This window comes from Balaenoptera acutorostrata, chromosome 1 (assembly GCF_949987535.1).
Source record: "Balaenoptera acutorostrata chromosome 1, mBalAcu1.1, whole genome shotgun sequence".
In the NCBI taxonomy this organism is placed as follows: Eukaryota; Metazoa; Chordata; class Mammalia; order Artiodactyla; family Balaenopteridae; genus Balaenoptera; species Balaenoptera acutorostrata.
The window spans coordinates 166,532,463-166,604,551 of NC_080064.1; the positions used below are offsets into that span (position 1 = coordinate 166,532,463).

The 72,089-nt window shown below is 39.9% G+C and overlaps 1 protein-coding gene and 1 pseudogene across 1 annotated transcript; both read right to left on the bottom strand.

Moving 5' to 3' along the window:
* Window positions 1-25,517: 25,517 nt before the first annotated feature.
* On the bottom strand, window positions 25,518-27,411 carry LOC103005204 (uncharacterized; annotated as a pseudogene).
* Window positions 25,518-60,136, bottom strand: ACBD3 (acyl-CoA binding domain containing 3). Its single transcript, XM_007167197.2, has 8 exons — window positions 59,771-60,136; window positions 43,562-43,703; window positions 42,776-42,916; window positions 39,770-39,928; window positions 37,459-37,633; window positions 33,457-33,643; window positions 31,239-31,523; window positions 25,518-27,661 (listed from the first exon to the last, which is right to left on the bottom strand). The coding sequence occupies exons 1-8, from the start codon at window positions 60,054-60,056 to the stop codon at window positions 27,450-27,452; spliced, it is 1,587 nt and encodes a 528-aa protein (XP_007167259.2). The 5' UTR covers window positions 60,057-60,136; the 3' UTR covers window positions 25,518-27,449.
* Window positions 60,137-72,089: the final 11,953 nt, after the last annotated feature.

Consider the following 72,089-nt stretch of genomic DNA (forward strand, 5'->3'; position numbering starts at 1 on the left):
CAAAGGGTTTTAAGCTGAGGGACATGATTAGATCTGCCTTTTGGAAAGCTCTCTGGCTGCGCTGCAGAGAATGGATGGGTGGATGGGGAGGCCGGGAGAAGGGCGGAGGGAGAACAGGGGCCGGCCCTGGGAGGAGAGCACTGGCGTGGGAACCAACAGGACTTGGGGGCTGATGAGGGGAGACTTTAAAGAGGACACAGTTTGCTGACATGAGGGATTAAGGAGGAGGGCAGATTTGGGGAAGGTTTCCGACACATCCACAGTAGAATCCAGAAGGTACCTGGATAGCATCGTGTAACTGCGGCGTCTCCCTTTACCACCTTGAGCAGGAGTAGCAGGCCCATTGTTTCTAAGTATGTCACTCAAACCTCCTCCCCCAATACCTTACCCTCCTTCTCCCATGTGACTAAGACTGCAAACCTACTCAGTTTAAAGGGTGGGGCTTCCCTGGTGGCGCAGTGGTTAAGAATCCGCCTGCCAATGCAGGGGACACGGGTTGGAGCCCTGGGCCAGGAAGATCCCACATGCCGCGAAGCAAGTAAGCCCGTGCGCCATAACTACTGAGCCTGCGCTCTAGAGCCCGTGAACCACAACTGCTGAGCCCATGTGCCACAACTACTGAGCCTGCATGCCACAACTGCTGAGCCTGCGCTCTAGAGCCCGCGAGCCACAACTACTGAGCTCACGTGCCACAACTACTGAAGCCTGCATGCCTAGAGCCCGTGCTCCGCAACAAGAGAAGCCACCACAGTGAGAAGCCTGCGCACCGCAACGAAGAGTAGCCCCCGCTCGCGGCAGCTAGAGAAAGCCCGCGCGCAGCAACACAGCCATAAATAAATTAGTTTTCCAAAGGGGTGGGTACTGTGGTCTGCAGCTGTGAATCCCGTAGGACTTGCTAACACTGCTCAGGGCCCCAGCACATCCGGTGGGGTGGCCCTTGCTATGAATCATGACCCCGCAGTCCTCTGCAAACTGCCACTCAGAACAGGTCCTGTCATCTGCCAGCTCTGACTCCAAAATCTATCCTGAACTCAACCCTCCCGTCTCCACCGCACCACCGCAGTTCAAGCCACCAGTGCCTCACCTGGACCACTGCCTCCTAACTGGTCGGCCAGCCTCTGCTCTGCCTTCCCCACTCTCAATATGGCAACCAGAGAAATCTTTTCAAGATACAAACCAGATCATGTCACACCTTGGTTTAACACCCCTCTATCTGCATGGGCTAACTTAGCACTCAGGCCTCAGACAAAATATCCCCTCAGAGAAGCTTTCTTGACACCCCCCCAAGCTAGATTAGTGGCCCCAGCCTCAGTATCCCATCACCTTCTTCTACCTTCTTTGTCGCTCTTTCATTATCTGACATTATCTTGTTTCCTTGCTTCCTTGGTCTGTCTCTACCCGACAGGATGTCAGCTGTCTGACAGCAGGGCCTTTGCTGGGCTCGATGGCCCAGTATCACCGGCGTCTGGCGCCGGGAGAATAGGTGCTCGAGGAGCATCTGTTCGATGAACTGTTAATGCTATAGGGCCCCTGGTGCAAACTGCCTCTGAGCCCTGGCATTTGGGCAGCCTGGTGACCTCCCTTGACCTGAAGACAGCTCCTAGTGACAAGGGTCAGGTAGAGGAGGAGTGAGACTGACAGTCTGCTCTCCGTGCCAGTCTCCTCCTGCACGGCCCTCCCCGCCGGTCCCCCAGCACCTCTCTCCTCTCCCAGTGCCCAAGTCTGCTCCATGTCCTGCTCTGTGGAGAGGACACTCCTCTTAGGGAACTCCTACTCCTACTCCACCTTGGCAGTGAAGCCACGAGCTGGTGGGAGCTAGAGGAGGGGGACAGGCCGTCCAGAGCAGAGCGGCGGCGCTAGCTTGGGTCAGTCATTTGAGAGCAGGGTGAGAGCTGAGAGCACAGCCATGAGTCCACATCTCGCACACAGGCTTCCAGTGTCCTTGTGCCACCACGGCCTCTCCACGGGGTCCAAAGACCGAATCAGGAGCCTCCCTCCGATTCTCTAAACTGCTAACATGGTTTACTACACACAGGCCCTCACTAAACCTAAGAAAGCCCTGCAGGAGGAGCTCCTGTTTTTTGGGCGCCTCCCCTGGTATGTGGGGAAGGAGGGCTGCGGCCAGAATCCTGGGAACACTGGCCTTCAGGAGACAGATGGGAGGAAGCGGAGGCTCAGGCGAGGGTGAAAGTGCCCAGAGGCTCAGAAGGAAGTCCAGAGAGGACGCTGGTGGCCAGTGGAGCAAAGCATTTCAAGAAGGAAGTAGTAAACAGGGTCAGTGTTGCCAAGCAGTCCGGGTTGCAGAGGTGTCAGTGGTTAACCACTGAGATTGTTGGTGATTCTGGTGAGGGCAGAAGCTAGCCAGGCGTTGTAGACGCAAGGAGCCTGGAACTTCTTCCTGAGTAGCTTGTGCCTGTGATGGAAGGGAGATTGGGCAAAAGCTCATAGGGCTCAGGGGACATGAGCCTTTTTCCTTTTGAGATGCGATGTGAGCATGCCTACATGGGAAGAGAAAGGCGGCCAGGCCAGGAAGGGAACCTAAATGATGCAGGGAGGCCCCGGGGGACAGGGGATGGAACGGGATCGGTGGGAAGCAAGGCAGCAACGTGAGGTGATGCAGAGCGGAGATGAAGGGCCTTCTCACTTGTTGGCGGGAAGCGAGCTCACTTGCTGGAGTTGGGGGTCGAGGGGCAGCGGCTGGGCCGTAATTGTTGCTGTAGGGGAGCGAGGGTGGGTTGTGCAAAGAAGTGGAGGGCCCTGAGGCCACGTGACCTGGACCAACACCCTCGAGAGGGAACAGGAGACTTTCTCTCCAGAAGCACTTGTCAGCCCAAGTGTACAAACAGATTCGAGGGTTTTGTTTTCCTCCTCCTCCAAACCCTCATTTTACGGAGGCAACAGTCTTGTCATTACTTTGGTTAGCAGTATGGCTCCACGAGAGCTGGCTTTAACAATAAAACCCGCTGGATAGAAGAAAATTCTTCCATAAAAGCCACCAAAAAAACTATCCAAAAAAAAGGGGGGGGGCGAGTGTCATGGGTCTACATTTACAGGTGAAAAAAAATAGTACAGTCCCACTGAAGCATACATACCAAGGCCTCTCGCAAAATGACTGGAGAAACCAAGAGTATTAAAAAACAGTTCCCAAGTAAGATGACTGGGTAGCTCCAAATCTAGTTTTGGTTCTGCTGCAAATGATTATATACTTTTATGTAGGTGTGCTGTTTCCTTTTTTTTTTTTTTTTTAACTTACTGTTAAAAGGGAGTGGAACTAGAGAGCTGCAGACTCCCTGGGCTCTGAGGCTTTGAGCCTGAGAAATTTCCGTGAGTCAGCAACCCTCGGGACAGCCGCGGGGATGCAGTCTGGCGGCTCTGACCCCAGTCATGCTGCCCTGACCTGGCAGCAGGCCTCCACCAGCAGTGACCACTCCCCCTCTGGGGACTGTTGTAAGTCTGGAACTTGGCTTTAGCCACTCATTCTTCCTTTAAGTTTGTCTCCAGAATTTGGGGCTCTTTCTGGCCAGGATGGAGATCTTCGTAGTAGGGATACCAGGAGAAAATATGTCTGCTCCCACCCAGCATGAAAAAATTGCCCAGGAGGGAAGAAATTCTGTCACAAAACATCTCAGAGATCAGTTCATCTGGTCCAAACCTCCCATTTCACAGATAAGAAATACAAGTCAGCCCAGAAAAGCTGCGTCTTTGTTAACCTCACAGTTGGTGGCAGCACGTGTGTGCCCTACACACTGGGGGCAGGGTAGGTGGGTAGGGTTGTCCTGGAAAGACAGGGAAACTGAGAAAAGAGGGAGGCAGCCTGTTCAGATACTGGCAGTTAGTACGCGAAGCCAGAAAGCATTACAGAGATTCTGTGGTACACCCATTTTGGGGCCAGAAGAAACAAAAATCTTCACTTTTTCTGTGATCCCCATGGATTGCCTGTCTGTATGTGTACTCAGTGCTTTGTTGTGTAATATAAAGACATCCCCAAGATGCTACACAGGTATACAATCCCTTAGGCAGAAATAGTATTCACAGGATATTAATAAATGGAACATAAAGACAGTGTTTGCCACAGATGCCACAGAAGTTTTAATTCTTTAAGGGATTTAATTATATTAAAGAGCTAAATGAATCTGTTCCAGGAAAGCTTCTGTTCCCCTTTCACAGCCAGTTCACGGCAAAAGGTTTCTGGGGACAGGCAGCTGTCCCCAGAGACAATTAATTGAGGCTCCAGGCTATTGCTGGTTGCCTTATTTGGAAAAGGCTGAACTCTGAGGAGTTCCTGACAATCACTGTGGGGGGACGATGCAGGCAGAAACCTCTTAGTCTCCTCACAGATCGCTAAGAAAAGGGCCTTTAAAAAAAAAAAAAAAAAAGGCAGACAGAAGACTCCAGAAGAGTAGCCAAATAAAGGTCTTTGAGACCACAGAGGAGAGGCTTACTGCATGCACAGCTCAAAGTATAATCACCAGCTGGCTGTGACAATTCTGTCCTCATCAGACCTTGGACTCTGAAGCTAGTTCTCAATATAATCCTGAAGCCCAGTGGATGGATGTGGAGAGTGTTATCTGTTCTCTATCCCCTCTGCACTTACTGTTTAAAAGGTTCAGCAATCTTGTTTATGCCACAGGTAAGAAAGCAAAAGCCTTCAAAAAATCAGTATGTCCAACCCAAACAATCGGAGAAAATATTTGCAAACCATTTATCTGTTAAAGGATTGATACCCAGAATATATAAAGAATGTCTACAACTCAACAACAAAAAACCAAACCACCCAGTTAAAAAATGGGCAAAGGACTTGAATAGACATTTCTCCAAAGAAGACATACAAGTAGCTAACAGGCATATGAGAAGATGCTCAAGGTCACTAATCATTAGGGAAATACAAATCAAAACCACAGTGAGATACCACTTCACACCAACTGGGATGGCTGTTTCATAAATATATAAAACAGGCATTGGAGAGAAACTGGAACTCTTGTGCATTGCATTCTGGTGGGAGAGTAAAATGGTGGCACTGTAGAAAACAGTACAGATGGTCCTCAAAAAATGAAAAATAGATCCAGCTATTCCACTTCTGGGTATATACCCCCAAGATTTGCAAAGTAGGGTCTTGAAGAGATATTTGCACACCCATGTTCATAGCATTGTTCACAACAGCCAAGATGTGGAAACACAAATGTCCATCAATGGATGAATGGATATACAAAATGTGGTATACACAGATATACAATGGAGTAAGATTCAGCTTTAAAAAGGAATGAAATTCTGACATATGCTACAACATGGGTAAACCTTGAAGACATTATGCTAACTGAAATAAACCAGAAACAAAGGAACAAATATTGCATGATTCCAATTATATGAAGTATACAGAGGAACCAAATTCATAGAGATAGGAAGGTAGAATAGTGATTACCAGGGGCTGGGGCAGAGGGTAAGGGGGAGTTACTGTTTAATGGGGACAGAGTTTCAATTTGGGATAATGAAAAATTTCTAGAGATATTGGTGATGTTTGCACAACACACGAATATAATTAATGCCACTGAAATGTACACTTAAAAATGGTTAATATGGTAAATATTATGTTATATATATTTTACTACAATAAAAATAAATAAAAAATCAATCTGTCACCAGATTGGTACAACTGTCATGTCTCAATACCAGTATCAAATAATCTTGTTCTAAGGCTGGAGAGAAAAAATGTGAAATCTTTTCAGGATAGAATAACTTATTCTAAAAGACTCCTGGGGACTTCCCTGGTGGTGCAGTGGTTAAGACTCCGTGCTCCCAATGCAGGGGGCCCAAGTTTGATCCCTGGTCAGCGAACTAGATCCCACATGCGTGCCGCAACTAAGAGTTCGCATGCCACAACTAAGGAGCCCACCTGCTGCAACTAAGGAGCCCGCCTGCTGCAGCAAAGACCCAGTGCAACCAAATAAATAAATATTAAAAAAAAAAAGACTCCTGGATGCAAGATCAGTATGCAAAACAAGTAGCAACAAATCACGAAAAAAGGTATTTTAAAAATATATTTTCTAGGTTCACCATTCTTAAGATGTAGAAATACATTAACAATGGAAGAAAAACCAAATAACATTCAAAAATCATAACTTTCCTTGGGCCCATCTCAGAGCTATTACAAAGGAACCAAATAAACTGAATTCCAAAGGGTAATAAACCCATCCAAGCAGAGAAAGGGATGCACTGAGCATGTCATATTATGCTGATCATGGAAGAAAAAGGTGGGTGCCATTGGAGATAAGGAAGAAGAAATGAACTAAAATTTTAACAAGTTTTTAAAGGCCAAGTGTGGGCTAGTGTGTCAATTTTGACAGCAGAGAGGACCAGAAAAGGAGAACTCACACTCACTTGCAAGCTCTTTTCTGGGTTGGGCCTCCAATGGTACAGACCAGGAGGATGGAGAGAGCCACCCTTGGTGGCACATGCATGCAGGAGTGATAGTCTGCTCTGGGGGAACAGATGTGAAAACCCACCTCCTTCCCAGGAATCCTTCTCTCCTCCACAGCCCAGGCAAAAATCTATTCTAAAGCCACTAAGGAGGACATGAAGTATGCTGCTACAATGTTTTTATACTGTACATGAAGTGGTATAATATATTTGAAGGTAGACTGTGACACATTAAAGACATATATTTTGAACTCTAGCACAAACACTAAGTAAACCAAAAAAAGAAAAACAAAAGAACAAGTCAATAGAATTCCAAAAGAAGGCAGTAAAAGAAGGGAAAAATCACCCAAAGAACAGATGCAACAAAGAGAAAACAGCAAGAGTATAGATTTAAATGCATATCTACCAACAATTACATTAAATGTAAATTGTCTAAACACTCCCATTAAGAGCAAATGATTTTTTAAAAAAAAATCCGACTAGGGAGGAACCAAGATGGCGGAGTAGAAGGATGTGCTCTCACTCCCTCTTGCGAGAACACCAGAATCACAACTAGCTGCTGGACAATCATCGACAGGAAGACACTGGAACTCACCAAAAAAGATACCCCACATCGAAAGACAAAGGAGAAGCCACAATGAGACGGTAGGAGGGGCGCAATCAGAGTAAAATCAAATCCCATAACTGGTGGGTGGGTGACTCACAGACTGGCGAACACTTATACCACAGAAGTCCACCCACTGGAGTGAAGGTTCTGAGCCCCACGTCAGGCTTCCCAACCTGGGGGTCCGGTAACAGGAGGAGGAATTCATAGAGAATCAGACTTTGAAGCTTAGTGGGAATTGATTGCAGGACTTCGACAGGACTGGGGGAAACAGAGACCCCACTCTTGGAGGGCGCACACAAAATAGTGTGTGCATCAGGACCCAGGGGAAGGAGCAGTGACCCCGGGGAAGACTGAACCAGACCTACCTGCTAGTGTTGGAAGGTCTCCTGCAGAGGCGGGGGGTGGCTCTGTTTCACCATGGGGACAAGGACATTGGCAGCAGAAGTTCTGGGAAGTACTCCTTGGTGTGAGCCCTCCCAGAGTCTGTAATTAGCCCCACCAAAGAGCCCAGGTAGGCTCCAGTGTTGGGTTGCCTCAGGCAAAACAACCAACAGAGAGGGAACCCAGCCCCACCCATCAACAGTCAAGTGGATTAAAGTTTTACTGAGCTCTGACCACCACAGGAACAGTCAGCTCTACCCACCACCAGAGCCTCCCATCAAGCCTCTTAGATAGCCTCAACCACCAGAGGGCAGACAGCAGAAGCAAGAAAACCTATAATCCTGCAGCTGGTGGAACAAAAACCACATTCACAGAAAGACAGACAAGATGAAAAGGCAGAGGGCTATATACCAGATGAAGGAACAAGACAAAACCCCAGAAAAACAACTAAATGAAGTGGAGATAGGCAACCTTCCAGAAAAAGAATTAAGAATAATGATAGTGAAGACGATCCAGGACCTTGGAATAAGAATGGAGGCAAAGATCGAGAAGATGCAAGAAATGTTTAACAAAGACCTAGACGAATTAAAGAACAAACAAACAGAGATGAACAATACAATAACTGAAATGAAAACTACACTAGAAGGAATCAATAGCAGAATACCTGAGGCAGAAAAACGGATAAGTGACCTGGAAGACAGAATGGTGGAATTCACTGCTGCGGAACAGAATAAAGAAAAAAGAATGAAAAGAAATGAAGACAGCCTAAGAGACCTCTGGGACAACATTAAACGCAACAACATTCGCATTATAGGGGTCCCAGAAGGAGAAGAGAGAGAGAAAGGACCAGAGAAAATATTTGAAGAGATTATAATCGAAAACTTCCCTAACATGGGAAAGGAAATAGCCACCCAAGTCCAGGAAGCACAGCGAGTCCCATACAGGATAAACCCAAGGAGAAACACACCGAGACACATAGTAATCAAATTGGCAAAAATTAAAGACAAAGAAAAATTACTGAAAGCAGCAAGGGAAAAACGACAAATAACATACAAGGGAACTCCCATAAGGTTAACAGCTGATTTCTCAGCAGAAACTCTACAAGCCAGAAGAGAGTGGCATGATATACTTAAAGTGATGAAAGGGAAGAACCTACAACCAAGATTACTCTACCCAGCAAGGATCTCATTCAGATTCGATGGAGAAATCAAAAGCTTTACAGACAAGCAAAAGCTAAGAGAATTCAGCACCACCAAACCAGCTCTACAACAAATGCTAAAGGAACTTCTCTAAGTGGGAAACACAAGAGAAGAAAAGGACCTACAAAAACAAACCCAAAACAATTAAGAAAATGGTAACAGGAACATACATATCGATAATTACCTTAAACATGAATGGATTAAATGCTCCAACCAAAAGACACAGGCTTGCTGAATGGATACAAAGACAAGACCCATCTATATGCTGTCTACAAGAGACCCACTTCAGACCTAGGGACACATACAGACTGAAAGTGAGGGGATGGAAAAAGATATTCCATGCAAATGGAAATCGAAAGCTGGAGTAGCTATACTCATATCAGATAAAATAGACTTTAAAATAACGAATGTTACAAGAGGGCTTCCCTGGTGGTGCAGTGGCTGAGAATCTGCCTGCCAATGCAGGGGACACAGGTTCGAGCCCTGGTCTGGGAAGATCCCACATGCCGCGGAGCAGCTGGGCCCGTGAGCCACAATTACTGAGCCTGCGCGTCTGGAGCCTGTGCTCCGCAACGAGAGGCCGCGACAGTGAAAGGCCCGTGCACCGCCATGAAGAGTGGTCCCCACTTGCCACAACTAGAGAAAGCCCTCGCACAGAAGCGAAGACCCAACACAGCCATAAATAAATAAATAAATAAATAAATAAATAAATAAAAATTAAAAAAAAAAAAGAATGTTACAAGAGACAAGGAAGGACACTACATAATGATCAAGGGATCAATCCAAGAAGAAGATATAACAATTATAAATATATATGCACCCAACATAGGAGCACCTCAATACATAAGGCAACTGCTAACAGCTACAAAGGAGGAAATCGACAGTAACACAGTAATAGTGGGGGACTTTAACACCTCACTTACACCAATGGACAGATCATCCAAAATGAAAATAAATAAGGAAACAGAAGCTTTAAATGACACAATAGACCAGATAGATTTAATTGATATTTGTAGGACATTCCATCCAAAAACAGCAGATTACATGTTCTTCTTAAGTGCGCACGGAACATTCTCCAGGATAGATCACATCTTGGGTCACAAATCAAGCCTCAGTAAATTTAAGAAACTGAAATCATATCAAGCATCTTTTCTGACCACAACGTTATGAGATTAGAAATCAATTACAGGGAAAAAAACATAAAAAACACAAACACATGGAGGCTAAACAATACGTTACTAAATAACCAAGAGATCACTGAAGAAATCAAAGAGGAAATCAAAAAATACCTAGAGACAAATGACAATGAAAACACGACGATCCAAAACCTATGGGATGCAGCAAAAGCACTTCTAAGAGGGAAGTTTATAGCTATACAAGCCTACCTCAAGAAACAAGAAAAATCTCAAGTAAACAATCTAACCTTACACCTAAAGAAACTAGAGAAAGAAGAACAAACAAAACCCAAAGTTAGCAGAAGGAAAGATATCATAAAGATCAGAGCAGAAATAAATGAAATAGAAACAAGAAAACAATAGCAAAGATCAATAAAACTAAAAGCTGGTTCTTTGAGAAGATAAACAAAATTGATAAGCCATTAGCCAGACTCATCAAGAAAAACAGGGAGAGGACTCAAATCAATAAAATTAGAAATGAAAAAGGAGAAGTTACAACAGACACCGCAGAAATACAAAGCATCCTAAGAGACTACTACAAGCAACTCTATGCCAATAAAATGGACAACCTGGAAGAAATGGACAAATTCTTAGAAAGGTATAACCTTCCAAGACTGAACCAGGAAGAAACAGAAAATATGAACAGACCAATCACAAGTAATGAAATTGAAACTGTGATTAAAAATCTTCCAGCAAACAAAAGTCCAGGACCAGATGGCTTCACAGGTGAATTCTATCAAACGTTTAGAAAAGAGCTAACACCCATCCTTATCAAACTCTTCCAAAAAACTGCAGAGGAAGGAACACTCCCAAACTCATTCTATGAGGCCACCATCACTCTGATACCAAAACCAGACAAAGATACTACAAAAAAAGAAAATTACAGACCAATATCACTCATGAATATAGATGCAAAAATCCTCAACAAAATACTGGCAAACAGAAGCCAACAACACATTAAAAGGATCATACACCACGATCAAGTGGGATTTATCCCAGGCATGCAAGGATTCTTCAATATATGCAAATCAATCAATGTGATACACCATATTAACAAACTGAAGAATAAAAACCATATGATCATCTCAATAGATGCAGAAAAAGCTTTTGACAAAATTCAACACCCATTTATGATAAAAACTCTGCAGAAAGTGGGCATAGAGGGAACCTACCTCAACATAATAAAGGCCATGTACGACAAACCCCCAGCAAACATCATTCTCAATGGTGAAAAACTGGAAGCATTTCCTCTAAGATCAGGAACAAGACAAGGATGTCCACTCTCACCACTATTATTCAACATAGGTTTGGAAGTCCTAGCCATGGCAATCAGAGAAGAAAAAGAAATAAAAGGAATACAAATTGGAAAAGACGAAGTAAAACTGTCACTGTTTGCAGATGACATGATACTATACATAGAGAATCCTAAAAATGCCACCAGAAAACTGCTAGAGCTAATCAATGAATTTGGTAAAGTTGCAGGATACAAAATTAATGCACAGAAATCTCTTGCATTCCTATACACCAATGATGAAAAATCTGAAAGAGAAATTATGGAAATACTTCCATTTACCATTGCAACAAAAAGAATAAAATATCTAGGAATAAACCTACCTAGGGAGACAAAAGACCTGTATGCAGAAAACTATAAGACACTGATGAAAGAAATTAAAGATGATACCAACAGGTGGAGAGATATACCATGTTCTTGGATTGGAAGAATCAATATTGTGAAAATGACTTTACTACCCAAAGCAATCTACAGATTCAATGCAATCCCTATCAAATTACCAATGGCATTTTTTTACGGAGCTAGAACAAATCATCTTAAAATTTGTATGGAGACACAAAAGACCCCGAATAGCCAAAGCAGTCTTGAGGGAAAACAACGGAGCTGGAGGAATCAGACTCCCTGACTTCAGACTATACTACAAAGCTACAGTAATCAAGACAATATGGTACTGGCACAAAAACAGAAACAGATCAATGGAACAAGATAGAAAGCCCAGAGATAAACCCACGCACATAGTCTATGACAAAGGAGGCAAAGATATACAATGGAGAAAAGACAGTCTCTTCAATAAGTGGTGCTGGGAAAACTGGACAGCTACATGTAAAAGAATGAAATTAGAACACTCCCTAACACCATACACAAAAATAAACTCAAAATGGATTGGAGACCTAAATGTAAGACCGGACACTATAAAACTCTTAGAGGAAAACATAGGAAGAACGCTCTTTGACATCAACCACAGCAAGATCTTTTTTGATCCACCTCCTAGAGTAATGGAAATAAAAACAAAAATAAACAAATGGGACCTAATGAAACTTCAAAACTTTGGCACAGCAAAGGAAACCATAAACAAGACGAAAAGACAACCCTCAGAATGGGAGAAAATATTTGCAAACGAATCAACGGACAAAGGATTAATCTCTAAAATATATAAACAGCTCATTCAGCTCAATATCAAAGAAACAAACAACCCAATCCAAAAATGGGCAGAAGACCTAAATAGACGTTTCTCCAAACAAGACGTACAGATGGCCAAGAAGCACATGAAAAGATGCTCAACATCACTAATTATTAGAGAAATGCAAATCAAAACTACAATGAGGTATCACCTCACACCAGTTAGAATGGGCATCATCAGAAAATCTACAAACAACAAATGCTGGAGAGGGTGTGGAGAAAAGGGAACCCTCTTGCACTGTTGGTGGGAATGTAAATTGATACAGCCACTATGGAGAACAGTATGGAGGTTCCTTAAAAAACTAAAAATAGATTTACCATATGATCCAGCAATCCCACTATTGGGCATATACCCAGAGAAAACCATAATTCAAAAAGACACATGCACCCCAATGTTCATTGCAGCACTATTTACAATAGCCAGGTCATGGAAGCAACCTAGATGCCCATCGACAGACGAATGGATAAAGAAGATGTTGTACATATATACAATGGAATATTACTCAGCCATAAAAAGGAACGAAATTGAGTCATTTGCTCAGACGTGGATGGATCTAGAGACTGTCATACAGAGTGAAGTAAGTCAGAAAGAGAAAAACAAATATCGTATATTAACGCATGTATGTGGAACCTAGAAAAATGGTACAGATGAGCCGGTTTGCAGGGCAGAAGTTGAGACACAGATGTAGAGAACAGACATATGGACACCAAGGGGGGAAAACTGCGGTGAGGTGGGGATGGTGGTGTGCTGAATTGGGCGATTGGGATTGACATGTATACACTGATGTGTATAAAATTGATGACTAATAAGAACCTGCAGTATAAAACAAACAAACAAAACAACTAATACTAAACTTTTATTGGGTTATTTGTATGCAAATATGTTAATATAAATGTTTCAGACATTACATGAAATTTCTAAAAATCTTATATGTTCTGGTATAATGTTATGTCATAATTCTAGTTATTACTTTAAAATGCATATCTCAGAAATAACTAAATTTCCTTGTCAACTGCATTATTATGAACTTTCATCAAATGTTTAACCGTGGTCATTTTTAAGTCTTTTTTCATTTACAGACAGTTCTGGGTGTGATGTGATGCTTTTCCAATTATGTTCCTATAAAAGGGTTTCATCTTCAAGGAATTCATGGAAAAGACTCTGACAAGTACAGGTTTCTGGTAACTGACTGTACGGCTGAACTGAATGAATAAGCATTTTCAGAACTCTAATGAAAAACTGATGAACTCATAAAAGTGCTAACAAAACATCAAGATGAAAAAAAAAATTAATTACATGGGACTGAGTGAACTGATGAGGATGATTATAATTTTTGTGACTTTCTGTTTGAATTAAAAAAAAAATCCCACAAGGACTCAGAGGCAAAGAATATACAAATCAATTTTCACTGCAAAGTAAAGGAGCTGTTATAGTGGAGGATTACTGGACTGAATGTCAATATTATGACATAGCATGAGTGTGTTTCGTGTTTGGTAATTGCAATCATTGTTGCTTTTGTTGTGGTCATCCATTTACAATGCTTGGTGTCAGTCTATCTCTTGTAAAAATAAAATACAGTGTGTGTGTGTGAAAAAAAAAAATCCGACTATATGCTATCAACAAGAAACCCACTTTAGATATAAAGACATGGACAGGTTAAAAGTAAAAACATGGAATAAGATATACCCTGTAAACTTTAACCAAAGAAGGCTTAAGTGGCAATATTAATACAAGATGAAACAGACTTTAGGACAAGGAATAAAACTTAGGAATGAGGAGATACATTACATAATAAAAAAGAGGTCAATCCATCAAGACATAACAACCATAAATGTAGACACCCAATAATAGAGCTTCAAAATACATAATTCAAAAATTGACCAAAAAAAAAGGATTCAAAATAGACAAACTCAGAATTTAGTCGAAGACTTTAATACTCCTTTGTTGGTAATTGATAGGGCATACATAAAATCAGTGAGGATATAGACTACTTTAATACTACTATCAACCAACTTGACCTGCTTGACATTTACAAAACATTCTACCCACCAAGAGCAGATAACACATTCTATTTAAGTGAACGTGGAACATCTACTAAGAGAGACTATTCTGGGATCTAAAACAAGTCTCAATAAATTAAAAAGGACTGAAATCATATAAAATATGTTCTTTGGCCACATGGAATTAAATTAGAAATCAGCAACAGAAAACATTTGGGAAATTTCCAAATATTTGGAAATGAAACAATGCACTTCTAAATAACTTATATATCAAAGAAGAAATCACAAAGAAAATTAGAAAATATTTTAAATAAATGCAAAAATACCAAATTTACCAATATACCAAATTTATGGGATGCAGATAAAGCAGCATTTAGAGGGAAACTCATAGCTTCAAATGGTTAGACAAAGAAAGATCTCCAATTAAAAACCTAATAAGCTACCTTAAGAAACTGGGGGGGGGGGGTGGAGAGATGGGAGCAAATTAAACCCAAAACAAGCAAAAGGAAAGAAGTAATAGTAAGAGGTAAAATCAATTGTTAAAAAAAAAATCAATGAAACCAACAGCTGATTCTCTAAAAAGATAAATAAATCACTAGCCAATCAGCTCAAGAGAGAGAAGATACAGACCAACTGGAATGAAAGAGGAGACAACTCTATACAGATCCTCAGACATTAAGTGAACAATAGGAAATATTATGAATAAATTTATGTCAGTAAATGATAGTTTGGTAAAATGGACACACACCTTGAAAGTGAGAAACTACCAAAGCTCACTCAAGAAGAAATAGATAACCTGAATTGCTCTACGTATGTATCAAAAAAGTAAGTTTACAGTTAAAAAGAAAGAAAATTCCAGGCTGAGATAGCTTCTCTGGAGAATTCCACCAACATTTAAGGAAGAAATAATAATAAGCCTACACATGCTCTTCCAGAAAATAGATGAGAGTATACTTCCCAACTCATTTTATGAGGCCTCCATTACTCTGAAACCAAACCCAGACAACAATATTATCAGAAAACAAAACTACATATCAACATCCCTCATGAACACAGACATATTAAAAATTGAATCCAGTGATATATAAAAAGGATCATTACCAAGTAGGGTTTATCCCAGAAATGCAAAGTTGGCTCAACATTTGAAAAGCAATCAATATAATTCAATATATCAATAGGCCAATAAAGGAAAGTCATGTATATCTCATCTCCATAGACAAAGAAAAAGCATTTGGCAATATTCAACATATAATAAAAACTCTCGGACTTCCCTGGTGGCGCAGTGGTTACGAATCCGCCTGCCAATGCAGGGGACATGGGTGTGAGCCCTGGCCCTGGAAGATCCCACATGCCACGGAACAACTAAGCCCATGTGTCACAACTACTGAGCCTGCGCTCTAGAGCCCGCGAGCCACAACTACTGAGCCCGTGTGCCACAACTACTGAAGCCTGTGCGCCTAGAGCCCATGCTCCACAACAAGAGAAGCCACCGCAATGAGAAGCCCGTGCACCGCAATGAAGAGTAGCCCCTGCTCACAGCAGCTAGAGAAAGCCCAGCACAGCAACGAAGACCCAATGCAGCCAAAAATAAATAAATAAAAAAAATAAAAAACTCTCAGCAAACCAAGAGAAGGGGACTTTCTCAACTTGATAAAGAAAAACCGATAGCTATCATCGTCCTTAATGGTTAAGACTAAATGTCTTCTCTTTAAGATGGACTAAAGCAAGGATGTCTACTCTTATTACTCCTTTTAAAAGGAGTGTTTTGCAGGGAGCTGAGCCGTTATAGAGGCAGTGTGCACCCCAAGCAGTGACAGTGGCACTGCCAAGCTCCTTCCTTGGAAACTACACTCAGCATCAAGCCACCAGAGCTGTGAACTGTGTCTGTGAACATCTGCACTTTACCTCGATTTATTTTGCACATGTTAGTAAGATATGTCCTAACATAACTGCTTTTTCACTTTATGCCACTTCGGCTTATGAAAGGTTTCACAGGAATGCTCTACTTTCAGTGGGGGAAACCTGTATATGGTCAACTAATTTTTTTTTTTTTTTTATAATGAGAGCCTCTGGGAACTACAGTTTTGTCTTTTTTTTTTTTTTTTTTTTTATTTATGGCTGTGCTGGGTCTTCGTTTCTGTGCGAGGGCTTTCTCTAATTGTGGCAAGTGGGGGCCACTCTTCATCGCGGTGCGCAGGCCTCTCATTATCGTGGCCTCTCCTGTTGCGGAGCACAGGCTCCAGACGCGCAGGCTCAGTAACTGTGGCTCACGGGCCTAGCCGCTCCGCGGCATATGGGATCCTCCCAGACCAGGGCTCGAACCCGTGTCCCCTGCACCGGCAGGCAGATTCTCAACCACTGCGCCACCAGGGAAGCCCGGTCAACTAATTTTTGACAAAGGTGCCAAGGTAATTCAAAAGAGGAAAGAATCTTTTTAATAAATGGTGGTAGAATAAGTGGACATTTATGTACAAAGACAAAAAAACTGTTAGCTCATATTATATACAAAAATCAACTTGAAATGGATCATAAAACTAAAATATAAAACCTAAACTATAAAACTTCTGCAAGAAAATATAGCAGAAAACCTTGAGTTAGGCCAAGATTTCTTAGGACACAGAAACCACAAATCATACAAGAAAAAAGCTGATAACTAAACTTCATTACATTAAAATGTCTGCTCATCAAAAGGTACTGTTAAGAAAATGAAAAGACAAGCCAAAATATGAGAGAAAATATTTGCAAAACACATTCCTGTAAAGGGTCTGTATCCTGAAATATAGGGAACTCTTACAAGTAAATAGTAAGAAAAGAGCCCAGTCAAAAAAGAGCAAAAGATCTGAACTGATAATTCATCAAATGATAGATATGGATGGCAAATAAGCACATGAACAGATGCTCAACATTTAGTCCTTAGTGAACTACAAATGAAAATCACAATAAGATCCTACCTATTAAATGGCTAAAATTTTTTAAATGACATACAAAGTGCTGGTGAGGATATGAAGCAACTAGACAGAACTGTGTTGGTGGGAATGCAAAATGGCAAAGCTACTTTGAAAAGCAGTTTGGCAGTTTGTTAAAAAAATAAAAAATAAACATATACTTACTAAACAACTTAGCAAACCCACGCCTAAATATTAACCCATGAATAATGAGAACATATATCCACACAGATAGCTATACATGAATGTTTACAGCAGCTTTATTCCTAATTACCAAAAATTGGAAAAACCCAAATATCACTAACAGGTGAATGGATAAACAATAGAATACTTCTATGGTATACAACAGAATACTTCTCAGCAATGAAATAGACTACTTGTATATCTACAAGGATGAGTCTCAAATGTATTATGTTTAATAAAAACATCCAGACAGAAAAAGCTCCACTTGTTGACATTTATATGACATTCTGGCAAAGGCAAATCTACAGGGTCAGAAATCAGACCAGTGGTTGCCAGGAGGCAGCGAAAGGGGACTGATTCCAATGGGACAAGGTAAAAAAATTTGGCATCATGACACCTAACAGTACAACTCAAAAGGGTGCATTTTACTGCCTTTAATTTATACCTCAATAAGCCTCAATATAAACTTGATATTTAAAAAACGACAAAGATAAAAAAAAGATAATCTATAATAGCACCAAAAAAGTATCAGAGATTTAAAGATTTAAGAAACAAATGAAATTACCCGGAGATACATACGCAAAATGATGTAGGTACGTGATCATTTACTGCAAAATTCTAATGGCAAAGATTGGAAACCTAAATATCCTTTATTACTGAAGTTGTACAATCCATTTATTGAGAGGCCCAAAATAAACTGAAACATCTATGGTTTCAACAAGGATTCCAACTGATTTTCAACGAGGATGCCAAGACCATTCAATGAAGAATAGTCTCTTCAACAAATGATGCTGGGACGACTCGATAACCACGTGCCAAAGAATGAAGCTGGAACCCCACCTCACTTCATATACAAAAATTAACTCAAAATGGATCAAAAACCCAAATGTAAGACCTAAAACTATCAAACTATTAGAAGCAAACATAGAGATAAATCTTCATGACCTTGGATTTGGTAGTAGATTCTTAGATTTGACACCAAAAGCACAAGCAACAAAATAAAAAATAGGATAAGCTGGACTTCATAAAAATGAAAGACTTTTGTGTATCCAAGGGACATTATCAACAATGTGAAAAGACAATTTAGAGAATGGGAAAAAATATTTACAAATCTAGTAAGGGTTTAATATTCAGAATACATAACAAACTCTTACAACTCAACAACAAAAAGACAAATGACCCAATTTAAAAATGGGCAATGGACTTGAATAGACATCTCTCCAAAGAAGATATAAAAATGGCCAACAAGCACATGAAGAGATAACCAACATCATTGGTTGTTAAGGGAATGCAAATCTAAACCACAATGAGATACCACTTCACATCCACTATGAGTCCATAAAAAAAATCCCCAAACAGAAAACAACACGTGTTGGAGAGGGTGTGGAGAAATAGGAACTCTCATTTGTGGTCAATGGGAATGTAAAATGGTGCAGCCGCTGCAGAGAACAATTTGGCAGTTCCTCGAGAAGTTAAACATAGAATTATCATATGACACAGCCATTCTACTCCTAGATATATACCCAAAAGAACCCGAAACAAGTATGCAAACAAATACTTGTTCACAAATGTTCATAACAACACTATTCACAACAGCCAAACTGTAGAAACAACCCAAATGTCCATCAACAAATGAACAGATAAACTGTGGTCTAGCCAAAGAATGGATTATCATTCAGCCATAAAAAGCAATGAAGTACTGATACATGCAACAACTTGGATGAACCCTGAAAACATTATGCTAAGCGAAAGAAGAAAAATACAAACCGTCACATATTATATGATTCCTTATATATGAAATGTCCAGAATAGGCAAATCCATAGAGACAGAAGACAGATTAGCGGTTACCAAGGGATGGGAGGAGCAGGAAATGGTGTGATTTTTAAAGGGTATGGGTGTTCTGCTGGGCAGATGAAAATATTTTAGAGGCAGTGGTTGCACACTGTGAATGCACTAAATGTCACTGAATTGTACACTTTATAATGATTAATTGTATGTTATGTGATTTTCATCTAATAAAAAGAGAAAAAGATGCATTGGTCTATCCAATGACATATATATTTATAAAAAAGAATGGGGGCTTCCCTGGTGGCATAGTGGTTAAGAATCCACCTGCCAATGCAGGCGACACGGGTTCGATCCCTGGTCCGGGAAGATCCCACATACCGCGGAGCAACTAAGCCTGTGCACCACAACTGCTGAGTCTGCGCTCTAGAGCCTGCAAGCCACAACTGCTGAGCGCGCGTGCCACTACTGAAGCCCACGCACCTAGAGCCCGTGCTCTGCAACAAGAGAAGCCACTGCAATGAGAAGCCCGCGCACCGCAACAAAGAGTAGCCCCTGCCTGCCACAACTAGAGAAAGTCCGTGCGCAGCAACGAAGACCCAACGCAGCCAAAAATAAATAAATAAAATTTAAAAAGATAATAGGCAAAAGATAAATATTCTGAGTCCTAAAAAAAAAAAGAATGAAGCTATTATGTATTGATATAATATTACAAAAGTAAGTTTTTAAGTTGGAAAAAGTTGTAGAGTATATACAGTAGGGAAGAATTTATAAATATGTACTTATTTACTTGGATATGCATAATACACATGAAACTGGTAATACTGGTTGGCTTCAGGGAGCAAAGTTTGAATCCTTGGGTGGCTGGGGACAGGGTGAGAAGCTAATTTTTATATAAGCTGTTGTACATATATAGTATGAATATATATATATATATTTTGTATATATCAGACTCATATAAATAATAAATATAAAAACACACACAGGATTAACTAGTCTATGAATGACAGTGGAATAATTTTAGTTATCCCTATAGAAAAATAAATTAATAATGCCTACTTCACATCAAAAATAAATTTAATGTGTACTTGAGACCTAAATGCAAAACACATTTTAAAGTACATTTTAAAGTACAGAGGAGAATCTTTATATCCTCAGGGCTGAGGAAAACTTCTTAAAGTAGATATGGAAAACATAAACCATGAAAGTTTAATAAATTAAAAGTAAAAACTTCTAAATAGTAAAAGACATTATAAATAAAGTAAAAAGACAACCTGAAGTGTGACACCAGTTATTTGTGATGCACATGACCAAAAATAAACTGTAGGATCCAGAATATTTAAAGTACTCTCACAAATCAAGAAAAAACACAAGAGAATGGATAAAGGATATAAATATGCACTTCACGAAAGGCCAGTAACATGAAGAAATGCTTATCCTCACTGGTTATTAAGGACATGCAATTAAACCACACATGAGATTTTGTTTCATATCCATCCAATTACAAAATCTGACAACTGTCAGTAAAGATGTGGAACACAGGCACCCTTGTATATTGCTTTTGGGAGTTTAAATTGGCACAATCATTTGAAGAGTAATTCTGCATTATCCAGAATAGTTCAAGATCCATGTAGCTTATGACTTAATTCTATTTCTTGAGATATACACTAGAGAAACTCTTGCACATGAGCATAAGTAGACATGTACAAGAATATTTATAATAGTGGAAACCTGAAAAAACCCTAAACATCCAACAGCAGGAGAATTGACTACATGGTGTTATATAGTATCCACATGATGGATTACTCTAAGCGTAGAGCTATATGAAGCTAATCACTGAAAACAATGCAGATCAGAAAAAACAAACTATCAAATGATATCATTTTATATAAAATTCAAAAGCATTCTGTAAAACCGTACTATTCTGGCAATCAAACTTTTCTGGCAACATACATTATTATAAAAGGCATATAGGGGACTTCCCTCGTGGCACAGTGGCCTGCCAATGCAGGGGACACAGGTTCGAACCGTGGTCCGGGAAGATCCCACACGCCGCGGAGCAACTAAGCCCGTGCGCCTCAACTACTGAGCCTGTGCTCTAGAGCCCGCGAGCCACAACTACTGAGCCCGTGTGCCACAACTACTGAAGCCCGCATGCCTAGAGCCCGTGCTCCACAACAAGAGAAGCCACCACAATGGGAAGCCTGTGCGCCACAATGAAGAGTAGCCCCCGCTCGCGGCAGCTAGAGAAAGCCCGTGCGCAGCAACGAAGACCCAAGGCAGCCAAAAATAAATAAATAAATATTTATTAAAAAAAAAAAAAAGGCATATGGAATGATAAACATAAAAATCAGAATAATGATTATCTTTGGGAGGAAGAAAGAGGATTGGTAATCAGGGAAAGGTACACAAGGCTCAAACTCTTTCATTAATGTTTTATTTAATTAGACAAGATCTGAAGCAAGTAAGGCAAAATGGCAAATATGACCAAAGGGTGTGCTGGGTACATGAGTAGTCATGTTATGCTCTATACTTTAATGTACACTAGAATTATATTATAATTGAAAATTAGAAAAAAAGACCAGAAAGAAAATTCCCAAATGATAACTATGATCTCCTAGTGGTAGGTTTATAATTTTATTCTTTTCACCTATGTATACTGTCTAAATCTTCTATAATAAATGGGTATGGCTTTTATAATGGAAAAAAAAATCAATGAAAGTTACATATTTTAAAACTCACTTGGGGACTTCCCTGGTGGCGCAGTGGTTAAGAATCCACCTGCCAACGCAGGGGACAAGGGTTCGATCCCTGCTCCAGGAAGATTCCACACGCCGCAGAGCAACTAAGCCCATGCGCCACAACTACTGAGCCTGCACAACACAACTACTGAAGCCCTCGCGCCTAGAGCCCGTGCTCCACAACAAGAGAAGCCACCGCAATGAGAAGCCCGCGCACCGCAATGAAGAGTAGCCCCGCTCGCCGCAACTAGAGAAAGCCCGCATGCAGCAACAAAGACCCAATGTAGCCAAAAATAAAATAAGTTAATTAAAAAAAATAAAATACTGTTAAAAAAAAAACCTCACTTGATAAAGCCAAGTCTGCTCACTGTCCACTAGAATCCATTTCCTTTTCATAATAAACACACTCACCCCTCTCCAAGTTCCAAGTTTTGGCTGTGCACAAGACCGCCCAGCTAGAGACAGCCATGTAACTTAAGTACTTGCTAATGGAAGATGAAAAGAAATAGGGGTTTTCTCTTTAAAACTAGTCATGAACCCCTCCCCCCACCCTAGCTGAATGGGGAATGTAATCCCAGCAAGCCTGAGCCTAACCATGCACACAGAAACAATACCATCCCCCAGGACGGTGGAGCAGTAACATTTTAGGAATCTGGGGCTCTCAATCACTTCATCAAGTACTGCAGCCCACCTGCCCTGCAACACTTGCCTCCTTTGGCCTGTATGAGACAGCAACTATCTTATCTGAACTACTTTATTTTTGAGTCTCTGTTGTCCCAGATTAGCCACTATTCTAATTAATTATGGCAGGAAAGACCACTTAAGGGTTGTATTTTCCATTTCTTCTACTGAAATTACCATTTAAGAACAAAGAACTATCCGTCTTTCTTTAGAAAGGCAATCTAAACTACACTAAAAATCAGTGGCTGAACCTCCACCAATTAATCCAGAAATTCAACACAGTATTGTAATGTAAATCCCAACAAGATTTTTCATGAAATATCAATATGACAACCTAATGATTAAATTCATATGGAAGAAACGTACAAAAGTAGCCAAGAAAAACTATCGAAAGAACAGAGGAGATTCGCCTTGTATCAAAATATATTTTAAACCTACAGGAATTCAAAGTGTAGTATTAGCACATACATGGTCAAACAGATAAATGGAACAAAGTTCACAGACAAACTCATATATATATGGAAATAAGCAAAAGCCATAAAGGAAAAAACTGAATAAAATTGACAACACAGTTTATAACTTCTATGACCAAACAGACATATACACACACCAAAAAACACCATAAACAAAATGAACAGACTAGCAATAAACTGGGAGAAAATACTTATATATAATGTATGATTAGTATACGAACTATTTTTTTAAATGCTAATAAATCAATATAAGATTACCCAGCTGAAAATGGGTAAAGGACATAAACAGGCAATTTATAGGAGAAGAAATACATATAACAATAAAAATGGATGCTTAATCTTACTGGTTATCAGGGAAACACACAAAATGAAATTTCATTTTTCACCCATCAGATTAACCAAAACTTAAGTCTGATAATATCAAGTGTTAAAAGAGAAAAAAACAGTATTCTCAGACGCTACCCACCATAGTGTATTAGAGGGAAAATTAGTTCAGCCACTTTGGAGGGCAATTAAAATTAAAAATGCACAGAACTTGACTTCCCTGGCAGTCCAGTGGTTAAGACTCCGTGCTCCCAATACAGGGGGCGCAGGTTCAATCGGGGAACTAAGATCCCACATGCCACGCGATGCGGCCAAAAAAAAAAAAAAAAAGCACAGAACTTATCCAGCAATTCCACTATTCCACTACTTGTTATTACTCTTGAAAAAGTCATGCACATATGCAGAGACATATAAGAGAGTGTTCACTGGAACACCATTTATAAGAAAAAAATCAGAAGTAACCAAAAATGTTCACTAACAAAAAACGGCCAAAGAGCCACTCCACAGTAGAACATAGAGCAGACTGAAAGAACACAGTAGACCCATACCTACTAACAGGAAATGTTCTCCAAAATGCAACCTGAAATTTTAAGTTGCAAAATGTAGACCTTTTGAAAAACGTGTTTATATTTCTGCATTTTGCCAGGCCCCCCCCCAAAGTTATGTTATCTTCAAACATATATTTAAATTAATGATCTTAGAAAATATATATATTTAAATTAATGATCTTAGAAAATATATATATTTAAATTAATGATCTTAGAAAAGGGTAAAAATTGTTATAATTGTACAGATATGCCATAAAGAAAGGTTAAAAAAAATCAGCATTTGTAATCAAATTTGTACTTGCTCTTTTCAGAAATAGACTTGCAAATCACCAGTTCACCGTAGGGTTGAACTAAGCAACCACACACAAGCTTTCAACAGAGATGAGTTAACTGCTCAGTTTACACGTTTACCCCATGCTTGGACTGCCTGAGCCCAAATGCCAATGTCAGTTCTGAAAAAGTCAGCCACTTAGTTTTCTGTACTAAATTAAGTACCCTAATCAATTTGCAACTCACAAGTGACATGTCAACTAATAAAAATAGAGCTAGTGCTTACATCTCTAATTACAAAACAAATCAAGCAATATAATAAGCAACTGAAAAAATGTAATAAACTCAAAATAAAGGTGTTGAAAGGACAATAATCGACTTGGTCTTAAAAAACTTTCAATAAGAAAGTTGAGGAACCCTAGGCAAATGTATGGAGATAAAAGTCCAATATTGATTCATACACATTTTGAAAAGTTAGTGAATGGAAATGAAATTAGGATTTGTGCTACCCCAAGAATACATGCATACATTTTTAGGTTGCTGAACTGTGAAGAAGCTGGGGACACAAACAAAGATGGCTTTGGCTATAGACTACTGCACTCTAAGTCCCAAGGAACTATTAGCAATCATTTGCTATTTTGAACTAATTGTTTCTTCTCTTCCATAAAACAGATGGTCAAGACTCGGTAGCATGGTTTCTAAGACGTGCTCACACATCAACAACTCTCCTTAACTGTTCCATGATCTGCCTTCACAGTAGCAACAAACTACACAGAAAGGAAAAAAAAAAAAAGACGGTAACCTCATCTAGCCTCTCCAAATTTCCAAAGGGGAAAAAAAAAATTAATGTCCAAGTGACCGTGCATTTCAGTCGGGTCATTTTTATTTATTTATTTATTTGTGGCGGGGAGGTCATTTTTAGAATAGTTTGTGGCACTCCACATCACACTGACTGGGGCATGCCTCTCATTGCTGTTTCCCAGGCGCCACACCTCAGGAGATATTTTAAAGCAGCATATTCCGTCTTCAAGGAACAAGGTACACAAATGGTTTGGAAGGGGAAATACTTTTATAACGTCACTGTCAATTAGAAAAGTCAGCGCTTTCCCTTCCATCAAGAAGTCTGAAAAACTGTTAACCTATTTTAACAAACTAGGGTAATTCACCGCAGAAACTAAATAATTAGCCAGAAATAGTTTGTTGTTGTTTAACTTTCTAAAACAGAAAAGATCATTTAAAACATTTCTTGTCCTACCCAAATGATGAAATATAGAACTAATGCTTCAAAGAGTAACTATATTAATGAAACATCAACAAGATACAGATAAACATTTTAATTGATTAAATATATTATTTTCAAGATCTTTTTGAAATCGCACTTGTAATATACTAATCAACAGCCAAAGGCAATAAAAAAGTTTAAAACCAAAAATGTTCTGACATGAACATGTGACAGGAATTGCCGCTATGTCAAGTAACATACACTGCTCCCAAGAACAATATTTTTAGAGGATAATTCATCTTAACATGTGCAAGGAGAAATCTGTAATCAAAGGCTGGAAGAAATATATATTAGTGCCTGCTTTTTAAAAGTTTATTTTACATTTTAAATACAGTGTTTTCTCATTAAAAAAAAAAGCCAGGAAGTGCCTAACCCCAAGGTTTCTACACCATGTACACATGAGAGCTGATGGACAGCTTGACAAACCTTCTGGTGTAACAGTACGGACATCCATAAGCTGGGACTACTGAAATCAAAATTAAAAAACACACATTAAGCATCGCTTAGGAGAAAATAATCCAGTTTCTGAACAACCAAAAGACAACAGAGTTAGATATGTACAAAACCAGGTATTGAAAAACAGAAAGAAATGCAGCACACAAAAAACAAACAGCCTCATATGTAGTGAATTGTATACGCTGCAGCTAATCAATGGAAACCCTCCTACAAGAAGTGATTTGTGATTTGAAATTTTAAAAATCTAAGTATTTCAGTAACAACATATAATAACAGCATTATGTGTATATTGCCATCTTTGTGATTTTTCTACCTATACCACCCTCCCTTCTGAAAACAAGAATCTCCAGACGAGTCAATCACTTATACAAATTTGAGGCAATTAATTAATCCATATTTGTTTTCAGTAAGGAAAACAAAGATGTACCTCTTTCCATCAATGAAGACATAATACAGATTAAAGCTATAAAAAAATTTAAGTACAGGCATACGCATTTCCAACTCTTTCTCGTAATTCCCCACTGGAATCATGTAGGGTGTATGCCTAAGTAGTATCAAATCAAAAGAAAATGGACTATCTCTGGCAGTGATTTCCATATTAGTGCAATGTTATTCCCCATACACTGAATTATATTTAAATGATTTTATATATTTTAATTCAGTAGGTGTCATCTTAAGTTTACAAAATCCCTAACTATATGCTTGTGTAGAAAACAGTTTCAATTTGAGATGCTCTATAAAGCCAAATCAAGGCAAAAATGAATCAATTTTGCATTGCTACTGGTAGTTATGAATACCAGATGAAGAGAAAAGGGCCAAGAGTTTGTGGAGGCGTGCTAAGATGGATGTTTGAAGTGTTCTATGTATCTTGATACTTCAATTATCAGGTTTGAACTTTCTATATTAAGGTTATTCAGAAAATAATTATCTGTAATATAACTCCGAACTAAACAGCTGCACCCAAAGCAAAAACAATCTGGGTCATTCAGAACAAGATCAAGTTGAGGCAATTTCTTTTTCTATTATAATCCGTGAGGTCTTAAGTTTTGAAGTTTTAAAAATGGTGACCTTCGATCAAGGTCAGATGTACCTCATGTAGACTATTAACACAGGATTTCAACTCAGAGGGCACTGTAAAGGAACTATGTGCTTTCATAAAACACAGACAGAGCAGGCAGCAATGCACTAACCATCAGCCAGGTGGGGTCAATGTGGAGCTGTTTTATTTCGGAGCCTTTAAAAATTTAACATGTAGCTCATGTAACATCAGCATCCACTTGTGACTCTGCTGGTCAGCACCAAAGGGCTGGATGAGTCTGAGGAGTCCCTTTAACCCCAAAGTACTAATGCTCAAGAGTTTCAAGGAAATCCTGATTCCCAAGAAGAGTCACAAACCATCAGACCGAAATCAATAGGGTAAACACAGACTGCAATGCTCCACCAAAGTCAAAAGATATTTCCAAATTAAATGCCATCTTCTGCCCAACCCTAGACTCCAGCCTCTGTAACATCTTTATCTCGTGTAATAGACTCTGTAGTAGACCGATTTTGACCTCCACAAAGAGTAGGAGTTGTCAAACTTGAGGAGGTAGACTCCTCTCCCTGGATACTGGTGGCTGCCGGCATACACCTCTTCATGACAGTCCCGCCGGTACACAGGCACAATCTCGTCCAGTAGAGGCTTGTTGGCATTCTTTTTGGCTTTCTCTTCAGAACTGATGTTTTCTGTGAGAAAGAATGGAGACATGTCAGTGTGAACAGATCCAGGAAAACCACATTTGCCTCAGGCATCTTAAACTCCATCCTTTCTTTGAGAAATTGCTCATTAGGAATTCTCTCAATCCATTCTACAACTTATGTGCAGGCAAACATGTGTTGACTTCTTCTATACCTGAGCAGCTGCTATGTACCAAGCACTGTCTGGGCCCTGGGAGCCCAGTGGCAAACATCTGGTGGTGGCAGCAGTCAGCATCCTCTCTCCCTCTCTGTACTCAGACCATTGCTCCTATTTCTGAGCCCCACTTTTTCCCTTCCACATCCACTAAATTCCTAATTCCTCCTAACAGGTGGAATCTCACTGATCTGAGTGAGACCAGGGAAAATGTTACTCTGATCCTCCTCTTCTCAACAATATGAAAGTCCTCTCTTGTTTTAGGAAGGTGGGAAGGGAGCTTATGAGGACTATTATTTTCTATTTATCTGAAATATAAAGAGTAAAATGAGAAAGCCACACTAGAGAGGTAGACATTCACAGACACTCTGAAAATTCAATTATTTTCACTAGGCCTGTGAAACCCAGGGATGATCTCAGTGGCAAAAAATAAGCTCTGATTCTAGGTTTGCCCCAGTTAATAGTGTTCTGAACTGTAATGATATGAGGTTAGGAAAAAAAAAAATACCTGTAGAAACCTATAGGAATGAGAACTATGAACCAGTTTAAAAGTCTCAGTTTAACATATTAAATATAAACAGCCTCAAGGAAAATAAATCAAGGGAATACTCAGCATAGATTTTAAAAGCCTTTCAGGTTTACAACATGGCAGAATGAATTAGAGAGACATGAGTCAATTATGTGATGACTGTCAATGGGCCACTATTAGGAATTTAAACCAAGAAGGTCTAGGAAACTCTCACAGTCTAGAGGAGCTTAAGCAGATGTGATAACTGTAATGTGGCATCCTGGATGGGATCCTGGAACATTAGGAAAAATTAAGGAAATCTGAATAAATATGGACTTTAGTTAATAATATATCAATATTGGTCCACGAGCTATGATGAACATACCACAGTACAATGTAAGATGTTAATAATAGAGGAAACTGGGTTGTCGGGTATACAGGAACTCTTTGTATTATCTTTCCAATACTTCTGTAAATCTGAACCTATTCCAAAATGAAAAGTTTATTTAAAAAAAGTAGATGACACTCTTATAAACGGGCCCAAATCAGATTTGCTTTATCACAGCAATACTACTTGAAAATTAAATGTCCTCCATTTGCAAATGAGAAACACAACCCATTCAAATTATAGACTATTGCCCATAAGAATATCCATGAAACAGATTATCAGGCCCCACTAATTCAAGATCCAAATTTTGTTCAAAATCTGTAAAACTAAAGGTTACTGGGATAGATGAACAATGCATCTTTCATCAATCTAAGCAAAGACCTGAGACCTGGAAACAATCAAGTGGAGAATTACAGCAGGAGGATGGATTACCATTATGTTTTCTTCAGAGGAAACAAACTCCTCCATCTTTCAATCTTTCAAGACCTAATGGAGAAAAACTAAAGCAACAAACAAAAATCTGGACTCCTCTTCCATCTTACACCAAGCTAAAAGGACCCCCCATAAAATAAAATACACAGTGTGGGTAAGACATGGCGGCACAGTAGCCTCCATAAGGAGGCATACGACTAAAAGCCACTTGTGAGATAAATCTTCAAAAGGAGACAGGCTCACTCTTAGGAAACAATTCTGGGGAGCAATAAATCCTCAGTGTTGCGGGGTTTTTTTGTTTTTTTTTGGCCACACCACACAGCTTGCAGGATCTCAGTTCCCTGACCAGGGACTGAACCCGGGCCACGGCAGTGAAAGCCTGGAATCCTAACCACTAGGCCACCACAGGGAACTCCCCTCACTGTCGTTACTGTTAATGTAGAGGTTTTAATGGGTTAGTTTTAGTTGCAAATCATTTTATGATTAGGAACAGCACAAGGATAGGTAATGCCATTTTCCATTTGAGGGCTATCATACATTAGAGCAAAGGTCAAGGATGTCTTACCTCTAGTCAGGCACTGGACCCCAGCCATTTTTACCAGTGCTCTTCCCAACAGCAATAACCCCAAAATGATAATCAGCTGAGGGTTCAGACTAGGAAGTAATCTCCTTTAAAAGCTACCTAGCTTACAAGCCAGGAGAAATATTTTACCTCAACCCATTTCTTAACAGAGAATTCTCTCTTATTATTCACAAAGTACAGTAACTTGCACATGCAACAAAAACTTCCCTTCCCTTGACATGTATACACTAATATGTATAAAACAGATAATAAGAACCTGCTGTATAAAAAATAAATAATATTAAATTAAAAAAGAAAAAAAACCCAAACTTCCCTTCCCAAACATTTGAAAACCATCTGGTTTTAATGAGTCCCCGTGTGCATCAGAAAGGCTAGTAAATGGCTTAGTTACTGGTCCTGATGTTGCTGAGGGGCACTTAAGACAATGGTAGTCGCACCTGCCCTACAATCTCAGGTCTCTCTCTCACCTCTTCTTTTTTTTCCCCCCATTCTTACATTTTTTTTTTCTTTCTGGTTCCATTAGTAGTATTTATGGGCAATGCTTTACCTTGCTGGTGGTACTTAGAAATAAAGATAGCTGAAAACAAAACACCATGTAAGACAAAGTAGCTCCTAAATGACACTGGCCCATGTGTGTGTGTTGCCATACATGACCCTAAAGGGCCTAGATTGTCTTGGTGATATAACTGAACTTGTATATCAAAAGCTGATTGAACTTTTAGGCCCCCCTCCATGCACCTTCAACAACTACCTCTTTAAACGTATCCCAATGGAGTCTCTGTGATTACCAACACTCTTCGAGAATAAGCAGTTTGTTTACAAGTCACCTGAAAGGTTAGTTAGGGCCAAGAACTGAAGGTGCTTTTCCATTCTCCCAGTCAGGGCACTCTTTCCATATTACTCTCAGTCAAGTCAACAGATACTTAAGTGCTTACTAGGTGTGTACAAAAGCCCTGCGTTCTAACTTTTCTGGATAGTAACAAAACTGAAGAGACCATCTTCTCAATTAGTAAGCAATACATTTCACAACCTACTTCCTAGACCAAGATAGTTTAGACGGTCATTGGAAACACTCTATTTTGTCTAGTTAGAGAAAATAAATCTTAGAATAACAATGTAAAAAGCTGATATCAGAAATATAAATTTAAATAAATTCCAGAGTTGGCAGAATTTCTTGCTTGCTCTTTTAAAATTTTTCAAAATGGCCTTGCACATTTGGCTTTTCAACACACAAGGCTGGAAGTAAAACAGCATTTAGAAAGCGGTAAACTAAACTGTCAAACAGACCTTCCTGGTGTTAAAAAAAATTCACGTTCAGGCCCCAGTCCCTTAAGAGGCTAGCTTCTCTCGCAATCTTTTCAGCCCAAGGTCCCACTAATGAAGCGACTGATTCCCATCCAGGAAGTGTTAATTAGGAAGCATATGGCTGGCTGACATCTGAACTGCTACCATGTTTGCCGACACACAACCCAGCTACTGAATATGGACCAACGGCTCTACCTTCTTCCTCCTCGTCGTCATCGCTGGACTCACTGACGTGCACGCTGACAGCAGTGTTTGGAGAGTCTGTCCATTCAAAATACACCCCAAACCCAATGTCATAATTGTCTGTAGCAAATTCCCAAAAGAGATATGATCCTTCTTCATGGGTGGGTACTCGAACGGTGACTACTTCTCCTCGGCCCACTGTAATCACGGAATCCGCATCCTGCCGAATCTTCTCTTTAAAGTCTTTGATCTGGGGTCGTGTCCACATGGATGGAGCTGCTATTACTGGAAGAGATTCTAAAGGCAACAGGAATTACAAAGGCTAAAGAGGATGAGCCTTCACCTGTAGGCAGCAACATTTGCATAGGACGACCTGCTCAGCCACATGAAGGCACCAAGTGCAATGTGGTCTACCTTAGATCGAGGACTTTAAAAGCCTCCCCATGGAAGTCACCCCCCAAATTACTACATTTAACAACACCACAGGTATTCAGAGGTCATCATACCACTTTAAGTAACAAATGCAATCCACAGTCTTAAGCAGGATTTTTTCCAACACTCTAATTGCATATGGGCATTGAAGAATGACCTTGGAAACTTCCTAGCTGGAGACAGGGAAACATTCTAACAAAGTAGAGAGATCTGGACTTGAAATAAATTCATTTTTGGATGTAAACAAAGAAAGCTGGGCTTTGACTTCAGTCTCTCTATCAGAAAAAAGTCTTGACCTCAGAGTAAACCAAAGTTCTCGGGGAGGGGCTATTCTAAAAGAACTCAAAGAAAGAGAAAAACTTGGATAGGAATGGAACCGCTAGCGACGGAGTAAAAATGGGTAAAGTCTTGTTACTGAGCAGTATCTATGTGTACTCAACAGGTTTTCCAGAGTTATTCACAGAGCCTTTGACAAAAGATTCATTTGAAAATACTGATAAACTCTTAATAGGAAAAAAAAGGGGGGGCTGTGTGAACCAAGGTATTTCAAGGTCTTTTCTGAAACTATTTTCTGTTACTTGTTCTAAAAAGAACAAGGAAGAACTCTGAAATCAACTTTCTTATGAACCACACCACCATCTCTGATCACCATCACTGAAATGCTCTCTTCTTCCTTTTTACTCCTTCTTACTTCTCTTTTACTTTTTACTTAGTGAACTCTTGCTCTTGCTTCAGATCTCTCAGCTCAAGTGTCCCTTCCCCCAGGAAAACCTCTGGTGACCTCTCTAACTCGGTCATATCCCCCATATTATGTGCTCTCACATCATAATAGATCTTTCTCTCCAGCACAGTACTTACCATAGCCACAATTTACATTCTGTGTGTTATTTTGCTTCACCATTGTAGCCCAACACTCAGAAAATCTTCAACCAATTGTTCAATGAATGAATGAGCTGCCCATGAAAAGGTAAGCAGACCTTTGAAAATCTAAATTCTTATTGGTAACACGGTACTTTTGTCTCACAAATATATTGTAAATATATGGTAGCCAATCTACAAGATGGTCCCCAGTGATCCGCACCTGTGGGTATTCATGTACTTGTAAGGTTACCACCCAAAATGCATCAGGACCAACAGAATATGGCAGAAGTGCAGATGTATTACTTCCAAAGCTAGGGCATAAAAGACACTGACGCTTTTGCCTTGTTTTCCTTTGCATCACGTGCTCTGGGGGAAGCCAGCCACTGTGTTGAGATCACTCAAGCAGCCCTTTGGAGAGGCTTCATGGGGCAAGGAATTGAGGCCCTCCTGCCAACGGCCAGCACGAACTTGCCAGTCATGGGAGGGAACCACTGTGGAAGCAGAGCCTCTAGTCCCAGTCAAGCCTTCACATGACTGCAGTCCCAGCCGACACCTTGACTACAACCTCATGAGAGACCAGAGCCACCACCACTCAGCTAAGCAGCTCTCAAATTCCTGACCCACAGAAACTGTGAGAGATAATAAATGTTTATTATTTTAAGCTGCTAAATTCAGGTACAGTGTGTCACATAGCAATAGATAACCAATATCTAAAACAAGACAACCCGAAGTGTCCAAAGGACATCTGATTTGCTCTTCTAAACTATTCAAAGAGTCACCAGACGCACCAGATTCAGACTAAAGAGTGAAAAAGCATTCAACTCTCACAAATATGTAATTGCTCTCAAAAGCTAATTAACCTGACTTCCTGACTTTTGCTTTTCATGAAGTCTGAATTACAGCATGTGGATGGAAGAGCACATATGCCAAACCATACCTTTTGGTCCATTCTCCAGGGCTTCTTCTGCAGCTTCTGGTTCAAGCTCTTTTTCAGAGTTGTCAGTGTGGGTTTTGGCCTGTCCATTCACTGACATCATATCACTTGGCGTAGTTGTATTCACTTTTGATGATGTAGGCAAAGAAGCCCCAGCTACTGCTACTTCCTGTTGTTTCTGTAATGCTGCCTGTAAGTCAGTAAAAATTGAAGATACACTGACCAGGAAGGCTAATAAACCAGACATTTGCCCTGAAATGCATTCTGACCCTATGTTTTTGCCCCATCAAGTAGCTCCAAGAAATTACTAATAAACTTTATCAGTTTTTATCCTATCTATAATGAATATTAGTATCACAATATCAAACTGATAGCTAAAAATGTCAAAATATTAACGTGGACAAAAAAACTGTAACTGAGGATCACATTTTTGTGACCTGAGGATCATTAGAAAAACTAACCAGGAAAAATTAAAGTAGGTAGAAATAATCAACCCAAAACAAAATTATTATAGGTAAAAACTGAACACAGTAACATCTGTTCTTAAAATTGATAAAAGAAAATCTTGATAAAATTCAGATACATAAAATTTGAATCAGAAAAATTAAACTTGGTAGAAATAAATGGTCACAGAAGAAAATTCATAAAGGCAGAAGCTATAACTGGTGAAACCTGATAAGGGCCCCCAAAGTAACCAACAAATCAAATATTGACAAAAATAATCAATAAATTAAATCTTCACTCTAAACTATATACAGAAAAATTCTTATCACAATTAAACTAAAAAGTGTTAATCATGTAAAAAATATTGACCTAAAAATTAAATAAGCTTATAAAATGGAGTTTGAGGTCAAAATACTTTCTTAATGAAAATTCATCACTGTTTACATAATTATGATTAAAATATGTATATTCATAAACATGAAATCAAAATGTCCTCTGAGTCAAAATGGAGAATAAAAACATCTTAAATCTAAAGGACAACTACCTTAGGACATTCCTCTCCTATCAAGATGAATAAATATTAATACTACAAGAAATGCCTAAATATTACTTGAGTAACTTCTGGGGGAACTGTGAATTATAATGTACATATAGAAAAGTATACAAATCATAAATGTACAGCTTGATCAATTTTCATTAGCCAAACATACACATGTAACCAACGCCCAGATCAAGACATTACCTGTGGGACTTCCCTGGTGGCGCAGTGGTTAAGAATCCGCCTGCCCACGCAGGGGACATGGGTTCGATCCCTGGTCCAGGAAGATCTCACATGCCGCGGAGCAACTAAGCCCGCGAACCACAACTACTGAGCCTGCCTGCCGCAGCTACTGAAGCCTGCGCACCTAGAGCCCATGCTCCGCAACAAGAGAAGCCACCGCAGTGAGAAGCCCGTGCACCACAAAGAAGAGTAGCCCCCGCTCGCCGCAACTAGAGAAAGCCCGCGCGCGGCAACAAAGACCAAACTCAGCCAAAAAAATAAATAAAATTAAAAAAAAAAAAGATATTATCTGCATGTCAGAACCCTTCCTGGTACCCCTTTCCAGAAAGTCCCCCAAGGGTAACAACTATTCTAACTTGTAATATTACAGATTTGGCTTTGCCTGTTTTTGAACTTCACATACATGAAATTGTATAATATATGCTCTTTTTTGTGTCTGGCTTCTTTTACTCAACATTTGTTTGTGAGGTTCATCTATTAAGTCACAAGTAATTATAACTGTATTTTGTTTGTTCGCATTGCGACAGGATATGCCACTGTGAGAATACAAAATTTATTTATCCAATCTACTGTTGAGTGTTGGGGCATTTCAGTAACTTTTTAAACTAAAACACTAAGTTATAATAAGTAAGCATACATTTACAACAGTTAAAAAAAAAAAAAGAAAGAAAACATAGGAAAAAAAGCCTTTATAATATAATTTCATGGTTTAGGGATAATGATATATTTTGGCATATCTGCATATACACTTCATTTAACATCTCATCTATAAACCAGTTACTTAAACAGCAACGCCTCTCTCTGCTGCTAGTGCAGGTTGGCAAAACACTTAAGAGTTTAAAATACCTTCTTCCAAGGCCTAGATTCTCAGTAATTTCCACATCAGTTTTCTAAAAGAGTACCAGCTTCCAGAAGAAGGGCATACAACCAAAACAAGTCAGCACACTCAGAACATTCACTGCATGACAGGAAAGCAAAAAAAGCATTTCTGTTGATGATCAATTGGTCAGCTCAAATGGTCCCTCTCCATTTCAAGCCTTTCTTGAAACTCTCTAGCAGAAAGAACAACTCCCTACCCTGGGATCCCACTGCCTATGAATATACATCTATTACATGTAATAGATTGTAATTCTGTATTTACATAATCTCTCTTCTATACTCCAGGAAGTTTTTAAAAGAACAGAAAGGCACAGGAACAATGTAACAAACACCCATGTAACCACACCCCCAAATTAACAAGTGTTCCCATTTTGTTATTTTGCTCAGTATTTATATAAAAATTAATACTTTATGGGACTGAAGTTCCCTTTGCTCCTTCCCCAGTCCCTCTCCTTCTCTCTTTCCAGAGACAACCAATCAATTTGATAAACTTGAGTTTGTTCACTGCAATCTAAACTATGGCTTTCCAATTCTGTTTCAAAGATTTTTGGTTTTCCCCTATATGACTGACTTTGTTATGACTAAGTGATAGCAACCTATAAGCAGGACAGTGTGTATGAGCTAGCCTATTAAAAAATTATCTCAGTGCCCATCAAAGAAGCAGGAAACAGGGAGTGATATGCTAAAGTAGAAACAGGCTTTAGAGAAGAAATCCCTCCAAAATACCACTTATTATCTTGTAACTCTAGTTTGACATCCTTTTCCTCTTCTCATGGACTATACAAAACCTGCAGTGCCTTTTAGCTGCTCACTAAATGCTAAAGACTCAGGGGAAAATGTATTTTAGGTGAGGATATTAATTTTCAAGGAATTTAAAGAGCTTGGCAAAACAACAAAGATTACTTCACCTAACAAGAAATGTGGAGCAACTATAATGCAACACTTCTCTTCCTTTTTTTTTTTTTTTAAAAACATTTTATTAAAGTTACAGAGAAACATAGTTTGTGTTTTTTGGTTTTTTTTTTTATTATTATTATTATTTTGGCCATGCCGTGTGGCTTGCGGGATCTTTGTTCCCTGACCAGAGATCGAACCTGGGCCCCTGGCAGTGAAAGTGCCAAGTCCTAACCACTGGACCGCCAGGCAATTCCCTGCAACACTTTACTTCACTCAGGTATTTGGACAGGTAGTAACTGCTTTATAAGTGAAAATTAATTAAATACGTAAACTTAGCTAGGTTAACTTTAAGGAGGCATTTTATGCCTCTGCAAAATGTAAAAAAATGAATGTAAAATCAGTTATCTTCTCTATGTACCAAATACTTTCACAGAGTAACTATTTTCTCATTTCATTCCTCTGATAGTCCTGTGAGGTTAACAAGACAAGTACCAGGATTTTATAGCCCATTCTTACTGCCTGGGAGAAAAGGTGGAAAAATCAGAGCAATAGGTAACTTGCCTGAGATCAAACAAGATAATGGCGAAGCCAGGACAGAATCCAAGTGGTGTGTGACCTCCAGTCGCATGTCCTTCCCCTCAACCACATATTCCTATGTGGAAGCAAAGCCTGTGGGGGCACGAATCACCCAAGTCCTCATGGTTCCAGGACCACTATTAGAATCTACGTCAAACTCACTGGAATAACACTAGGTCCATACAAATCCCAAATACATTTATGACAATATAATAGTGGCCACATCATTTGTTGCTTCGATATCATATGCTTCCTTTCATAATTGCCAGTGCAATCTTAAAATCTCCCTTAATAAAGGTCATCTAAAAGTTATGTTATACCTGAGAGGCTAACTAAAGCAAAATCCATCAGCAACTGTTAGAAAAGACCTTGCGTTCCAGTGAAAGTGAAACCCTGTGTGAGGCTGCGCTCGGGGTCAGCTGTCGTACCTGCTGCTGTGCAAGCTGGACTTGGTACAGCTGCTGCATATACTGCTGGTAGTGCTGCTCCTGCAACTGGCGGATGAGAAGCTGCTGCTGTTCGTAGTTCCCTGGGTACTGCTGGGCGGCATACTGCTGGAACTGCACGGCAGTCTGCGAGTTTAAAGCTGCCATTATCTGCTGCCTAAAAACATTAAAAAATATACACTAGTCTGACTACAGGAGATTGACTGTGCATGACAAAACAGAATGTCCTTGTTATTGATTTTTATAATGCATAACTCTTAAAAATGACTAAGGGAGTAATGTATACCAATCAACGTGTGTCCTAGGTCCAGAGAAAGATTAAGAAAATAAACTTGGCCCCTAATTTTTCACATAGGTTTTTCAAGGAAGATTTGGGATGAAGAGGGAGAATAATAAGCATATCATCACCATCATCATCATCACCATCGTGACTGCTAACATTTATCGTGCCCTTACTATGTGCCACGCAGTGTTCAGAGCACTTAGCACTTCCATGCACTAATCCACTTAGTTCTCACAACCACCCTCTGAGGTAGGGTTTCACAAAGCGGGAAATGGAGGAGTTCGGTAACTTGCCTGAGATTACACCGCTAGTAGATGCCAGAGCCAGGATTCAAGTCTAGGCAGTCTGGCTCCAGCCTATACTCTTTAAACATGATGTTGTAAGAGGATGGGTTGTCATCTATGGCAGAGATGAGATATGTAACTGTTGGCCATGGTTTCTCTACCTAAATACATGAAAAGGCAGAATAGCTAAAAGATGTTACAGATGGCTCTGGTAAGTATAACGAAAGCGAGTGAAAATCTGAGTGCCCTTGGCATTTAATGTAAAGCCTGCCTTAAAGAGGAATACTGAAGACAATATCTGGGCACACTTGGTTTAGAGATACTGATTTCTGTAAACTATTACTCTTCTTTTTTTTTTTTTTTCCCAGAGGAACCACATGCTTAACTCAGTCATGTGACCAAACATAAACACCTCAAAGCCATCTGTTAACAGATAATAACAAAGCAGAATCTCACAAACTCCTGAATAGAACATGACACTGGGTCCGTCTAGGGCACCCCTCTCCCCTCAAAAAGAGTAGGAGTCATAGTCTCTCTCCAAGGTAGACTGAGGCCCTGGGGCAGTGTGAAGCTTTTCTGAGGAACCACTCAGAAATAATGGGGAGAAAACAATGGACCCGTATGTCCTCTGGTTTAATCTATATGCCACGCCACCTCTAGAACCCTAGGCCTTCCTCCCACAGTGTTTTATGGGCATTAATCCCTTCCTCCTATTCCCACGGCTCCCTCTGCAGTCCCTTCTGAGATAGCTGCTCTCACAGCCCTCACTGAATAAGAAATGGCTTCAGCTCCCAAGTTCTGTACTAGGAGACTAGGAACAGACACCCAACACAGGCTGAACCAACTAGATCCTTTGGCCTTGGAATCTGTAACTGGGTCTCTCATATGCCAGCCAGTCTCTGGTCAGATGCATGAAAACAAAGACCACATAAATCTTGGCTAGGGGGCTTCCCTGGTGGCGCAGTGGTTGGGAGTCTGCCTGCTAATGCAGGGGACACGGGTTCGAGCCCTGGTCTGGGAGGATCCCACATGCCACGGAGCAGCTGGGCCCGTGAGCCACAGCTGCTGAGCCTGCGCGTCTGGAGCCTGTGCCCCGCAACGGGAGGGGCCGCGATAGTGAAAGGCCCGCGCACCGCGATGAAGAGCAGTCCCCGCACCGCGATGAAGAGTGGCCCCCACTTGCCGCAACTAGAGAAAGCCCTCGCACGAACCGAAGACCCAACACAGCCAAAAATAAATAAATAAATAAATAAAGTAGCTATAAAATTTAAAAAAAAAAAGAAAAAAAAATATAGTAGAAAAATATTAAAAAAAAAAAAAAAAAAAAATCTTGGCTAGGATAGCCTTGCATATGCCAAAGCAGAGTGACAATTTGCAGAGAACAGGAAGAATGAAACAGAGACATAGCTGAGAGAAGCAAAGACAAGAGATTGTGTGGACCCAAAGACAGAGAGCAAGCAACCTCAGCTCCTATTCTAGTGCCTGGGTTCTGGGAGCAAATCCCAAATCCTTCTAATACATTCTTCATTCACAACCAGATGATGCTTAAGATGAGGCCTTCCTTGGTAACACATCATTGGTACAAATGGCCAGTAGCTAATGCTGGTCTACTTCCCAGTCAAACAAATCAGAGAATTATTCCAAGGCACACAATGGTAAACGGTCAAGCACAACAGTGTGGCAATCCATCACTCATTGTTAAACACAAGCCACACAACATGCGTACTTTTGCTGCTCCAGCCGAAGCCTCTCTTCTTCTATTCGCCTCCTCTCTTCTTCCTCCCGTCTAAGCCTTTCTTCCTCTTCTTGCCTACGTTTCTCTTCCTCCTTTTGCAGACGTTCTCTTTCTTCCTCTTCACGCCGCCTTCGCTCTTCCTCCTCCTTCCTACAAGGTAAAGGACCGAGAGAATGAACCCTAAACAAAGAATCCCGTTTAAAAATAATTTAAGACTATTTCCCAGTGAAGACTAACACAAGCTTTTTAGAGAATCATGTGATAATTTTATCACAATTTGAAATACACATACTTCATGAGGAGAAATTTATCATATGGAGTCAATCTCAAAATATACAGATCACAGCAAAAACAATGACTGCTGCACAGCAACAGAAAAAGGAGTCCATCAGTAAGGTACCACTTAAAACATTATGATACCCTGAAACCTCCCTTCCAAGATATGCTCACAGCACCACAAGCTTTTCCTTCATACTACCTGCTGTGGTTGCAATTAAATTTGTGTGATAAAGCTAGCAATACATCTGCCTTACTCACTAAAGTACATGCTCCACAAGGGCAGAGACTGCCCATCTCACACGGCTATATCCTCAGGGCTTACCACAGTGTGGGAAAGAATAAGCATGCAATAAATGTGTAGAGAAATGAATAATCCACCCTGAAATGCCATGTAGACATAAAAAAAGAATAGGACTACATGGCCCAATATGTAAAGACATTTAATATATATGTTTAATGGAAAAAGCAGGTAAATAAATAGAAGAAGGCCTGGAAAGATATACCTTAAATCTGTCCGCTATTATCTACGGAGAGAAAAGTGAGACTAAAAGTAAGGTGGGAAGGAAGGTTTTCAGTTTGTGCTTCATATACTGACATAAATGGAAAATCATTTATATTGCTTATATTCGTGTATAATTTCTGAAATTTAAAAAAAAAAATTAAAGCTTTTAATTTAAAAAAAGAAAAGAACAGTTGGGGATCTAGGTGCAGCCCTTAGCCAGCTCTTGCTCACCACCACAGCCCCTCTCCCGAGGGAGAGCAGACTCGGTTGCACTAGGAATGGATGCCATAAGGCTGAGAGTTGTGAGGAGTGCAGGGAGGTTGAAGATGGGATGAAAGAGAAGACTTCTGAGGGGTCTCAGAGAAGACACCATTTCATGGCCCTACCATGAGAAGTGTCTGGGTTACCCCACTTTTCTCCCCAAACTTCTATATGTGATTAACACACCAGAGCCACAACCAAGTCTCAAACTACAGCAATATAACATGACCTACTTTTTATATGTCACAGATAGTACACGGGGCAAGATGTTCCATAAACCAGAGCTTAAGCTTCAGGATAGAGGAAGTCTAGTCTTAAATGCTTTAAAAGAGTTCTACATGGACCTCATCTCATGACAAAGGTATATTTTTAAAAGGAAAAATACAGTTTTACATGTTGAGTAGTAACTTAAATATTCAATTTATCATTAAAAAAGAACTTAAGGGACTTCACTGGCGGAGCAGTGGTTAAGACTCTGTGCTTCCAATGCAGGGGGCCCGGGTTCAATCCCTGGTCAGAGAACTAGATCCTGCATGCCGCAACTAAAAGAGCCCACATGCTGCAACTAAGACCCGGCGCAGCCAAACAAACAAACAAACAAACAAATAAATAAATTTTTTAAAAAAGACCTTAAAAAGCAATATATCCTACTTCCAAAGACACAGCTACACCTCAATGATCCAATATCACTACACAATGGACTGCAGCACATAAATCAATTACAGTAAAGGAACCTCATTCCATTCTCATAAGAATCAAAACTTTTTCTCTGGCTAAAAACTATGTTCCTTTGGATAAGTATCTTCTGGAAATGTATTAAGATATTTTCTATTCTCTTAAAGAGAAATAAATTATACCTAATACTCTGTCTCTTGATAACTCAGGAGTTATAACTGCAAGCATAAAAATTGTACACGTCATAATACAGTGATAGAGTTTACTTTCACATTAGCCCTGACTGCCACACTTTTATCATTCTTGCATCTATTTTTCATGGTTTCTGTCTTCTCCCTCACTGTTAGGCTATTTTCTCTTCTAATGTTATTCCCAATCCAGGTTAAGGTGGGAAACCAGAGAACCAACTGTTTCTAAAGTAAGTATAATATAATCTGAGGGAAAATTGGTGTTACAGCATTATTTTCATTCCCTAGAAATTTTGGACTGTCAAAGTTCTTGAAAATATAACCTCTAGATAAATAAAGTGCTGGGGGACTTTTCTGGTGACACAGTGGCTGAGACTCCACGCTCCCAACGCAGGGGGCCGGGGTTTGATCCCTGGTCAGGGAACCAGATCCCACATGCGTGCCGCAACCAAGAGTTTGCACGGCACCCCTAAGGAGCCCGCCTGCTGCAGCTAAGACCTGGTGCAACCACATAAACAAACAAACACATAAATAAAGGGCTAACTATAATTCTGTTGAGTTCACAATCATGACAGAGAGTCCCATAAACATACAAACAGCACATTCAACAGCTCCCCATGCAACCTCTGGAAATAATAAGCCATCTGGAAGCCATAGCCAATATGAAATGCCTATATAAGGTCTACCATGTAGCACAGCTGATAACCATGATATGGAGTATGAATATTCTAGAAACCCAAGGGAGGCAGCAGCAAAGGGTGTATCAGACCAGAGGGTAAGGAGGAGGGGGGTGGCTGAGCTTACTGTGCTTGCTCAGAAACCTAGTGTAGTGGCACAAAAGGAATGCTGCCATGATGGATGGGTGGTTAATTTTAAAGGTACAGCCAGACGGAAGCAGCAAACCCTCTCCCCTCAAAACTCATAATAAAAACACCTGCTCACATCGGAAAGTCTGAGCAATTGCCATAAGAAGTGGGGATCCAATGGAAGTAAGACACCTGATTTAAAACAGACATTCCATAAAGCAAAAGCATCAGTATACTATGCAGTAGGCTGCTCAAGGATAAAGTATTCTGTGCCCTCAAACTTCACCTTTTTTTTTCTTGCTCTTCCTTCTCTATTTTGTGGGATGCAACATACGTTGAAAAGAGATGGCAACACCTATTTAGGAGTTTGACAAACTCTACCATGGCATCCTCTTTAGACATGTTTCCCAGGGCTGCCCATTCTCTCCTGTAAAGAATAACAAGAAAAGTTACTTCCTCTTCTTAATAGAATGAGAATTTAATTTCACTTAAACCTAAATATGAACAAGTCTCAATTATAACTAAAATGAAGAATGATTCTACTATAAACAAAAGGTTCAAAACTTCAACAAGCATGTACTGATTTACTAAATTAGATATGCCACATACAAACCAAACTTACTGTCGTAAACCACAATTTAACTGCACTGCTGATAATTTCCATACCAGTAAAAGGTATCAAAGTTTTACTTTTCTTATATCATAGTTTAGCCTTAACTGAATAAAATGCTTAATATATTCTTTCTTGTCACAACTCTGTATGTCCCAATAAGGGAATCAATTAGTATATTGTAAATGGCTTTTTAAATATTATTTAGGAAGAATCAAATGAAGCTGTACTTGTCGTATGTTCATAAACAGATGAGTAAACTTCTTCCACAATATTTAGCCATAAACATCTCCGAGCCAAAAACAGATAAACGTCTGAAGACTCCAAAAGCTGCAAGCAAAAATGTTTGTTTAGTTCTTATTCTAAAGCTAACGAGCCAGCTATTTACATCTTAATCAATTTACTTTGTACCCTTTTCAACATTACTCTCATTAAATTCATTATACAATAAAACACCGTTACCTCCTGTCATTGCCCAACACATCAAAGAATCCAACCTCAGGACAAGTGTCTGGATTATATGGACCCATAAGAACCTGCTTAGGCAGTGCCACAAGCTTCAGTTTTTCTTCATAAGTTGGATGAAATGCTTTGCCATCTTTTTCTTTAAGAAAAATAAATACAAAGAAAACAATTAGCACTGGCAAAATACCTAATTTTCAGCATTATATGTTGAAATTTTGCTGTAAGGTATATCACAAATTGCCTGTGACATATATAAACACCACTATAGGGAGATTTTAATTTCAAGTACTAAATTTTAATAGTCAAAGCCAAGATAGAAACACTTTATGCTGAATTAATTTTTTTTAAATAAAGCTTAAGTACTGATATTTATGTTAAAACTACTTCAGGGGGCTTCCCTGGTGGCGCAGTGGTTGAGAATCTGCCTGCCAATGCAGGGGACACGGGTTCGAGCCCTGGTCTGGGAAGATCCCACATGCCGCGGAGCAACCAAGCCCGTGTGCCACAACTACTGAGCTTGCGCGTCTGGAGCCTGTGCTCCGCAACGAGAGGCTGCGATAGTGAGAGGCCCGCACACCGCGATGAAGAGTAGCCCCAGCTTGCCACAACTAGAGAAAGCCCTCGCACAGAAACGAAAACCCAACACAGCCAAAAAATAAAGTGAAATTCTAAAAAAAAAAAAACAAACTACTTCAAAGAGTAAATCAACTACAGTTAAATTAAAAAAAAAAAAAAAAAGCCGCTACTAAAGAAAAACCAATCTGTCAAGCTACAGTAGGGACACACATACTAGTGTACCACTTGACATATTTTACAAATGTTAAAAATGTTCAGCAATCATTTCTTAAAGTAGTTTAAAAAATAATTTTATATCAAGCACTTTTAACATAAGAGACAATTACATATACTTTGAAAGGCTATATTCAAAAAGTATCCATCCCACTGAGGCACTATGATGTGGTAGAAGGGGCTTTGGCATCAGACAGCCTAGGTTTAGATCTCATCTCAGACACTTCCTAGCTGTAGGACCATTTAACCTCTTAGTCTGTTTACCAATAAAGTGAAAAGTCCCCTGACACTTCAGAGGTAATAGGATAGTATTAATGGTAATAACTGTTAGATCCCTTTACTTCCTTCGTATTATGGCTGGCTCTGGCAGATTTCCAATGGGCAATTACGAGAGAAGCCAATTTGACCTGTAGAGACTTAACTACCACCAACAACATTCCAAAGTAGTATGAAACTGGGTAAATGGGAAGTCCTTACAGAATAGTTCTACTTCTTTGATAAATGGCAGGATTAATTACTGGTTGATTCTAATGATAAGAAGAGATTACCAAATTTCAAAACAAACAAGAAAGGAGGTAGAAAGTAGTATATATTGCCTACAAATTTTATCCATGTACACAGAGGTTACCAAAAGAAAATCACTGATGATGGGAGAAGAATATGGTTTAAAGGATATGAACAGGAAACTCAGAGGAGAAGAAAAAACCAGAAGTTGCCAATAAGCATGCCAAGATACTCAATTTCCCTAGTCAAGGAAATGGAAAGTGAAACCATTAGATACTAAGACGCTTTCTGCCATCAGATAGGTTAAAAAAAGTTAAGTAACATCAAGAGTTGTTAAGAACAGGACAAACAGGTACCCATTCTCATACACTAATGTTGAAAGTATAAACTTACAGTTATCTTGGAAGGAAATTTGGCAATATATTCCAAAATTATAAACGTAGATGCCCTATGGTCCAATAATTCCAATTCTCATCATCTACCCTTGATAAGCACTCTCAAATACACAGAAGGAGGTGGATATAGGGATATTCTTGCAGCACTCTTTTCTTGTTACTGTAACCAACTTAAAAGTTCATCAGTAAGGGAACAGCTAAATAATGTGTCATATTCAGCCTGTGGTATAAATGAAGCACATAAAGGGAACACTGTTAAATGAAAAAAGCAAGCTGCAGAAAACTACATACAATCATACACAAAATATATATCCTCAATTCTAAGTACTTCTGCCACCCACACTTTTAACATCTCTAAAATCAGATTAGCTTTTACAATCTACTGTATTTTAGTTATAATTGGCAGTTTTTCTTTCTTAAATTACATAATAGTAAGTCTTAGAATTGATGAAATACATCATGTCAACATACCACATATATATTCTATAGGTACATTTATATGAATGTAAATGCAAAGAAAAAGATCTAGAAGGAGTCACACTAAAAAGATAAGAATGGGAAAGTGGGAGGGGCTAAGATCAGGAGTGGTGATCAGAAAATTGAAAACTGGAAACATTTTATAGTTCTTTTTTTTTTCTTTAGGCCACACCGTGTGGCATATGGGATCTCAGCTCCCGGACCAGGGATCAAACCCGTGTCCCCTGCATTGGGAGTGTGGAGTCTTAACCCCTGGACCGCCAGGGAAGTCCCCAAACTAGAAACATTTTAATCTTTCAAAGGAAAATATGTGGAAGAACAAACTAAACTGTTAAGAGGTACTGCCTCTGGGGAAGTGATTGGCAAAACTGTGGGTGGGAACTGAAGAGAATTATACATACGTACTTCTGTCTGCATTTTTTTCAACAAGAACAAACTCATGTAATATTTGGAAAAAAGACAAAACTGTGGCACTGACCTTACTTATGTAATAAAAATCAAAACAACTCAGAAACCTGTGGACCTGCCATCTGTCTTGGCTACTGAGCAAACAGTATCACTAAACAATTCACGAAGAGTAGGAATTTCCCCTAAAGCTTTTAGAACAGGATTATCCATAGGTCTATATTTACCAACTAAAAGGCAATCCTCATTTTAAAATCTAACTCTTAGAAGTCTATTTCAATCAATGATGGAAATTATAAGCCCTTTTTTACATTCATTCATTCAACTTAATAAATATTTATTGGGCCCTTGTATGCAAATCATTGTGCTAGACACTAGGATTCATCGCCCTCCTGGAGTTTACAAACTACTGAGCTCAATTAAAAATGTATACCTTGGCAATACAGTATACAATTGTGTTTAGGTGCATATTTCAGGTATATATACTGCAAACAAATTATTAAAAATTATATTGAGATAAAGGAACGATTATTTTAGAGTTAAGGAAAAAATTATGTCAGAGAGGTAATAAAATGACTTGTTCCAACTTTTTAGGTTGGGCCAGTAGTTACGTTTAATTCCAACATAGTATATAATCAAAATAAAGCAAAATAGATGAGAGCTTACAAAACCAAAATACATCTTTACAACATCTTTCATGTAAAAACCAACAAGCCTAGGGACTTCCCTGGTGGCACAGTGGTTAAGAAGCTGCCTGCCAATGCAGGGGACACGGGTTCAAACCCTGGTCCGGGAAAATCCCACATGCTGCAGAGCAACTAAGCCCGTGTGCCACAACTACTGAGCCTGTGCTCTAGAGCTCGTGAGCCACAACTACTGAGCCCATGTGCCACAACTACTGAAGCTCATGTGCCTAGAGCCCGTGCTCCGCAACAAGAGAAGCCACAGCAATGAGAAGCCCTCGCACTGCAACAAGGAGTAGCCCCTGCTAGACACAACTAGAGAAAGCCTGCGTGCGGCAACGAAGACCCAATGCAGCCAAAAATAAATAAATAAATAAGTTAATTTTTAAAAATAAATAAAAACAAGCCTAAAAGAGGTGCTCTTTATTTCATTCACTTCCCAATGAATCTTTTCTAAATACAGCCTTGAACAATTATCTTAGCAAGAAACACGGTGTTATACCTGTTCACTGCTGCATTATTTAAAATTAAAAATCTAATTATTCAACAATAACGCAATGCTTCTAGTAATCCACTGAATAGATTATACAGCTATTAAAATGACAATATAAGGGCTATATAGCATTTCAGAGAATATATTTATGATGTATTAATTTAAATAAGTAGAATAAAAAATTAGATACTAGGCTTATAACCATGTAAAAATGGGTGATTACACATATAGATCTTTCTTTTTAAAAATTAGTTAAGATTTTTTCTTATAAAATTAGCTTGCCAGAACTCTGTATTCTAAGATGTTAGGGTGCTAAAAAGTGTGAAACAATAGTGGCAACTTTTTACCAAAAAGCCTTTCTCCAATTTTAAAGATGCCCATAAGCTACCTTTACCATCTACCTTAATTTTGTACGTATTAATCACCAAAAGTTTTCTTATGCTCATTATGTCTCAGAGAAACATAGCACAAACAACTTTCTTCTTACTTCCCCCAAAAGTGATGATCTGAAAAACAGCTCCAACCTTGACCTCAGCCTATTAACTGAAAGATTATTATTTAGAAAGTTTTTGTTTTTTAAAACCAAAATGGCACCACCCTAACTATTCATTTTATCTTGAGCCTCTTATAAAAGAAAAATATGCTGCTGGTCACTCAAGAAAAAAAAAGGTGTAGTGTACAGTGGGGGTAGAGTGCAGAGTAGAATATAACTTCCTTGTTTTGTTCAATCAGGATCCCTGAGATTTTGTTTTGTTTTTTCCTTTAAAAAAAAAAAAAGTCTAAATTCTATGAAAGTGGTTGCTTTGACCCAAATAAACGTCAATAAAGATAAAATCAGAAACTTTATTCACTGGAAGACCAAACACTTTTCTGAGTAGTCATGTAATACAGCAATTTTCAAACATACACACACAAGAATTCTTATTTGCTTTAGGGAGATGATCTGAAGCTAACAGACAGGACTAGTGGGTATGAAAAAAATATTTTAAAAATATGACTACTATAAAATTATTCTAATGGAGGGAGGGTCCACTTCTTATGAGGTGATAAATTTGCTCCTTTATTTCAAACTAGAATCGGGGACCATGGGAGAGGGTGAGTCAACAAGGAAACTGTACCCGTTATTCAGCAAGGTGTTAGTCTAACCTAAAAGGTGACTCATCAACAGAGGGAGGGGGGTTTCAGGATTTTTGGATGTCATTTTAACATCTGCCCTTTTTATGCCTGACGGAATTAATTTTTCAAAAGGGCAATATGGTTTTTTTGTTTTGTTTTGTTTTTTTTAATTAATTAATTTATTTTTGGCTGTGTTGGGTCTTCGTTTCTGTGCGAGGGCTTTCTCCAGTTGTGGCAAGTGGGGACCACTCTTCATCGCGGTGCGCGGGCCTCTCACCGTCGCGGCCTCTCTTGTTGCGGAGCACAGGCTCCAGACGCGCAGGCTCAGCAATCATGGCTCACGGGCCCAGCCGCTCCGCGGCATGTGGGATCCTCCCAGACCAGGGCTCGAACCCGTGTCCCCTGCATTGGCAGGCAGACTCTCAACCACTGCGCCACCAGGGAAGCCCGCAATATGTTTTTAAGTGTAAGTTTTAGTCAAGCACTCACATAAATTTGTTCACCACCATGAACGCCAGCACTAAGCACACGCTTTGTTAACAGGCACTCACCACACCAAAACCACGCCCAACAAATCTCTCTAAAGAAGAAACTGACTGTACAGGTCAAGTTCTGTGAAAATGAGCAAAACAGTACATCCAATCTTGTGAATTTTACTGGCCTTTCCATAGAATCTTGTATGCATTTGCTAGTTTTAAGACTTGCTCTATAATCCTTCCTTTAATACGTATTACTGAATCTTCAAATTATTCATCATTATTCTAGCTGGGAACTAAATCTGTCTTAAAAAACAAACAAACACACACACACACACCAAAGAAAAGGAAACACACCAAAATGTTACTTCTAATAATTATTTCTGAAAGATTGGATTACAGATTTTTTCTTTATTCATTTTTTATTTCCTCAGATTTCCGGTGTGCATATGTACTTTTATATCAAATACACATATGTTTTTTCTTTTTTAACAAACGTTTTTAAAAGGTCAAGGCAACTTAGCTTTCAGCCTTTGGGACGAGATTAACAGATCAATTATTCTCTCCTGAGGAATATACAAAACCCAGGAGAATATACTAAGAATCCCAACCACCTTTAGTACAGGACAGCCCACATCATGTTGACATTCTAAACTTCAACGAAAACAGAAGATGAAAACCCTTCACAATCAATATCATTAGGCAGACTATTATAGTATTACAAAAAAGTTACTTCTCTCCTACTCTTCAGATGGCTCTAGTTCACACACCACGAAGGTTTGTTTTATTTAGTTTTTCTGCATTAGATGAGAATAATTTTCTCCTAAACTATTTCTTTTTTAAAAAATATATTTTATTTATTATTATTATTACTGTTTTTTAACTTGGCCTTGTTTCACGACTTGCGGGATCTTAGTTCCCTGACCAGGGATGGAACCCAGGTCCTGGCAGTGAAAGCACTAAGTCCCAACCACTCAACAGCCAGGGAATTCCCTCTCCTAAAATTATTTCTGGTTCCAAGGGCATTAAACGTAGTTAGCAGGAAAGAAGTTATAACTACCATAACTACAATAGACAGAAAAGCCTTGCTGAAACTCAAAGATCTTCAGCCAAGACCATATTCCTAAAGGAAAGCTCTTCAGTCCTGCCGGTAAGGAAGAGCGGCATCATCCTCGGTCTCTGCACTTACAGAGTTAATTAGTACAAAGTCATTAAATTCAATCAATTTGGAAAGGTGCTTTCTATGGCAACCAAAAAGACAAATATAAATTATGCTGGAAAGAAGCTGCAGAGCTATTTTTCAGATGCAAGTGTGTGAAAACACATCAATGAAAAGCAGAAAATTACCATCTCTATTACCTGGAGAAGCATGAGTACAAAGCTAGCCATTTTCAATCAAATGGACTAAAAGGGATCACTTGTTGGCATCTGTCCAGTAACAATTATATTAAAAAGTTTATTTTCTATAAAATTGAAGACCAAAAGTCAGGTTAAAAATCTATTTTACCTAAAGGAGACAGACTAAAGCAGGGATTGGCAAATTAGACCAACTCTGCCCACAGTTGTTTTTTAAGGCCTGTGAGCTAAGAATGGTTTTTATCTTTTTTAAGAATTGTTAAACAACAACAAGCAGAAATAGACAAAAAGCAATGAATATGAACACAGACCATATATGGTCCTTAATGCCTAAAATATTTACTATCTGCCCCTTTACTGAAAACGTTTACTGACCCTGGACTAAAGGAAGAAGTAAATGCAAAAGCCAAATGATTTCTAAATATTTAAAAAATTCGAATATAATTAAAAGGATTGAAAACACAAAATTCAACTTCCCGTTAAACATGGTGAATTGAACACACACACAATTACATCTGATCCTCAATGAAACCCCACTAAAAGGAAAAAGGAAGCCAATTCAGAGAACCCTGGAAAGGCTCAGGAATTGAAGGTACCAGGTTCTTTAAAAGCTGAAGTCTAGATAAAAATAGGGGTTTTGGTTTAAAAACTATCTAGGGACCTCCCTGGCAGTCCAGTGGTTAAGATTCCACACTTCTAATGCAGGGGGCTAGGATTCGTTCCTGGTTGGGGAACTAAGATCCCACATGCCTCGGGGCATGGCCAAGAAGTAAAACAAACAAACAAATAAATATATATATGTATATAAATAAAAACTATCTAAAAACAGGTGGGAGAACACCAGCCTGAGAGTGAACTGCAGGACTAAAAAGAGAAACGAAATGAAAGTTACGCTAGTAAATGGTAAACAACTTCCACCCACCCTCCCTTCTCCTGTCTAGTGCCTAAATGCTGGCCAACTAGATTCATACATTCCAGGCAGGAGACAGGAATATTGCATGAAAAACTGGCCCAAAATAAAAGACCTACACATACTAGTTTGAAAGCTACTGATGTTGAGGGTTCCCCGAAGAAACTTCTGCCTCATTATCTACAATAAAAGCTTGTACTCAAGGTTACAACTGGCTCTCCAGTGCCTCACCCTTTAACAAGAATGAATACCCAAGGATCACCGGACATTTGAGAAAGCTCCCAACATGGGGGGGAAAAAAGGCTGAAAGAAATTTCCCAACAGAAAAAAAGAAAGTCTAAAAGAAAGTAAGGAATTCCAGGAGAAGGAATTCCAACACCACAGAGAGGTGAAGGTAATTTTCAGGATGACAGTGGGGAGAGACTCAGAAGGTAGAAAGCTAAGACTGAATCAAAAATTTAAGGATATCTAGGAGAGATGTCTCTTAAAAAAAAGGGTTTACCTGAGGACAGAGAAAAAAAATGATAATTACCTCTAACTACACAAAAGACAAAGAGTTTGCATAAGAACCAAAATATAATCAAAGTGCATGATCTGTCTCAGGTATGAATAACACAAATAGAAACAACTGACACTGATTTAATCACAAATGTGATATTATAAAATTAAGAGTTTGGGAAGGAGGAAGAGAGAGGCATACATGTGTAAGTTACTTTTTTTTTCTTTTTTTTTTTTTTTTAAATTAAAGAAGCAGGGACTTCCCTAGTGGTCCAGACTCCACATTCCCAATGCAGGGAGCCTGGGTTTGATCCCTGGTCAGGGAACTAGATCCCTCATGCCGCAACTAAGACCTGGCGCAGCCAAATAAATAAATATTTAAATAATAATAATTAATAAATTAAAAGCAGCAGCAGGAAAATGGAGACAAACACCAGAAGAAACAGTTAAAATAATGGAAAGTGGTTGCCTTGGGGGAGAAGGTCTTGGAGATGGGAAAAGAGAGAGACCGGGTTGGCTATTTTTCCTTATAAATTTTATAGTACAACTTGACCTTTTAAATTGCCTTGGTTTTCACTTTGATAAAAAGGTAAAAGGAGTAAACTCATATGCTCAATTTCAGTAATCAGCTCATAAGACACTATAACATGTGGTAGGCATAGTAATACCACCCTCCCAAAGATATCCACATCTAATCCCCAGAATCTACATCCCAGTGAATATGTTAGGTTACATGAAAAAGGGGAATTAAGATTGCAGCTGACCTTATCCTGGACTACCCACGTGGGCCCAAAGTAATCACAAGAGTCCTTATAAAAGGAGGGAGAGCAAGAAGAGTCAGATGGAGATTTAAAGATGTTATGCTGCTAGCTTTGAAGATGGAGGAAGGGGCCACAAGCCAAAGCATGCAGCTGGCCTCCTGAAGCTGGAAAAGGCAACAGATTCTCCCCTAGAGCCTCCAGAAGGAACAGAGCTCTGCTGACACCTGGATTCTAACCCCGTGAGGCCCATTTTGAGCTTCTAACCTCCAGAACTATAAAACAGTATGTGCTGCTTTAAGCCACTAAATTTGTGGTAACACATTTTCCCAATAAAGACAGAAATGGCTTCTAGATTACATTTCTATTAAATTCATAAGTATCTAACTTCACAGTTCTAGTAAGACAGCATAAATAATTTGATAATAGCGTTATAATCACAGTTACCAAGATTATCAAGGGTAATCTGAAAGATTACCCTTCCATCTGAAATTAATTAAACAAAAGGTTATTAGTCTCACATGTCAACTGTTAGAGTAAGTTTACTGAGAAATATTTTTCTCTTCTCTCTGGTGGTAAAGATAGAGGAAGGTAACAAATTATTTCAATGTTCCTTCTAGCCTTTATTTGATGAAATGAAAGCCAATAAAACCTATGGGTTGGAAAGTATATTAAAGATAGACGACTGAACTGCACAACCAAAGTTCAAATCCTTTCTACATAACCACTTGCTCTACAATAATTTGTTATTGGACACACTATATAAAAAGATGTATATTGTAACATCAATAATCTAAAATGTGAGGGAGGGAGAAGTGAAAGAATAGAGTTATTGTATGCTATGGAAGTTATCAGCTTAACCTATAGTGTATTTTTATACTACAGTATAGTATTTTATAGTATAACTATATTATATAAGCCTCATGTTAACAACAAAGAAAAAACCTGAAGTAGATACATAAAAGATTAAGATAAAGAAACCAAAGCATACCCACCTAGTTACTGCTAACGTATGCTTGAACACTTCCTGGTGATGGGAATTCATTGTCTCAAACAGCCTATTCCATGTTTGGATAGCTGTGATTTTTATTTTAGCTCTTTATTCTGAGTAGATCTGTCTCAATTTTATCCACAGGGTCTATTTCTAGTCCCTGGCATTAAATAAAACACATCTAACAGATCAGACCTCAAAAAAAGCCACAAAATACTGTACATCATATTTGCCCTGAGTTCTCTATTCTTTAGGCTAAATATTCCCAGCTTATTCACTCATACATACCTCCTAAAGACCCAGCTCTGCTATTTATTAAGTATATAACACAGACACAGATAACCTTTCTGAGCCTCAGTTTTGCTATCAATAAAATGGAGATAATAACTTCTCACATTTCTTGTGAGGGTTAGAAATAATGTGTTCCAAAGTCTTGATACAGTGCCCGAGTAGAGCAGACACTTACTAAAGAGCAGCTATTATGATAATGATGGCAGGGATTCGAATTCCCACACTATACAAGTTGCTCTCTTCTGAATGAGCTCCATTTTGTCTTTAATCCTAAAGAATGATGCCTCAAACTGAAAGCAGTATCCAGGGATTGTCTGAACTGTGTGGAAGATAGCAGGACCACCTCTCCCTTCTCTCATTCCAGATACAGAATTTCCCCCAAAGCAGCCTAAGCTCAAATCTGTTTTCTTTCATGGCCCTATCACTGTTGCCTGGCAGAGAATACACTTTGAATAAAATCCGTCTTTTGGAAATATTAAAATTAAAACCACATCTCGTCCATGTTCAATTGAGAAAAAAACTGATACATTCTTATACTACTTATAAGAAAGTATAATAAATGCAGTATTTCTGAGTTAATGAGTATGAAACTCTGGAAACTGTCTAGCAGGTACAAAGTGCTTAATAAAAGTTGATCTCCCCCCCATTAATTCAACACACTCTCTAATAAATTCTTGGTAATCTCTCCTCTTCAACAATATAAGCAGTCACAGAATACCAACTGCTAGGTACTCTGCTAAGAGTTTATATATATATATATATATATATATATATATATATATATATATAATTCTTATAATTCTTACAACAATTTGAGTAAAGGAAGGCAGATTTTAAACAACTGAGTGGCAAAACTAGGAAAAAGTACCCCCCAGGTAGTGTTCACTCTTGAACTCAACTTCCTAAATACTGAGCCAGAGTAGCTCTTGTTTTAGCTAACTGATGAAAGTAAACATTATCTCCTTCTGGTTGTTGGTTACCAAAGTGTACTCACTTTGTAAAAATTCATCAAGCACCACTTATGATTTGTGTACTTTTCTGCACGTGCAGTAAATAAAGGGGAGGCCTCAGGCAAATGTTAAAATCAGTTACACTAAAATATACACATATACAAAATATATACAAAAAATACACATATACAAACACATATATAAACATATCCTTGAATCCAGTATTCAAAGGAAAATTTTAGTTCGGCTCAAATCTAATATGAAATAGCAAATTAAAAAAGTAGATGTTTAAAAGGCATTACTATTCTTGGTGGCTATAATTTTCTTTCTTATAAGTGTCTCTTAGGTCTATTACATCCTCCTATGCTATACATGTATACCTAAAGATAAAGACAACAAAGAAAGAAGGGAAAAATAAACTCAAAGTTTAACAGATATTCAGTAGTAACAATTAAACTTGAAATTATCTGAAGCTAGTCCACTGAAGTCCAGGAGGCACACACTAATTATTATGTTACCAAAGAATAAATTACAGTTGTACAGTATTTTAAAACATTAATGGAGCCATTTATAAAAGTTCTTGGAGATGCGTATGTTTCAAGAGGACAAAAGGAAATGGAACTATTCAGTATGTCCATATGATTGCTTCTCTGCTATCAGCAACATAACACAGTGTCATCGACAGCAATGCTAGTGGAAATTCATTAACAATTCCACAGAGAAACTGAGTCCTAGACTTAAGTTCCTCCAAATTCAACAACAGCTTCCTTTCACATATCACACCCTCAAAAACGTATCACTCTCCTCACACACACACACCCTAGATCTGTCTACTGAAATAACGACCAATCCAGTAGCAAAGAGCGCCCACTGCTAACACCCAGATTACGGCTCTTCAAATGCCACTTCCCACTAAAGGAACCATGTCTCTTTGGAGAAATGGCTGATTCCTATGGAGGCAGGAAATGCATAAGATGAATCTGGAACGTCTCATCATACCAGATACCAAGGAAGCTATAGAAGACTACTAGTCATGTCAAAGGAACTTAGGAGCCAATCTTAAGAGGCTACCACTTGCTAAAGATGGTACAATTTGAGCATCAATAATAAGAGCCTAAGTAAAAAAAAAAAAAAAAAGGTTTACATGCATGAGTATATAACATTTTGAAAACTGTCACCTTTTGAGGCTGCTAAGGGAAACAACTCATTATTTTGAAAACTAATAATGGGAAAGAAGCATTTATCTTTTCTTTCTTATTTAAGCTGTACCCCAAACCAAATAGCATGTGAGGAAAAGTATTACAGTGAAGGAAAGACAATTAGAATATTACCATTTTTCAATTGCTAATGAATCACACATCCATTTTCAATTTACCAAGAGTAAAACACAATCATTATGTTGGCTAAATGCAGGCCTCTCAAAAGGTCTAATAATGTATTAGTAGCAATGAGATTTAGCATTTATCAATCTTTTTGATGGGCACATTTACTTCAGTCCTTTGGAGGGGACTTCTTCATAACCACCAAAATTGGAAACTGGGTAACAATGTTATGTAGGAGTTTAGAGTAGATGATTCTCCCACACTTTACCTTTCCAGATATCTGAAGAGATTCTCAATAAAGTGATCATGAGCAGAAAAACAATATCTTTCCATTAGCTCTTAACATTTTCAAGCAAATATATTAAAGAAGTTCTAAAATGTGATAAGCCAACAAGGTAGGTAGTTTTGAATATTTTCCTAGGAACACCATCAAAAAGCAAGGTTCCTATTTGCTTTTCATCTCTTATAGTGGGAAGAACTGCCTTTGGAATCAGACAGACCCAGGACCAGCTCTGCCTCTTACTACTAATAACTAATGGGCCTAGGGCAAGTTTCTCAACTAAGAAGCCAGGATAACAGCCCCACTGAAGGGCTTGTAGAGGATTAAACAAAACAGTATATATACAGCTCTAAAAATAGTACCTGATATTTAGTGAACATCTGCTCAATCACTAGCGGCAATTATCACTCTGGAATTTTAAATTAATGCAACCATCTACCAGCTTAATGGAGTGAGGCAACAAAGTATTAGAGGAGGAAAAACTCACCCCCAAGAACTCTAAAAACCAAAACACAACTCCCCAGGTTAACTCTATCCAAGAAGTATAAAGGCTACAATAAAGCCAGCTGATTCATTCCTTAACCCAAAGAGATAAGAAAACCAGCTTAATCTTCCTAAACTAGAACTGGGCAACTCTGCTCCTCCTTTTAAAAACCTTCAATGGTTCCTCACTGTCTGCTGTCAAAAAGGCTACTTACAATAGCATTCCAGTCCTTCCACGGATCTGACACCAACTCACCTTCCCAGCTCTCTCCATCAAACTACAGTACCTACTTCCTATTTGCCATTTCCCCGACACACATGCCTTGCCCTTTCATGGCTCTTGGCCTCCCCCCTTCTCTGGAATGACATTTGCTCTCTGGATCCTCCACATTGTAATGCAGTAGCCACTGGGTCTTTAACTCCTCTTTTGGACTCTAAGTTCCATAATAGCAAAAGGGAATATACTATTCATTTACAGTGGTAACCTTATATAAAACTTGATCCATAATAAGGATTCAACAATGTCTGGAGCTTAGATGGTAAAATGCTAACTTACATTTTCCAGTATTTTCATCTATTACTTTACTTTTACCTTCAAAAACTAAGAGGGTTAGGTAATTGACACAATGGGTTCAGTCACTGGCCTATGATCACTGTGACAGGGATAGAATGAGAAACAGGGTTCCTAATTCCCAATCCAAGTTATTTTCAATGGAAAAAGATACCCATGCTTTCAAGATTCATATTTATTCCACAGCAAAAGATAAAGTGTAATGTTATTTCTAATTCATGTGAGATACAAAACCACAAAATAGTGATTTATTAAAGTCCTTGCAAGACTGATAAAAATGCCAAGTATTATGCAGGAAAAATTCACACATTAAAACAAAGGCAGCAACACTTGACTCACCCTACTTTCCATAATTCTTCTGACTGTTTTTAGATCCTTCCCCTCCACCCCAACTCAGGAACCTCATATACTAATAGCTTCTTCATTGCTAACATGTAATGATCCATGCAGAAAGGGAGCTTTTGATCGCTAGACTGTTATTTCTCCTTTTAAGTACTTGGATATTGCTTTGAGAGCTTAACTTAGGAACTTAGTAAATCATAACTATCAATGTAGCTTTTTTCTTTAAGGTGACTGATAACTAGGTCCCAAATTACAGGTTCCCCTAGGAGTCCTACCACTCAACAAACATGTTAAAATAATGTTAGGTTTAGAGCACTAAACCTTAAATCTGAGATGTCAAATTTCATTTAATCCAGCCATATTATATCTCTATATATAAACAAACTGAGTCTGGAAGAGAAAAGTTAATTGTCTAGGAGTACATGGTAAATAGAATCCAGAGGGATTCCCTGGAGGTCCAGTGGTTAGGACTTGGCGCTTTCACTGCCGTGGCCTGGGTTCAATCCCTGGTGGGGGAACTGGGGTCACGCAGGCTGCGCGGCACAGCCCAAAAAAAAGAATCCAGAGCTTCCTGACTCCCAAGCAATGCTAAATTTACTGCACATTAAGAGTGTTTTAATCTTTCAAAGAAGACATTACTACCATCTTCAAATAAGACAGGCTCAGAAGATAAAATTATCCATTGATTTTTTTGTTAGTTATATGGCGAAAGTTAGGATTAGAAGTTCATTCTTTTCTATTCTTACCCGTTATTCTGCTACAATATACTTTAATCTTATTGTACACCGGAAAAGTAAGTTCCAAGAATAAAAATTTTAAGTAAAATGTAGTTATATGAATTGTACAGAAACCACCAGATTTTTACATAAGTGGTAGTATATCATAACCTCAGGAAACTCTAAATTCAAGCCAGTGACCTAAGGGTCAAGTGATCCAAAACCCATTAGCCATTACCAATTCCCCAAGCTGGCACGGAGGGCTGAACTCATTGTGCAATGACGATGAATATTTCAAGGGTAAACTTTTTAATAAAAAATGCAATGAAAGGGAATGACCAAATATTCTGGAAAATTTATAAAAGACTTTCATTAGTTTGCATAATTAGAGTCATTTTCAGATAAAACAAATAACTTTCGAATGTATCACTACTTTCAACGACTCAACTTCAGCTAGTAAAATATGTACTCCAAAAGGTACTCCCTCTGGGAAAAGTGTCATAAATATGCTGTTCTGGAATGTATACGGAACCTAGCAACCACGTCTAAAGTTTCATTTGCCGATGTTTCTCCTTGCTCATCTACCCCACAAGATCTAAGTATCTCTTCTCATCAATTTTTCCCACTGACAAGGTCATGTGACTGGTACCACCATCTGATACGTGAATCACCCAATTAAAAAAACCCACACACCACAATCTAGCTCTAAGACAAGATTTATTACAATTAATTCTGTGAGAAGTACAGAGGGTACTTTTAGGCCTTAATCTGAGAATTCACTCTTGAACATTGCTTACAAGGTAAAATTTTAACCATCTAGAAGTTACTAGTTACATGGTAAGCATCCCTTCTCTTCAGAGTTTGACAAGCCAAGGGGGATTAATACTTTACTTCTTCCTCTCTGCCACATCAATACTGCCAGGTGATCAAGCCCTAGGCTCTCTAGAATGAATGGAAAATATATGTATGAAACCCATGGAAAGATTTCTTCCACTGTGGAAAAAGGGCAAATATCGGTGGTTCTGACGTGCCAAGCCATAAGAAACAGGAAAAGGAATGCGACAGTTAAAAAAAAAAAAAAAAAAAATTCCAGAACGGGAACCTCTGGGAAAGAGAGAGAGGGCTCATTCTTCCACCCAGGCTCCTGGAAAACCGAGAAGCTAAATCAGGTAAGATGCCCCGGTAACCTCGGGGAGGCGGGACCCGGACTGCTAAACCAAGGTTCCAGGCCCCTACGGGTGGGACCTAGTGGCCAAGCGGGTAGTGACAAACTTCGGGTAACCCCAAGGACAGAGCCCAGCTCCGGTCACCGCGATCCCGCACGGGTGGGTGAGGACGAGACGGGTCCAGTCTCCCCGGGGCCGGGCAGAGGCGGCGGGGGTGGGGCCTGCCCGGCTCACCTTTGAAGAAGCGCAGCGCCAGGCCATACAGCTCCTCCAGGCCGAAGCCCCAGCGCTGCTCCAGCCGCCGCGCCTCCTCCGCCGCGCCCCCAGCCGCCGCCTCCCCGGACTCCGGCTGCTCCCCTGCGGCGCCCGGGCCCCGGCCGGACCCGGGAGGCGAGGGCGGCGGCAGCGGCGGCGGCAGCAGCGGGGCGCCCTCTGCGCCGGGCCGCTCCTCCGGGTCCGGGCTTAGTGTGAGCCCGTCGACGGACACCTCGAGTCGCTCTGCGTTCAGCACCGCCGCCATCTCCGCCTGCTGCGCCTCCTCGGTGGGGACAGGCGGCGGCCACGTATCGACTTCCTGCTGACCTCTGACCTCCGCCTACCGACACCGGAACTTCCGCCGCTGAGTAGGATCTAGGGCTCCCGGGCATGGTGCCCCGCCCCCCACCCCGATCCGTCGGTCGGTCCCGCTCTGCCACCACTCGCCCCGACCCTTAGCCCTGCGGGTCCCGAGCGCCCCGCGGCCACCTTCACCCGGTCCCCCTCCGGCCCTCTTTTCTCCCGGAGGGAGGGTACTACGGACCAGCGGCCCCCGCCCCGCCGTTCTTTCCGGCGGCTCGCGGTGTCCGGCAGGGGAGGGGTCGGGCGGGGTCAGAGGGACCCCGAGTAAGGTCTGTGCTGGGAGCGTGACTGCTGGTGAGCGCCCTGCCCCTCCGGTCAGACCCTCCGCATTTGTAGAGAGTTGTGTGGTTGGCGGAACTCTGGCAATTCTAAGGAAATGCCGAGCAAATGCCTTTTTTTTTTTTTTTTTTAAGAAGAAACTGAGGCTGCAGAGAAATTCCGTGGCTTCTGAGACTGTCGTGGAAGGGCACATCCTGGTTTTTTCGGGAACTGAAGCTCCTATAATTTGTGGGGCCCTCATTAAGTAAAAAACACAAAAATTACGAGCAGAGAGGTAGGAAAGTGAATATATATTTAGAATGAGAAAGAACTCACAAGTGACATTTTGAAAAGTTAACAAAACTTACAAACATCACACAGATAACCATAAAATTTTTATTAACTGCCTGACACTTCTACAGGGCGTCCAAAAATCCAGAACATAATTATTTAATTTATTTTTTAAAGATTGAAAAAGCTCTTGACAACATTATGTATATTTATCTGTGTTCCTAGACTTTATGGGCACCATTTATGATCATTTTCCCCACACTTTTTGGCTGTATACTTTTGATCAGCTTTTCCTATGATAATTATTTTGTAATGTTTTCTAGAAGGAAAATAGAAAAATCAGTCTTTAGCATGGTGATCCTTTCTTTTTTTTTTATTATTAATTGCTTATAAATTTTAGCTTCACAACTTATTACTGAATTACTGTGTATGTTTTTAGGGTTATTGTCAAATTTGGGAAAACGTGTCAAGTTTCTCTCACATATGAGCTATAATATTTCAGGACTGTCTGGCTGCTTCAATGACAATTTTTTGCCTGGTTTTTACTGGATCTCCAGCGATTTTCAGGACAAGATTTATCTGCTATGTTAAGACAGAATCTCCTCCATTAAGATGAATAAAACATGTGACTTCACATAAAGACTCACTACAGTACAACTGCAAGTTTGTGTCCCACAAATACAAGAATTCTAATATATTCCATTCCATTCCATACAAACAAAAATAAGTATGGTGCACTTATAATTGTATGTATGACATTACTTGGATTCCTGATGAGTGAGAACCTCCATTTTAGGTTAGGCATTGAGAGATTTGATCCCCTACTTAGAATCGGAAGGATTTTTTACTTCTGATAGTCGGAAGGATTTTCTATGGGCTAATTTCTCCTTTTCTTTCAAATCTTGTTTCTCCTCTGCTGCCCATGGCATCACATTCCTGTGCCAGGCGTCACAGAGTTCTTTTGCCCCCTAGTCCTGCACCTCTGTGACATGGTGCTGGCTGAGCTGGCATAATGGGCAGTAGGTGTATTCCAGAAAGCCATTCCTACACCCACGGTAATAATTTAACAGTAGCCAGAAATGACTGCAAACCATAAATGCACGCCAGTAAACCCAAATGAAATGTATCCCTAATTCAATCATTGTTCCCTTAGCCAGGTCTCAAAAAACCAGTGGCCATTCCTGCACCACTTAATGCAGAAGAGAAGTGATGGAAGTCTGAATACAATGAATGTGACAGTGGTCTTAAATATCTTACTTTAGAAACTTTTACAGAAACATTTGATCTGGTAAATATATTGCCAGGGCCTCTCCAAGGGCCTTGGAAGTGGCCTGTGCAAGTGAGGGGCCCTGAAGCTTAAGCTTCATTGATCTACGGTAAACCCACATCTCGAAACAAACTCTAGTACTCTAAACCCAGTGATTTTCCTTCACTTAGCTTGGATCTTTAGATTTAGCTTTAATTACTTTATTTTTTTAAATGTTTTGTTTTGTTTTATATTTTTGGCTGTGTTGGGTCTTTGTTGCTGCACATGGGCTTTCTCTAGCTGCAGCGAGCGGGGGCTACTCTTTGTTGCGGTGCATGGGCTTCTCATTGCGGTGGCTTCTCTTGTTGTGGAGCACGGTCTCTAGAGCGCAGGCTCAGTAGTTGTGGTGCACAGGCTTAGCTGCCCCACGGCATGTGGGATCTTCCCGGACCAGGGCTTGAACCCGTGTCCCCTGCATTGGCAGGAGGATTCTTAACCACTGCGCCACCAGGGAAGCGCTAATTACTTTAAAGATATGCATATCACAAGGCCTAACCTCCAAGAAGTCATAAATACACTACATTTTTGTATTCTATCTTTAGTACTCAATAACTTTTGAGGGTGATAATGAGATGGGTAAATATAACTCTACTTCCTGGAATTACAGATTCTGTTTTCCAAGTTTTCTACAGTAAGCATTTCTTTTGTAATCAGAAAAGAAATTTTTTTTAAATTTAGTGTAAATATTAAAACCTACAGAACACACCTAGGAAGATGGACAGGTAAAATATGATACAGTGGTAATTATTGACATTTTATTGTTTTAGAGTTTAACATATTGAATATTCTTGAAAAATCTGCACGTCCTCTAGATCAAGCACATAAACTTCTTCCTAATATAACCATCAAAGAATGCCCTGTAGGTAGTTGCTCTTAGTGACCTAAAACAGATTAGGAAATATAATTTTCCTTTAACAACTCACGGTAGGAAATGAGTTCCAGACATTCACTATAAGAGGTCAAATTTAATGTGTATGAGAACCACACAAGGGTATCGTTAAACTGCAGATTCTGACTCAGGAGGGAGGCCTGAGAGTCTGCATTTCTAATAAGCTTTCTGGGCTGATACTGCTGTCCACAGACCACATTTTGAACAGCAAGAGTCTAGGATACTTTTTCCACAGCTTTATGGAGGTATGACTGACGTCAAATAAACTGCAAGTACTCGAAGTTTACAATTTGATGAGTTTTGTTTGTTTTTTTTTTGATGAGTTTTAACATACACGTATACCTGTCAGACCCATCACCGCAATCAAGATGACAGGTCCTTCACCCTTTCTGTAATGCCTCACTCCCCCAAGCCATCTCAATAGGTATTTGTTAGAATGTGTTTGTCACAGTAGAATTTGATCTCTATAAACAGTTCAGAGAAGCTACCTCTATTTCCCCACTCCTGTCTTTTATATGTGAGGAGATACAGAGTCAGCAAAAAGGTATATTTTCTGAAACCTTTCAAATATCTTCCCCAAGTCTGTTCCTATACAAAAGAGAGTGCTTTTCAATCAACCAACTTTGTTGTGTGAATTTCAGTTAAGCTCCATCCCTTTCAGTCATTTGCCAGATGAAGTATTACCATTGCTGAAATGCTTTTGAAGTTTCTTCCCTAAAATCAACCTTTCCCTTTGTTCCCTCCACATATTTTCATCTTCTCTGAAATACGGTTAGATCACCAGACAGAGAGTGGGTTGAATTGTATGTTCCCTGCTTTATCTCGTGAATTCATAATCGGTCCTTGGTAAAATTTTGCAGTTAGTCTAATTTAGTAATGATAATTACTGCACTTTAGTAATGATAATTATTTTGTGCTCCTTGACTGGAAGCACCTGGAGAGCAAAGGCTATGTCCCTGGACTCCCATAGTCCCTAACACAGGACAGGAAACATGGTAGGCACTCCAAATGTCTTAGTGAGTGAATGAATGAAGGTATAATTACATCTATTACATGCAATATCAGTTCAGCTCAATGTACATTTAGGGAGTGCCCCCTATACTAGATATTGTAGGAAATACACAGATGAGAGGCTGTGGACCACAAAGGAATCATGGTCCAGTAGGTGAGATCACGAGAGAAGCATTTATATTACAGGGGGGCTGCCAGTACTGGAATGCACTCACCAACTCAGTGACCTTGAGCAGGTTACTTAACTTCTGCTTCCTCCTTTGTAAAATGGGGATAATAATAGTAACCACCTCTCAGGCTGTTGGGAAGACTGGATGCATGAATACACGTAAAGCACTTAGAAAAGGACCTGCCAGGCACATAGTGAGTGTTTAGTACATTTTGGCCACTGTTATGTACAATGTTCCATTAAAATGTAGACGAAAGGGAATTCCCTGGCGGTCCCATGGTTACAACTCCGCGCTTTCACTACCAAGGGCTCAGGTTCAAACCCTGGTCGGGGAAGTAAGATCCTGCAAGCCACGCAGCCAAAAGGTTGTAGAAGAAAGATTGCACACTGGAGGCCCACTGGATGAACCCTGCCCACTAATGTCTTTTACTTGGCTTGCAAGAGTTGGCCCCTGTAGTGCTTTAAATCTGAATGAGTTGCTAGCATTTCAAAATCTGGAATATTTTTTTTAACAGAATTATTACTTTATTTGTTTATTTTTTGGCCTTGCTGCGCGGCTTGTGGGATCTTAGTTCCCTGACCAGGGATGGAACCCAGGCCCATGGCAGTGAAAGCGCCGAGTCCTAACCACTGGACCTCCAGGGAGTTCCCCCCAAATCTGGAATTTTAATGTAAAAGTCCAGATTTCTGAGTTACCTTTAAAAATTAAGAAATTTGGTGACACTGGGCCTGGCATTGATGCTAGACATCCACGAGCTGGAATTATGTAGAGGCTGCGTTCTTAAGAAGGGGCACGTGCCCTCGAGTTTGCGAGAATCCCCCCAGCCCATTGTGACCGACACTGTCCTTGATGTTTATCATGGGCCTGTAGCTGGTGCTAGTGATCATTTTACACCAACTCTATTTATATTGCTACCTGCCTGGCCACTGTAGGCATTTGTGTTTGGAACTCCCTAATACAGAAGAAAGAGAATGGCATATTGCCAGGAGGGTTTAGAGATGGCTTCAGAGAGGAGATAAGTATGATCATTGTGCATGTTTACATTTGAAGAAAGTAGAATTCTAGGCAGAGGGAATACCATTTGCTAACTTCCTGAGGGTTAAGAGAGACCAGCATGTTTGGTTAGCCTTGGAGGAGTGACAGGAGATGAGCCTGAAGAGGTAGGAGGGGTCAGATGTGCAGAGCCTAGAAGGGTAGGCCAGAGATGGTCCTGAAGGTGATGGGGAGCCATTGAAGGATTTTATGCAAGGGAGTTTCACAAATAACTTGGGCAGCGGTGGAAGGAGAATCTGGAGGGGAGGCTGGCAGTAGGGAGCTCAGAAAGAAGCAGTTGTTAGCCCAGGAGAAGACCATGTGATCCTGAAGAGGAGCAGCATAGGGAGATGACAAGGAAGAGGTGGATTCCAAAGAGGTGTGCAACAGAGCCAGCCAGAGTAGGTAAGGGCAAGGGACTGAACCTGTCACTTTTTAGGTGTTGTGACCTTAGGACCATTTTCTGGACCTCCATCTCTTTATCTAAAAGGTAGAAGTTGTTTCTGCCTTGGTTCCATCACAAGATGTTGAAAGGCCTAAATTAACTTATATCTGTGAAAGTGCTTTAGAAACTGTAAAATTCCTGAACAGATAAGATATGATTAGTATAGCTGCTGTTATCATTCCTCTCAGGCCTTCACATCCAAAACACTCTTAAGGGCCACTTTCCATTATGAAATGATATATATTTCTTCAGGTTCAAAAGTAAAAGTGAGTCTAATAAAAGAAGTCAGACAGGGATAACTAGTGTACAGTGTAAATCTATCAACTGTGGCAGTGTGTATACATTTATGCGCCAGACACCTAACATTCATGTAACAGCTGCAAAGATATTTAATGGATATCAGATTAATAAAAGAGCATTTTTCCTTTATTATAGTAAAAAAAAAAGAAGTCAAAGACAGACATTTGTATCTAAAAAATACGCTTCTGTAATCCCATTACTGAGATCTAATCAACATTAGCAATGAAAGACAATTTTCATTTGTATTGCAAATAATCATATTCATATAATAATAATGATGATGATGATTATAAAGTAATATCCTCCACTTACAGTAAGAAGACGTTAAATGTTTAGGAATGGAGGCCCCTGATTCCAAGGATCTATTCAAAAGATGCTCCGAGACTAAGGCTTTTGCTTCAGGGGCTTTTCAGCCCCACCTGCTGGCTGGAGGCGGTAGCGCGGCCCCAGCCGGGCTCACTCTCCACGCGGGGTGCTCCTGGGACTGCCAGGCTCGCCGCCACACCCGCGGCCCTGTAGCCATCTCCTGGGTCGGGGGAGAGGGATGCGGGCAGCGAGACGAGCAGCTGCTGGGGCCCCGCCTGGGAGCTGGAGAGCCAGGATGAAGCCTGGGGCTTTGGGCAGGTTTGCCCAGATGATGAAAGTTTTCGAAATGAATATAAAAACCAAATTTTGATCAGCCATGCTAGAGGAAAGACTGAATTATCTTTCCATTCTCTCAGTAGAAAACTAAGTTATGAAATTGGTATCATATGGCGAACAAGAAGTATGCAGCCAAAAAAATGTAGGAAGAAAAATAAGCATAGAGATGTATTGGGGAATCAAATAACAGTAATAGCTGTTGTTACAACTGTGTCATTTCAATTTTGTCACACTAATCAGCTCTTTTAGCATTTGTGATTCATTGTGGTTTCATTTCTCATTCTAATTAAGCATTCATTTTTGTACCTAATTTTTTTATCCTTTTTCTTTAAGAGCTCCCCTTCCCCCCATAACTGAACAAGCTTCAGGCCTGGACGTGCCCTTGCTTGGGTGTACTGGAGGACTGCTCTCCAAAGAGCATAGAACTAAAGCCGGGAGACCAGACTTCCGGGTTGGCTTGGTCACTTGTGGTCCTGTATCTCGGATCCAGCCTGAGCCTCCTTCCAGCTCCAGCACACACTCGTGCAGCGCAACCTTCCTTTACCTGCACGTGCGCTTCAGCTCCCTGGTGGCCAAGCCAAAGACTGCCTGAGGTTTCCTGAGGGACACTGGCTGTGGCTCGGGACTGCTGTCTTCCATTTCCTTGCACAGTGCCTGGAAGCCTTGGGTTGCTCTCCAAAAAAGTGGGAACACACCAAAAAACTGGCAAGTGCAAACAAATAGGAAGAATGGAAACTGGGTCCCCAAGGGCTGACAAGATAACTGGGGCAGGGGGACATGGTTGCTTAGTGCAGTTTGGGAAGACTTCCTGGAGAAGGGATAATTTTGAGCCTTGATTAAAATCAACAAGCAACAAGAACAAGAAGTACAGCTAAATGGATGTGGGAGAGGGAGGCTGAGCCTGGGAAAGAAGTATGTCAAGGAAGCAGTGATTATTCTCCTTACATATCCCAATGACTCTCATGTGGAGGAGGGGTACTTCTCCCACATACAGGGACTGGTCTTTATTCTCAGTTGTGCTCACAGGCCTGGCCCAGCCCCTGGCACGAGGGAAACAACCAATTCATGTTTGTTGAATGACTGAAAGAGCATGCAAAAATAAAAAACATTATAAAGAAATTTAAAAAAAAAGAGCATGCAGATTTCATAGCAATGCAAGGAAGTTATAGGAACAAATTTTAGCTCAATAAGAGGAAAAACTTTCTAAAAATTAGAACTTATGATTGAAGGACACCAATAATAGCTACTGAACATGTTGTATGTGTCACGGACTAGGCTAAACTCTTTATGTACATTTCTCATTTAAGCCTTACAGTAGCTGCTTGAAATAAGCATCATCGTCCACATTTAAAAATGAGGAAACTGAGTTACAGAGGTTAAGCTACGTGCACAGAGTCACAAACCCTCGTTCAGAGCCAGTGGAGGAGCCTTGACTTGCAGACAGGTCTGTCTGACCCCAAAGCCACAGCTCACCGCACCCTGAAGGTTTGCCAGTACTTCAAGCATCTTGCTGACCCGTGAGGCCCTTGCATTTCATATGCAGAATATGCACAGCCTTTCCCCTGAGGAGGCCCTGCCTGGTAAGATCTGCCAACAGGTACAGGAAAAGGTGCTCAACATCACTAATTATCAGGGTTTTGCAAATCAAAACCACAAGGAGATACCACCTCACATCTGTCAGAGTGGCTATTACCAAAAAGGCAAGAAATAACAAATGTTGGGAGTTCCCTGGCGGTCTAGTGGTTAGGATTCGATGCTTTCACTGTAATGACCCGGGTTCAGTCCCTGGTGGGGGAACTGGGATTACACAGGCCGTGCGGCACAGCACAAAAAAAAAAAAAAAAAAAGAAGAAGAAATAACATGTTGGTGAGGATGTGGAGAAAAGAGAACACTTTTGCACTATTGGTGGAAATGTAAATTGGTGCAGCCACTACAGAAAATAGTATGGAGGTTCCTCAAAAAACTAAAAATAGAACTATCATATGATCCAGCAATTCCACTCCTGGGTGTATATCCTAAGAAAGTGAAAACATTAATTCGGAAAAATACATGCACCCCAATGTTCATAACAGTATTATTTACAATAGCCAAGATATGGATGCAACCTAAATGTCCATCAACAGATGAATGGATAGAGAAGATGCACACACACACACACACACTCACACACTAGAATACTACTCAGCCAAAAAAAAGAATGAAATTTTGCCATTTTGCCACAAAATGGATGGATCTAGAGGATATGATGCTTAGTGAAATAAGAGAAAAATGCTGTATGTTATCACTTATATATGGAATCTAAAAAAAAAAAAAAAAAAGCGAATGAATATAACAAATCAGAAACAGACTCTCAGATGTAGAGAACAAACTAGTGGTTACCAGTGGGGAGGGGAAAGGGGGAAGGGGCAAGATAAGTGTAGGGGATTAAGAGATACAAACTACCATGTATAAAAGAAATAAGCTGCAAGGATATACTGTACAGCACAGGGAATATAGCTGTATTTTATAATGACTTTAAATGGAGTATAATCTCTAAAAATTTTGAATCACTGTGTTGTACACTTGAAACTAAAATAATATTGTAAATCACCTATACCTCTATAAAAATAAATTAAAAAATTTGAAAAAGCAGCAGCAAAGATACTGCTACCTCCCTCCAGGACGTGCCGTAAAACTATTTCAGATAAAGCCGAGGTTGCTTTTTCTTTTTTTTAACTTTAGAAGTACATGTTTGTTATAGAAAACTCTGTCAACATATAATAATATAAAGAAATAATCAGGCAGAATTCTGCCACCCAGAGAACCACTATTACACAAGTTCTATTAACTGTATTAGCATTATCTCCTAATGGCAGGCTCTCCTGACCCAGCCCAGCAGAGGCTGCTATTTGAGAGACAAAATCTCCTTTGCAGTCCCCTTGTTTTGCCTGAGGCAGGCCAGGTGAGACAAGATTTGAACGTGGCCTCCCATCCAGGTACTAATGAGGTCCGACCCTGCTTACCTTCCAATTTCAGAAGAGATGAGGTATGCTCAGGGTGGTATGGCTGTAGGCTGAGCCTGGCCTCTTGATAAGAGACACAGAGCCCCTCAAAAGGGTACCAAGACATAGGCACAGGGATGTTTATTACAACAGCATTTATAATAGAAAAAAAATTAGTAGCAACCAAAGTGCCCAGCAGTAAGAGGCAAGCAACATACATAATGGTGCATCCATTCGATGGAGTTTTAGTAGCTACTTTAAAAAAATGCCCCAAAATGGAAAGATCTCAAAAATATGTTACTATGTTACAGAGCCACATTTATAGTATGGTTCTTTTAGGTTAAAATATTTATATAGCTAAAGAAATCAATATATATGGGATATATGAGGGAGGTTTTAACCTTTCATTTTCTACCTTTCTGTACTGTTTGAATGTTCTAATCTTATATGGGCATTATTTTAAAATATCACAGTGAATTCCCTGGCAGTCCAGTGGTTAGGGCTCCACACTTCCACTGCAGGGGGCACGGGTTCTATTCCTGGTCCAGGTACTAAGATCCCACAAGCCCCGCAGCTAAAAAAAAAAAAAAAATGTCACTGAGGATTATCTGGGAAGGAAGGGTTACGGCTAATTTTTAAAATCTTTTCATTGTGTATTCTTGTATTAAAAAAACACATGAATCTTCTACTCCTGTATTACAAATACTCTTTTTTTTTTTTTTTTTGGCCACGCTGCCCGGCTTGTAGGATCTTAGTTCCCCAACCAGGGATCGACCCTGGGCCCCCAGCAGCGTAGTCCTAACCACTGGACCGCCAGGGAATTCCCTATTTTTGTATTTTTAAAATTAACCTTTTGTATATATATGTATCACTGAATCACTTTGCTGTACAGCAGAAATTAACATAACATTGTAAGTCAACTATGCTTCAATAAAATAAATTTTTTAAAAATTAACTTTTTTTCAAAGCCTAATTTAGGAATTTTTGAGGGGGCACCCGTTATGGCTACCAGGACTGCCAACCATCCTCATGCCTGGCACATAGTAGATACTGAATAAATTATTCAGTGGATGAATAAATTTGGTGAATCTGTTGGAGGCAATTCACTGTACTCATAGAGCTCAGCTCCTGAAGTTCTCCCACAATCTCTGAAGAGCAGTTTATCTTAAATGTAACCTTTGCAGCCTTCCTCTTCTACCCAAAAGCTCAAACATTTTCACACATTCAGCCAGGAAATATTTATTGCTCACTTACTATATGCACAAGGCAGAGCAAGGGGCTGGTGTTAACTTCCCCAAATTATTCTCATAGCTAACTAGTTATTAAGTCAACAAATATTTATTCATCACCTATCATGTATTCCAGGTGGAGGGGCAAACAGATGTGATCCCTGCTCTAAGGGACCTAGAGGTCCAAGGGCCATGGATCTCAACCTTATCAGACCCCGAGCCTCTTCATAACACAGATCACTTTTAGTATCCCTCTTCCTATCTAAAAGAAATCCATAGATAAAACATCATATCTACACAGTCATTTTTTATGTCCTAAATATAATATAAAGGAGAAATGCGGGAAAAGCAATTAATAACAAAACTGTGGCTGTTTGAGCATGCCTTCTAGGGCAATAATGAAGTGGTCAGATGCTTGCATGCACACATGGAACCGCCTTGAAAACATCTGCTATAAATGCAGATGGATAATGCTGTTGCTGCTGGTAATGTGCTTTTTGAAATGGTGAACAACTCCTGAGAAAAAAAATTAGCTCATACATAGATACTTCCCTGGAAATTTTAGTGCAAAAACTCACTGTGTTTCTTTGTAAAATTCAGGTTCTGTGCTTGGATAATTACAGACTGGCTTTTTGTCTCCGTGACCATCCAGCGGGATGTGGGAGTTGGGTAACCTGACCGTGAGTGGCAGGACATCGAGTGTACCCGCCCTGCCCACGGATCGCCAGGTTCATCGCCCCTATGGGTGAGAAAAGCAGAAACGCTCGAGGGGAGATACTAAGAATACCAGGTCCAGAGGCTGCCACGGGAGGCTTCAGAGGCAGAAACCGAAGAGTCAGAACCAGCCCAATCACACTGCATATCTTCAAACAACAGGAAGTCCCGACACCCAGGAAAAATGTGGTGTGCAAGCCCCAGAGCAGGGACTAGGGTGTCGGCTTTCCAGGTGCCAGACAGCAGGATTCCGGCTGAGGCAGATATAAAGGTGATAATCAAATAAAACCCCCATTATAAAGGGCCTTAAAATAAGTACCAAGAGTGTGCCAGCTATACCCTCCCCCATGGCACAGGGCTGTGTGCAAGGCTGTATCTATTTATTTTTTAAAAAGCAAACTTTTGGGGGATTCCCTGGAGGTCCAGTGGTTAGGACTCCGTGTTTTCACTGCCATGCCCAGGTTCAATCCCTGGTCGGGATGCTGGGATCCAGCAGGCCACATGGCATGGCCAAAGGTAAAAAAAGAAAAGAAAAAAGCAAACTTTTAAAAAGCTGCCTGGAAAGCAGGGCTATGGCAGCTCTTGTGTAAGGGTGTGTAACAGGGCGAGAGGCCCAGAGAACATTTCAATAGTCAAAAGGTAGTGGGACCAGGCAATATTTTCTTC

What these genes read in the sequence shown, in the direction of transcription:
- ACBD3 (XM_007167197.2), bottom strand. Translation starts at nt 60,056, where the DNA reads ATGGCGGCGGTGCTGAACGCAGAGCGACTCGAGGTGTCCGTCGACGGG. An exon ending in GTGTTGGGCAATGACAGGAG is followed by an intron (nt 42,917 to 43,561) that starts GTAACGGTGTTT and finishes TATTCTTTACAG; the next exon opens with GAGAGAATGGGCAGCCCTGG. An exon ending in CCTGGAGAATGGACCAAAAG is followed by an intron (nt 31,524 to 33,456) that starts GTATGGTTTGGC and finishes TGTTGCCTTTAG; the next exon opens with AATCTCTTCCAGTAATAGCA.